At 31.7% G+C, this 60,452-nt stretch overlaps 3 protein-coding genes and 1 pseudogene across 6 annotated transcripts; 3 read left to right on the top strand and 1 right to left on the bottom strand.

Moving 5' to 3' along the window:
• Window positions 1-20,025: 20,025 nt before the first annotated feature.
• Window positions 20,026-29,744, top strand: LOC111381217 (protein MEI2-like 4). 3 transcript variants are annotated; one of them, XM_023004970.1, is made up of 16 exons: window positions 20,026-20,737; window positions 21,330-21,495; window positions 21,734-21,779; window positions 23,529-23,873; window positions 24,123-24,538; window positions 24,642-24,800; window positions 25,096-25,209; window positions 25,285-25,433; window positions 25,658-25,740; window positions 25,826-26,242; window positions 26,642-27,290; window positions 27,977-28,061; window positions 28,191-28,259; window positions 28,369-28,548; window positions 29,128-29,254; window positions 29,363-29,744. In XM_023004970.1, exons 2-16 carry the CDS (start codon window positions 21,433-21,435, stop codon window positions 29,368-29,370), a joined length of 2,910 nt encoding a protein of 969 aa, XP_022860738.1. In that variant the 5' UTR covers window positions 20,026-20,737; window positions 21,330-21,432; the 3' UTR covers window positions 29,371-29,744. The 3 variants fall into 3 exon arrangements, with proteins under 3 accessions (XP_022860738.1, XP_022860737.1, XP_022860739.1); XM_023004969.1 differs by having other exon boundaries at window positions 29,128-29,744; XM_023004971.1 differs by lacking the exon at window positions 21,330-21,495 and having other exon boundaries at window positions 29,128-29,744.
• Window positions 29,745-35,374: 5,630 nt separating this feature from the next.
• LOC111381215 (ethylene-responsive transcription factor ERF113-like) lies at window positions 35,375-38,579 on the top strand. Of its 2 annotated transcripts, none has more exons than XM_023004966.1 (2): window positions 35,375-35,874; window positions 37,717-38,579. In XM_023004966.1, exons 1-2 carry the CDS (start codon window positions 35,790-35,792, stop codon window positions 38,337-38,339), a joined length of 708 nt encoding a protein of 235 aa, XP_022860734.1. In that variant the 5' UTR covers window positions 35,375-35,789; the 3' UTR covers window positions 38,340-38,579. The 2 variants fall into 2 exon arrangements, with proteins under 2 accessions (XP_022860734.1, XP_022860732.1); XM_023004964.1 differs by having other exon boundaries at window positions 35,386-35,877.
• A 7,270-nt stretch (window positions 38,580-45,849) lies between these two features.
• On the top strand, window positions 45,850-47,870 carry LOC111381243. The gene is made up of 4 exons (XM_023004998.1): window positions 45,850-46,504; window positions 46,877-46,947; window positions 47,348-47,446; window positions 47,552-47,870. The coding sequence occupies exons 1-4, from the start codon at window positions 45,925-45,927 to the stop codon at window positions 47,642-47,644; spliced, it is 843 nt and encodes a 280-aa protein (XP_022860766.1). The 5' UTR covers window positions 45,850-45,924; the 3' UTR covers window positions 47,645-47,870.
• A 447-nt stretch (window positions 47,871-48,317) lies between these two features.
• Window positions 48,318-54,236, bottom strand: LOC111381244 (annotated as a pseudogene).
• Between the last annotated feature and the right edge of the window lie 6,216 nt (window positions 54,237-60,452).

The raw sequence follows: 60,452 nt of genomic DNA, 5'->3' as shown, positions 1-60,452 counted from the left end.
GGTGCCAAATTTATGCTTCGGCGAAAATAGTCCATGACATTGCATTGTCTTGAATATTTGGAGCCGATACAATAAATGCATAACGTCTATACATGTTTGAACACATAAAATGAAGTATTAGTTTATTATAATCTAACAGAGGTTAATTGTTTTTTCGGTTTGGACTTTTGATGATATTGGCATGGTCAATGTAGTTATCATTAGAAATTATTTCAGTAAGACTTTTGATAATTGTTAATGATACATCTCTAATGGTTTCCATTTGGCCACTGGAATATGATACGTACCAAGAATTCTTTTTATTAATTATTTAGGAATTGATTCATGATCAGTGAATCATGATTATTGATTTTTGTGCAATATTGATCGGATGTATTTGAAAAAAGGGTTAAAATACTCAAATTAAGTCTTTGTTTAGTTTAGCTAGAAATAATGTTTTTTTATAGATTTATATAAAAAGTTGATAAAATTTTAGTTAAAAATTTGATAAAAATTGTTAGTCTCATGAAATATATTGTTAAAAATAAATTTTAGAAAATCGAAGTCAGACAGGGGCTAAATTTTGACATGTTATATATACTTTTTAATGCTTATTATGACTAGCTTGGTTTTCTTTAGTTAGAAGATATAATCAAACATGCTTTAGATGTCTAAATTAAAGTCGCACTTTCTATAGAATGTGTTTATGGATAATTATAAAAATTAATGTTAGTAAAATATGAGATTCTTCAAATCCTATTCAAGGTTCAAGAACAATATTGTATGATGTGGAGAGACAAATTTTACTATTGCTAGTAATTTGTTCTTCATTAATTAAAAAGGGACGTAATAAGTTTTTAAAATGTGTATCGTGACTGATTGATACTATACTGAAATTACTACAATTTAACATTGTACAATGTTGAACTACATATTGAACTACAAGTTCAGTAACTTGATAGTTCTATTTATTCGGCATGATTAGTGAGATTATCATTGAATCAATAATAATACTGAAGAATTTTTATGAACATTCAATTAAAAACAAGATTATTCATCAATTCAATGAATTTCCTTATAATGCTTATTCTCAGTATTTTAAATTGGCGATTGATCATCACCTATTTGAGACTAAATTCCTATAATCTTAAAAATTAACCAAGGTGATATATAGGGCTCCATCATTCTCCATGTTGACCATGTAGATATAATTTATTTTAATTGATATATTTATTATATGATTGAATGATGATTGCAAACTAGGTTTATGAGATTATTTGCTCAAATTTAAAATTATAAGCATAATTTATGCATTAATCATCAAGATAGTGTACTATGTCACGTTAGTGTGATTACATTCCAAACTTTTGATAAATGTTAATGTGGATGATGATAAACGATTTAACACATTTGATTTTTAAGTGCATCCAATTAATTAACAAATCATTATCGTTGAGAATAAATTACTTCTCATTTTTGTTTAGGAAATAATTTTATATGCAACAAGACTTATATGAATCATATCAACATCCCCCCATAATTGGCTTATGATCAGAGTTCAATAATTTTCATCTAACGATTTTTGATAGTTTAATATATGTATAATTGCTCCGTCACGGCGCATTGAGATGAAAAATAAAGATACTAAAAATATATGTTCACTTTGAACTATTATAAAAATATTTTGAACCTTAACGAGTGATATTTTATAACGTAGTTTATAGATTCTCAATTTGATTGAACTATTTTCCTAGCATTAGGGAAAAAATTAGTAGCTAAAAAATACATGACACGTCATATTGTATTACTGTATACTCGTATTTACAATAAAAAAATATAACGCAATCGTAAGATGTACCTACTGGCCTATAAAATATTAATAAAATCTCATATATCAACTATAGATGCTTCATCTTGTATTAATGTTATAGATAGACAATCTATTAACATTATAGATTTTGCTACTTGTATATAAAAATAGTACATAAGCGATTATTGAAAATAATATGGAGAGAAAATATTGGATGAAAAACTTGATTGTGTTTTAAATTAGCAAACTGTAGAGTGTCATGTGGGCATTATGTAATTCTTTATGAAAACCTTGTATTAGGCATCTTTACTTTGTTCGTTGGATATCTATGAATTCCTCTCAATCAAGAATTAGATATATTAGCCACAGGGTTAACTCCGTCTATAAACCTTTTACATCAAAAGTTGAATGATTCGATTGATTAGTATAAGTAGTAGAGTCATTATATAAATGACATGTGTGATTCGTTTATGATATTCGATTTTAAAGATAAAAATACTTAAAAATGGGAGTAAATAAGGAAGATGATCTAATTTAAGATAAAGAAATTATAAACATAACTTATTATAAAATTTCAAAAGATGTTCAAATACCAAAAATATTGAAAGTGAATTTCAATAAGTTACGTCGTTACGAGAAAGAAACATAATCGAATAGAAAAAGTTGTGGATAACGCTCATGTGTACCACTTTGTATTATGAATAGTGAGGATATCAAAATAAATCCATCGAAACATGTCAATCAAAGGAATTATTTGTCAAATAAAAGGATGCAAACCTAGCAAAATTGAACCATCTTGTGCGAAATGAAATGAGAAAAATAAAGTCGTAATATGTAATACACAACTCTTAAAATAATGAATTTCGTAAAGACTCATATAAATAAACAAATTATCTTACGATGGATGCAATCATAGTTCTACATCTTGTTATCCTGATAATACATTGAAATTTGATATGCGTATAAGAAAAGTGATTATATCTAGCCAACCCATTTCGCTTACCTATGAATACTATTCCTTGAAAATTTAAAATTTTTAAAGCATACAATTTAACTAATATTATCGTAAGAGGAGTAAATACTCATTATACCATTTTTCTTTAACCAAAATTTTGTTCCATTGAATTTTCCTATTAAGTATTTTAATAAGGCAACTTTTGTAGCATACTCAAATGAATAATGTACTATTTTTCCTTCATTAAAATTTTCTCACAAGATTTTTAGTACGATTTTAACGAAACATTTTTTTTGTGTAATAAATGTCTATAATCTATAAGATATTTTACTTTGTATACAAGACTCTTGAAGAGAGTAACAACAAAAACTATTTTTGAATGGACCATCATGCAAACTAAAAGTTATATATTTTGTATGAAGACGGTATTGCTTGAAAACTATAATAAAACAGTATGTACTTCACTAGAATTGTGATATTGAAATCATTAGCATACAAGACATGGATGACCCAACCCAATAATTTTCATTAATTAAAATCAGGGAGAGTAACTATAATTTTTTTCATTCGCTCAGATTTTATCATATTGTATTTTTTTGACAAAGTTTTAACAAGATGGCATTTTATTACTCTTAACTATTTGTACTATTTTTTTCTTTATTTGATATTGTCCCATCTAATTTTTACAAACAAAGTGTTTAATGAGGCAAATACCATGTAAATTAGTTATTCGAGATGGAGCTTTGTAAATTAAGCACGAATTAGAGAATGACAATTGCATCTCACAACCCTAATTTATTGTACCTGCAGCCTTAATTATTTCATATAAACGTATATGGAACTTAGGCTTGCAATAAAATATATATAAATTTATTGACTCATAACTAAATAGTAAATTTAATTATTGTTAATATATAGGATTCATCACATCTTTGAGCTTTGACTGGACTTGAACTCTCTAGTATAATGCTTAAAATTAAACTAAATTATGTCACATTCTAAAAGTTTTAGAGATATTACCATAAATATTAAACATTTATTGAAAATTCTATCAGGAACAAAATAAAGACTAAAAATATAATTACAAGTTTGTAATATTATAAGGTGGTAATAAGACAACATTTAAATTATTAAACCCTTATTTGGTCCAATTATTTTCAAAATACATTTTTCACTCTCTTATTTTCAATCACAAAATTTTTAATAAAATAATATTACACGTAAATCTAATTTTCTAAACACACATTATTCATTAAAATACTATTCCAAAATGCATTTTAAGCAAAAAAGTGGATCTCAAAAAGGTTTCTTAAGAAATATAGAAAAAATAAAATTTCCCAAGTGCATAATTGACAATATTGTTGTCAATTTTTGCTGACGAACGTGTATTGGTGATCACAAACGATATCATTATCGATAGTTCCTTCTGAATCATCATAATGTATTGATTTCTATCAGAAATACCAATTGCCACACCATTTAGGATCATTGGCGATTTCTTTATTTTTTATAACACTGGCAATATTATTGTTGGTAATCGCTCACAAACGTATGTCAGTAACAGTATTGTTGTTTGTAATCCCATCAACAATCAATGGATATCGACCTCAATCAGAGTTGCAATAGTAACATCGTCAATAATTATTGACAAAAATTTAATTAGTAATCATTTATTTTGTCAATTTTTTTATCATTGTTCTCAAGAACACCCCCTGGCAATTTTACCTAAGGTTCGTGATAAGTGTGTTTTTACACATTTATTAGATATTTTAACAGGCTAATTATTGGTTAAATTGAGTAAATTTCTATGCACAATTGTGTAATTATGGCTTTTGTAGGTAAAAATACCTAAGGAAATAAAACTAGGCAAAATGAAGTGAAAATGGACCAAAAGCTTACAAAATTGTAAAGTTGAGGACCAAAGTGCATGAGTCAAAAAGTTCAATGACACGGGGTTGCTATTTTTGGAGAGCATAATTGATATGAAATTTTTAATTCGAGGATCGAATTGTACAAGATCAAAGTTGAGGGACATGACGTGCAATTATCTAGGGACTTGTATGCAAAATGAAACCAAATTCTTTTTTTTTTTTTTTTTTTTTTGGCAAAGAATGTGGCGCCTAGGAGGGGAAATACAAGGAAATGACATATACAAAGAGGCCATTTTCCCCTAAATAACTTTTGACCAATTTATCTAATTGAAATGCCTCTCCTTTTGAATATTGCATAACAAATCACTATAATATAGGAATCTTCCATTTTAATCCCTAAAATTAAATATTAATTGAATTTTGATAGAATTTTTTTGTTTACAGAATTTTTTGATTTATTTGATTTTTGTTTGCCCCAAGTAGCACCCCCTAATTGGTGTCAGAGCCATAGAGATCATGAAAATTAGATTAAAAAAATAAATAATTATTGGCATTTAGAATAAAAAAGAGGAAGTTAAATATTTTTAAAACCTATTCATAATAAATTAAAAATAATGACATTAACAATAATTAAAGAACTACCCAAAGAAATAAAAGAACAAATATTAAAAAAAATATATGAAGATGAAGAAATCAATTTATATTATAAAGAGAAGTATCAGTGCAAGTAATAATACAGATTTGAAATAAAATAGATTACTTATAAAAATGGGAAAAATACAAGAAGAAATACGAGATATAATGTTAATACCAAAAGAAATAAGAGTATCAAATAAAAGACAATTAATAAAATTAAATGTGAAAGATTAAGATTTGAGAATAAATATTTTAATATAATAAAAGAAGAATCAGTGAATACAGATAACTATACTAATAGAAGATTTGTAATAATAATAGATAAAAAAGATGATAAAAGATGCAAATTAACTTATATGTTAGAAAGATGATTTTAATATGTCAATAAGTGAATATATGGAAGAATTAAAGTCATTAATAAAAAAGTTAATAAAAATATATAAGATTTAAGAAATGAAGTAAGAGAAACAAGAAATTATATAAATATATTAAAAATTGAAATTAGAGAAATAAAAGAAAATAATAAAAATAAAGAAAAGAAAATAGATAAAAAATTTAATAGAGAGAACTGACTCGAATAGGAAAGAAATATATTGAGAAAGATAGTGTAGTAATAGAAATATGGAGTATGGATGATGAATTTAGAAAAAATATTAGAAGAAGAAGAATCTAGAAAAAAATATTAAGAAAATGAAAAGTAGAAGAAAAAGAAGATAAAGATGAACGAGGAGTTAGATTTACTAATAGAAAATTTTGATCAATTAAGTTTAACTGATATAAGTAAATACTAAGTTTTAATGAATACTGGAGGAGGACCTAATCCAATAGGAAACTTTAAACAAGAATTACAAGATTCAGATGAAAGTTATGCACCTATATATAATAAATCATATAAACAATTTTATGATAAAGTAAGAGATAGACAACCACCTAAAGAAAATAAATATAGAGACATGTTTGAATTAAATGATAATTATGATAAACCTATTAACTATGGAGGAACAAAATTAGATTTAAATTGCAAAATAGATACTAAAAAGCCTTATTAACTTGAGCAGAATCAATGATATTATTATTTTTATATAATAAAGATGACACATGGAAAAATATTGAAAGAAAAATAGGTTTTTTAATAACATCCTTTGAAGGAGATGTTAGAAATTGGTGGGAAGGAATGAGTAATGATACAAAAATATTAATAAAAAGAAATGTACAAACAGAGATAATAAAATCAGATAGACAAGGTATAGAAAAGTTAGCAGAATATATTTCAGATGAATTTTTAGGAGAAAATTGGATAAGAAATACTGAAAGAGAAAAAATAAGAGAAAAAGACAATACTAGAATTAAACTAATAAATTTAACAATATGTGATGTGTAAAATTAAAGAATATACTTGTGAATTTAGAAATTATTATTATGTTCAATTTTACAGTAATGAGAACCAAGAAGTATACCAAGATATGTACTATAATAAATTACCAGGTTCGTGGGGAATATATTTTAAAATAAAATTTGAAAAATATGTTAGAGAAAATGTTAGAATACCTAGAACTTTGGATTTAAGAATAAAATTTTTATTTGAAAAACCTGCATATATATGTCAACAAAGACAATTAATGAAAAAATAGGAAAACTAACTAGAATATGTTGTAAAGATATGAATAATCTTATACATTGGGAATGTAATCCTAAAAGAAGGGTTAATAAAAGAATATACAAAAATAAAAAATTTAAAAACTTTTATAAAAAATATATATATAACCTAGAAGAAGATATCATAAAAGAAAAGATATCCCATATGATCAACAGAAAAATAAAAATCAATGCAATTATTGGAATTGTAAAGAAATATGTCATATAAGCCATGATTGTGATAAAAAGAAAGTTAAAATATTACAAAAAGAATATTTGGAAATAAAAGATGAATTTAGTGAAATATCAAATATTAAAGAATATTATAATCAAGAAGTTTATATAAATGAAACAGAGGATGATGAATCAGTTTCTGAATTAAAAAATAGAGGAAATAGAAAGTAATAATATAAATATACAAGAATATAAAGGAATAGAAGGATATGGATTAAAAGTTACATTTGATAACAATAAATTACAAAAATTATCTTTAGATTTAAAAATAGGGAAATAGGAAGTTTTAGATAGAATTTGGAAAAGAAAAAGAATAGTAACAAATGAATATCACAAAATAGAAAAAAATCATAGATGTAAGAACAACATATGGACGACATAAATTAAATCTATTAACAAAAAATACAGTTGAAAAACTATTAACATAGGTTAGTAAAAAATAAAGTGAAAAAATTCAATATATTTATTTAGCAGGAATACAAATAATATTTAATTCATTATTTAGAGAATGAATAGATTCACCCTTAACCATAACCTTACATGATAGAAGAATAATAAATTTAAAAGTTAGTCATTTAGGAATAATAAAAGGAAATCTGGCATATCAAAAAATAATGTTTACATGTTACCCAAAATATTGTGTTTCATTAAAAGATAGAAATTTTAATAAAGTGTTAGGACTATATTTTAAGCTGCATATATATGATATCATGCAACCAGGTGATCAAATTATAACTATAAAATACAGAGCTTTATATACATTTACCAATTCTAATTATGGAAATATTTATTCTAATAAACCATATATTGAAGTATATAACGAATGTAAGGATATTAGCAAAATAATAGAACCAAATAAACAAATAAATTTAATTCCAGAAAAATATGAATTTAGCATAACAAAAAATAAACTTGAAACAACAGAATTAAATGAAGGAGAATGTTCTAATAATATGACATTTAAGGATGGAAAATTAATTAAAAGATCAAAAAGTCTTAAAACACCTAATAAAAACCAGTTAGAAGAACTTAATAATATAAAAGAAGTAAAACTATATAGAAATGCTAGAAATATGAAAATAGAAGGAGAATATTATAATGGAAGAGAATATATAAATAGACCAAATATATTAATAGATACAAGAGCCAGTGAATGTCATATAACTTCAATCAGAATTAAAAAGATTAATAACTCATAAAACTGATCCATATAGATATGTAAATTTTGATGGACGGGTACATATTACAGATTTGGAAGTTAAGATGCCAATAAAAATATGAGAAATAAATCTTTTAGTATCATATTATATAAACCCTTATATACTTTTACGAATGAGTTTTCTAAATGGATTAGAAGGTTATAGTATAAAAAGAGAAAGATTATATATAGTACATAATGGACAAACTATATTATGTAAAAAGAACTAAATGAACAATCAAATAAATTTTCCACTAACTGTATATATACAAGTTACTATTGTAGAAACAAATATAACAACTTGTGCTTTAATAGACACGGGAAGTGATATAACAATATTTAAATGTTTTCTGATAAAATTATGGAATAATAATAGTAACATAAAAATAACTGGAGTCACAGGAGAAATTACTCAGATAGTAAATAGTGCTGATAAAGTTAGTATAATTCTTGGAAGTAAATAAGTTATAATAAATAAAATTTATAAATATGATAAATTAGAGTGTGATATATTATTAGGAAATGACTTTATACAACAATTACAATATTATAAACAAAATAATTATATAATGATGTTATAAACACCTTGTGGACACTTATTAAAAATTTCAATAGAATTTAAACCTTATAGAGTTCAGCAAGCCCGACTTGGTGATAAATGGGAGAAAAACCAATCATATTTAATGAAATAAAAAATAAAAAAATATTGTATAAAAAAATTTAAAAAATAGGAATAGAAATAAGTATAGAACAAATTATTGAACAATTAGAAAAAATTTATAGAGAAAATTCATTATTATTTTGGAAACCACATCACCCTAAAGCCAAGATAGAATTGACAGAAAATGTTATAATAAGAGTCAGACCAATGATGTATACTATAGAAGATATACAAGAATTCAAAAATTGGATAAAAGAATTGTTAGAACAAAAATTTATTAGACCAAGTAATGGACCTCATAGTGGTCCAATCTTTATGGTTATGAAACATTCTGAACAGGTTAGAGTAAAAGTTAAAATGGTTATAAATTATAAATAATTAAATAAATATACTCAATTTAATGGATATTTTTTACCAAATAAAGAAGTTTTAATGAATCTTGCAAAAGGAAAACAATATTATTCTAAATCCGACTGTAAATTATGATTTTGGCAAATAAGAATGGAAGAAGATAGTATATAATATACTGCATTTAGAAAAATATGAATGGTTAGTAATGTCATTTGGATTAAAAAATGCACCACAAATATATCAAAGAAAAATGGATGATATATTTAAAAAGTTTAATGAATCTATAATTGTTTATATAGATGATATACTGATATGTTCTAACAGTAAAGAAGAACATAGGAATCATTTAATCCAATTCATAAATGAATGTAAAAAAGAAGGAATTGTACATTATAAAAAGAAATCTATAATAGAAAAATAAGATATAGATTTTCATGGATTACCAATAGATAAAAGAGGAATAAAATTGCAGGCTTATATATCTAAAAAAAATAGAAAGTTTTTCCAGATAAATTAGAATCCAAATAACAAATACAAAATTTTTTAGGATATTTAAATTATGCAGAAGTTTTATTGAAAATCTTTCTAAGAAAAGACATAAAATACAAATTTACTTAGAAAAACAAATATTAAGGGATGGAATGAAAAATATATAGAAATATTTTAATCATTAAAAAAAGCATGTAAAAATTTACCAAAATTAAGATTACCAGATGAAAAAGATAATTTGATTATTAATACTGATATCTCAGATAAATAGTGGGCAGCAATATTAAAAACATATTTAAATGAAATTTGTAAATATTCAAGTGAAACTTTTAATCAGCCAGAAATAAATTATACCACTCATGAGAAAGAATTATTAGCAATTATTAGAGGAATAAAAAAGTTCTCATTATTTTTATTATCTAAAAAATTTATTGTTGAAACTGATAATTCTCAAGTTGTAGGATTAGTTAGGAATAAACTACCATCAGAACCTCAGTACAGAAGGTTCCATAGATGGCAAGCTTATTTAGCATTTTATAATTTTGATATAGTTCATATTAAAGGAGTTAATAATTTTCTTCTAGATTTTCTCAGCAGAAACATAAAATTTGCTGATGGATAAAATCAGGGTTATGAAATTATATCAATCTATCCTACATATATAAAAAATGACAAATTTTCTTAAAGAAGAATCTGAATATATAAATACTGGAGCAACACATATCTCATAGATGTCCAACTCAAATATAAAAATATTGTTGAATATTACAACTACGCATCATAAAGAGGTCATAGAACTCAAAAATCAAGTTGATGCTATTGTAGTACAACTAAAAGATATATTGCCTGAGACAGATATACCAAATAGCTCATAAATGAGTTTTCCAAATTAATACCAAACAGGAACAGCTGGAAGCAACAGTGGACACGGACGTGACACCATACCAATTTATAAAAAAGAAGATTCAACACCAACTAAAAAAGTAGTAATACATGTAGATAAAAAAGATTCCAAAACTATCAGCATCATAGACAAGGATGATACAATCCCTTTGGATCCAAAAGAAGAAGAATATACTAAAATAGTCAGAATTGCTTATGAAATAAAAATAAGTTATTCATATTTAATCTCTCTGAAAAATAATATTTATCCCAAAATAACAGCTATGGAAGAAGGAGGCCCTTCATTTATAACGATTATAGCAGACCATGGATTTATGGATTTGATATATCTAGGAAAAGATTTGATTGAAATTTTTAAATTTGATAACATATTCATAAAAAAAAAGTATCAAGATTTGCCAAGAGACGAAAAATATATTTGAAATTTCACTCAATAAGTCCTAAATATGGTGTAATTATTTATTATCCAGTTGAACACATAATCTCAATTGGATATGATGCAACCAACTTCCAAATAGATGTGGTGGAGAACGATAGAAAAGTTTCAACAGTGACAAAGTCATGGATTAAATATAGAAGAGCACTTGAAATTAAAGCTATATACAATATTGCTAAAAATTTGTTTGATAAAAAATTCTCATGCTTGTGTCAACATGAAAACTGGTATCAAATGGAGGATATGCAAAATCAGAAATCTTGAAGGACTACATTACAAGATTCGAAATACATCAATTTCCAGAATATTCTACCACTATCAAAGAATCCTGACAGTTAAGAGAGTGTCCCAACTGCATGTGAAGACATAAAAGATAAATAACAATAATAGAAAAAAATACTCTTTGGATAAAAAGTTGGAAAAGTATGTGGAGATATAGAAAAAGAGGACAATAATATAAGCTCATTTAATAAAAATCAGATGCTGCATGTGAAGATGTAGGTCCAATGAGGACAATAATAGAAATGCAAGTGTGCCTTTTGCTGATGTGCTGAATGATGTAATATATCAATAATGGAGCCTCATATATTTGTATAAATAGAGGCATTGTGATAGATAGAAATCATCTTGAAATTTCGAATTGTAATCAATAGCCACTCTTAAGTCATCCTCAGTCTGAAAAACTAATTTTTCTGGAAATCCTTATATACCAAAAGCAATCTTGTAGAAGTTCTGATAGAAATAAAATTTCAACATTTTTGATATTAATATGAGTTTCTAAATCTTTATTCTCATAGATTCTTGAAGGATTTAATAGAAAGTTTCCTTCTTATTTTAGCAAAAAAGAGAGTTTTTCTTTAACAGAATTCTAGAATTTTATTCTTTAGAATTGATATAGTGAGAGTAAGAAGCTGAAATAGTAAAAATTTCGTGAAGGCAGGAGGCCGTAGAAGAAAGCAGTTTACATATTCAGAGCTAAAAAGGTCACTCGGTTCTAAGAATAAAGATCCAGATCAAAATTAAGGTAAAACTATTAAATTTTTGTTAAAATTAGAATGAATCTTTTTAGATCTTAGAGAATCAAAGGGATTCATTGCATGATTTAATGATTATTTGTATTAATGTCAGGATATACAATTGAATTATTAAATAATTTGTTAAAAAAATGTTAGAATAAATAAAAAATATTATTTCTCAATTAAAAAATATGAATGAATCTTCTGAAAAATATAATATACTTAATGAAAAATATGAACAGTATGTTATAGATTATTCAAATCTACTTGATCAAAGAATGGATTTAAATGCTAAAATTCAAAATAGAATAAATATAAGATAAAATAGTTTAAAGATTAAGATATATGTTGCAGTATAGAAAGAATCATTTTATTAAGGACAATATAGACTTTTCTATGAAAATGAATAGTAAGAGGCCAAATAGAAAAATCCCCAAACAAACAAGGGTTAAGTCAAAGTCAAAGTCAAATAATAAACATTAATCACATTTTTCATGGGTCTCACAATTTTTCAACGGCGCATCTTGCCTATACTTTTTAAAATTAGGGGCTTTTGCTGTAATTTATAGGATAGGGTTTTAAAATAAAAAGGTAGTAGCCGGGTTTTTATTCATTCAGCTTTTTTTTTTTTTTAATCATTTTTCTTTCTTCTCTTCTTCCTTTGAATTTTTTTTTCTTTTCTCTTACTTTTTCATGAAAATTTTTGGAGAAAAACCAGGAGAAAAAGGAGAATATATTTAAGGATTTGGAGAAATTTTTGGAAAATCAAGAGCTAGCCATTATCTTCACAAATCTAACCAAAAGTGTTTTTCTTATAATTTTGTATACTCTCCATTATTTTGCCAAACTCATAATATATTGTTATAAATATTTTCATTTTTATCATACATTTAACATGGAATTTATGGCTTAAACTTAACCTAGCTTTAATTAATTTTAATATTTGCTCCTTAAGGTTAAGTTACTTATTTTAATATATTTTTACTATTGTTATTATTGCATTTTCATTTATGAGCTCAATAAATGAATATATTTAGTGATTTGTACATCTTTTAAGAGAATATTGTGTATTTTAGGCCAAATAATAGAAATCCTAGGTTCTTGTTGGGGATAGATTTATATCCCTAACTCTAAGTGATCTATTGAGCTATTTTCACAAAAATTTAATGTGATTACTTGATTTTAATCGACATGGAGATATAATAAATTAAATCAATTAAGTATGATTAATTTCGCTTAAGAGAGGTAATTAACTAAAATTGAAAAATCGGGTCTAACATCGTAAATGATTAATTTGTTAATTGGCTTGTGGAGAAATTAATTAATTGACGGTTAAACAAAACAATGAATCCCAATCACGTTTTCCTCCGAAATTTTCAAGAGTTTTATGTTTTGTTATTTTTGTATAGTTTTTATTTATTTTCTCATTTTCAAAATCATAAATTTAATTGCGTGTGTTTATTTTTATTGTTAGAATTAAAGTGATTAAAGTTGTGTAATTTAAAGTAAACTTTCGTCTATGGATCGACAACTCGAACCCAAAAACGATAGCAGTAGTTGGATAATAAGCCTTGCTTAGTAGCCTTTTTTACTCGAATTATTAAGTCCGTATGAATATCTCGAAACCCACACCCATTGGTCCAAATAATCGAAGAGTTATCGATCTAAAGTTCGCTACAAATATAAAAAAAAGAAAGCTTTAAGGAAACGAGGTAAAACATGAGATTTAATTAAAAAAAAATATATTGTTATTGTGTAATTGTATTTGATATTTGGTTTTATATAACTAGTGGGTATGAATTACTTAGTATATGCTTGAATGTGGAAGCACTCATTAGTGGAGAATAATTATATGACTAGAGGTTGATATTGCTTGTCAGCCCTAATCAAACTAGTTAAAAAAGAAATGAGTGAATTGAGAGCAACCTTTAAATTTACATTTGGGGAAAGAAGGTAAATATATATTTAACGAATGTGAATCTCACGAGTGAAAAATGACATATTTGACCACTAAAGGTCGGGTTGAAGTCAATTTGAATTTTTTTCCATTTTGGTAACTTTTTTCTAATCTAGATTATGATTGAAAGTGATCATGCACACATGTATTTAAGGAATGTGAATCTCACGAGTGGAAAATGAAATATTTAACCACTAAGGCTCAAGTGGAAACCAATTAAATTTTTTTTTTCATCTTGATAACTTTTTCCTAATTTAGATGATGATCGAAAGTGACTATGCACACGTGCACACCGATCAAACATTGGATAAATTCAAATTATTTTTGCTAGCATTATTTGAAGCATATTTGTGAATTGATTATACAATTTTACATTATTGAATATTTTTTGCAAACTATCTAATGTGTTGATCATTGTCACGTGTTGGTTGATTTTGTTATAGATGATCTTGCTTAGGACGGCAAGAGGTTAAGTTTGGGGATTTGATAAGTATGTTTTTGCACACTTATTAGTTACTTTAACAAGTTAATTATTGATTGAACTAAATGAATTTTTATTTACACTAATTACCCGACTCATTGATAGATGTCAATTTGCGACGACGAATGTGAATTTGTAATAAATTAAAAAAGGGTGTTTTAATAATTCACGTCGTTAGGCATCATGATTGAAAATTTAATAGATCACACACAAAAGAAGATCTAGAAAAATGTGATTTACCAATTAATTAACAAATATTGGATAATTAATTGATTTATGGACCAAATTTAATTAAATAGATTAATTAAATATTGGATCGGGTTAAAAGACGGGCCAAGCCCGTTTGTGCTTATATAAATAAGATGCTAGGGTTTGAAAACTGTAAAAAATTATTATTCTTGCAAGTACAGGAAAAGTAAAAATCTTGGTTTTCTTAATCTTGTTTCTTGTGTGGATTTCTTTTAGAAGTTGGACAATTGAATAGCTTGTGTTGCATATCGAGATTGTTTGAACAAAAGAAAAGCAAATAAGTTTGCAGAATTCAACAAAAGTATAATTTCTATCACAATATCTATCTAAATACAAAGCAGATCTTTGGTGAAAATTGAAATATTGTTTAAATTACGTTGTGCATGATTAAGTAAATTTTCAATAGTGTGTTGATTCCATGCATGTTGAAAAAAAATTGTGTGGAGTGTCTTTTGCCAATAACTATAAGCTCGGTAATAATCCAATAGTTAAGTTGACTGTTTTGTATCCCAATTTTGGGAGTTTGTTTAAACATGATAAAAATTATTTTTAATTATTGTTTTAAGCCTTTTAGAAGGTCAAGAAAAAATTAAAAGAGAGTTAAAAAAAATTGAAGAAATTAATTTGCTGAACGATAAAGTAATATAAGACCATTACAAACATATTGATCTTTAGTTATAATATTTCATGTCATTAGACAATTATACAATATTTATTTTGCTTTGTTGTTTAGTAAAGAGTTTTAAAGAATTTATTAATATTTGTTTAGAAAATCGAGAAACTGGTACAATAATTGTTATAGAAAGCCATTGGGTTGGAGCAAATTTGAAAATTTTTCTGTCTTGACAACTTTTTTTAATTTAGATGACGACTGAAAGTGACGTTGCTGACACACTAACACCAATCGAATATTAGCCCTTGTTTGAGCCTCATTTTGGGGAAATAATGAATTTCTGAATAGTGTATTGAAGAAAAATGTGTGGTTAAAAAATAAGAATTTTTTTGAATTTACGTGTAATATTATTTTATTGAAAAATGTATGTTGAAATGATGTCAAAAATATTGTTGAAAAATGTATTTTTTTCAAATAATGGGGCTCAAACATGGGCTAGATAAACTTTAATTACTTTTGTTAACATTATTTGTAGAATAGTTGTGAATTGATCATACAATTTTACACTTGCTAATATTTTGCAAGCTATCTAATATGTTGGTCATTATCACCTGTTGTTTGATTGTGTTATAGATAATCTTGCTCGGGGTGAGCAAGAGCTTAAGTTTGAGAGTATTTAATAGGTATTTTTGCACACTTATTAGATACTTTAACAAACTAATTATTGATTAAATTGAGCGTATTTCTATTCACAATTATATAATTATGGCTTTTGTAGATAAAAATCACCCGAGGAAATAAAACAAGGTAAAAGGAAGTGAAAAGTAACCAAAATCGTACAAAAATTGTGAAGTTGAGGACCAAAGTGCACATGTCAAAAAGTTCAAGGACATAGGGTTGCCATTTTTGGAGGGCATAATTGATATGAAAATCAAAATCTAAGGATCAAATTGTACAATATCAAGTTGAGGGACCTAACGTGCAATTATCTAGGTCCTTAGTTGCAATATGAAACCAAATTCAATTTTTCGACGCCTTCTTATCTACTAAATCGACCCAAGGGACCCAAAAAGGAAGTCATCCACTGCACCCTAGACACTCCCCAAGGAAGAAGTGAATTTGTTTGTGCTTGAACTGCACTTAAGATGAATGCTAAGGAATAGAGGTTGCTACAATCTTGGAGACCGTCTTGCCTATACTTTTTAAAATCAAGAATTAACCATTATCTTCAAAAATTTAACCAAAAGAGATTCTTTCTATAATCTCTATTATTTTGCTACACTTATAGTGTATTGTTATAAGTATTTTCCTTTTTAATATATATTTAACATGGTCTAAGTTTTATTGTTGGGATTTATGGTTTAAATTTAACTCAGCCTTAATTAATTTTACTATTTGCTCTTTAATGTTAAATTACTTATTTTCACGTGTTTTTACTATTGTAATTATTGCATTTTCATTTATGTGGTGAATGAATAAATATGTTTGTAATTTGTATATCGTTAGAGAGAAGATTGTACATTTTAGACAAACTATTAGAAGCACTAGGGTCTTGTAAAGAATAGAGATGTGCTTCTAATCCTAGGTGATCCATTGAGCTATTTTCACAAAGATTCAATGTGGTCACTTGGTTTTAATCGACATAGAGATATAGTAGGTTAAATCAATTAATTAGTGTTAATTTCACTCGAGAGAGGTAATTAACTAAAATTGAAAAAATCGGGTCCAACATTGTAAATGATTAATTTGTTAATTGGTTTGTGAAAAAATTAATTAAGCGACAGATAAACGAACCACAAATTCTAACCACGCTTTTCTCCGAAATTTTCAAGAGTTCTATATTTTCTCATTTTCATATAGTTTTAGTTATTTTCTCATTTTCAAATTCATAATTTTAATTTCATGTGTTTCTTTTTAGTGTTAGAATCAAAGTGAATAAAGTCGTATAATTTAAAGTAAACATTTCAAGAGATCGATAATTCGGACTAAAAAAGTCCACTTTATTACTTAAGTAGACCTGTACACTTGTGGTTTGCACTTTCATGGCAACAGTTCATTATTTGAGCTTTGCAAGTAGATAAAATTTTTCAGCAATGGGAGCAAAGATAAAAATAATTAATGATAGTGAGGGAGGTGAGTTTATGCTGTAGTTTAAGCAATTTAAAATCACAAAAATTTATTACAATTAAATGACTCCATAGTCCATCATACATTGCCCTTGTTTGAGCCCCATTTTGATGGGAAAAATAAATTTTTGAATAGTGTATTGATGTGAAATGTGTGGTTAAAAAATAAAGAAAAATTTTGGATTTACGTGTAATATTATTTTATTAAAGAATGTATAGTTAAAATTATGTCAAAACACTGTTGAAAAATTCATTTTCTCCAAATAATGGGGATCAAACAAGTGCATTGTTAGATGCCACTACTAAATATTATTTTTTCATCAGTATACAAAAAGAGCTGGCTCTATATTGGATTGAAGTATAACAACTAATGAAGAATTGACATTGCTTGTTATGCATTTCTTATCCTTAATTATTGAAATGCATGTGCCAGGTAGGCCCTGTTTGGCATCCATTTTTATCAAAATGCATTTTTCTCTCTCTTCTTTTCAACCACACATTCTTTATTAAAATAATATTATACGTAAATCAAAAAAATTTTCTTATTTTTCAACCACACATTTCCCATCAATTTACTATTCAAAAATACATTTTCACATAAAAATTCTTACCAAACACCCTCTAGATAAGACATATTTTATTGAATTGGATATTGTGTTTGTACATTAGTATTTTGAATTTGAATGTTATGCCACATCAATAAGAAATGTATATTATATAGTTTGAGTAGGGTTAAATTAATCTTCTGTGACATAGTAAACCGTGACATTAATTTTAAAATATACAACATTTTAGGATTAAAGAATTGAAAAGCTGTCAATTGGTAAAGTAAAACAGGATTATGATTGTTTGACAGATAAGAATCTTCGCATGTCTCCCATTTTTATGAAAAAATGTATTTTAAAATGAAAAATGTATGGTTGAAAAATAATAAAAATTTTTTGATTTACGTGTAATATTATTTTAATAAAAAATGTATGATTGAAAAAAAAGAGAGAAAAATATATTTTGAAAAAAAATAGAAATCAAACCGAGCTTTAGGCTCCGTTTGTTTCTCATTTTCGGAAGAATGAGAATGAAAAATATAATCGTTACGGATCCCACATAAGAGATAAAAATTCAAATTTGGTGGCTTAATGTGATAGATAACGATCATATTTTTCATTTTAATAAGAAAAAAATGGAAAACAAACGGGGCTTAATTATTTTATCTTTTTAGCAAAAGCATAAAAAAAAAAAAAAAACAGTCTTCTCTAATCCCTTTGACTTTTTAATTACACATTTTGGAGAAAATTATTTTTCACAAAATTTATTCTAAAAAAAAATTATATCAAATGAGCCATAAGCTGGACAGTTGGGGGCCCACTCAAGCCCAACTCGTACAAACCTTCCCCTTAACCACATCCTAATCACCTGAAACCCACTTTTATCTTTTTCAAGCATTATTTGTACGAATTCAAATCCTCTTCTTATCCATTTCTTAACCTACAACGTACCAAACTGACTATCACATAATCACAACCAACCCCACTCCGCCCCCCGCCCGAAACAAAATAAAACTCTAATATTTTATTATAATTATCATCAATTAATCTTGATATAGAAAGTTGTGAAGTGTATATTAAAATTATTGAATTTTTATTTTTATCCTTCAAGTAATTACTTAAATTTATAATCAAAATTATGCTCCCATTCGATTCCCATCATTTTTAAAATACATTTTTCTGTTTATTTTTTTCAACTGTACATTCATTAATAAAATAATATTACAGACAAATTCAATTTTTTTTTATTTTTTAAATCACACATTCTTCATCAATTCATTATTCCAAAATGCATTCACAGATCATAATGAAACTCAAACATGTCAATTTATCTTTTTTTATTTTTTATTTTTTTCCCCCTTAAAAGACTGAAAGGTGAATGGTTGAGAAGGCAACATATGGCATAGTAATTTTACTAGAAGAAGCTAAAAATAAGTGAAATGTTCCTCTCTAATATAGATTAAAATTAATTTTTTAGTAAATTTTGATAAACGTTAATTAAATATGTGATTAAATGTATTATTACAATTAATTATTAATTTTGATTTAAATTTTAGCCCCTGTTTGACTCCCATTAAATTTTATTATATTACATTCCATTTTTTTCTTTTCTATTTTCAATTACACAATGTTTTATAAAATAATATTACACATAAATCGAATTTTTTTAACTGTTCATTTTTCAAAAAAATAATATTCCATTCATTTTCATTTTCAGAAAATGGGGGCCAAAATGGGTAATTAATAAGATTTTTTAACGATAGCCAATGGGAAATGGTACGTTGAGCTAATAACGTGAGTGGCTGGTCCAGGTAGGGTGAAAGCAGAAAATAATTGTTTGGTTGATTAGTTGATGATATTTTTGTAATATATTTTATTTTTGTTTTGATCCAGCAGCACCATCGGAAGAGGGTCCTCAGTCCTCCTCTCGTGTTTGTAGGAAACCCACATAACTTCTGTCTCTCTCTCTCTCTGATCGACCTTCCATTCATACAGATCTCTCTTTCACGCTCTGCATTTTTTTACAGTGTCTAAATTCTCTCCCTCTCTCTAGAAAGTGAGCGGTGGAGATCGGGATCTCTGCCTTGGCTCGCCGGAAAATTTCACAGATTCGGCTGGGAGGGAGGACTAGACACCGATTCTTCTGACAATTTACGCAGAGAGAATTATTATAATACAGAATTATACATTAAGAAAGAGAGGGAATAAACGTGGTTAACGTGAAACAAAGGGGTAAAGAAGCGAGAGAAATAGCAAGAAAATGAGGAGAGAGATGAGAAGAGAAGGGTACAGGAAAAGGCATCGAAGCTTTGGAGGTTATTTGCACGGCACACATACCTAGATCTCTTCTTCAATCTCCTTCTCCCTTGCCTTTTGCCGCAATTTATTCCTATTTTATGCCTCTTTATTAATAATTCAGTTTATCTCTCAAAATCCTTATCACAACCTCGCTTCCTGTGTTTAAATTCTGCTTCTCTTGCCTTTTATCTCTTTGTCCCCGCCTTTCTCCGTCTCTGTGCCAGCGTGTTTTTCTCGGAATTTGTTGCTCTTCCGATATTTTGTTTTTGGGGGACGGTTTCGTAATTGTCCAAGGTGCGCGTATTTTTGAATGTTTTCCTTCTATGTTAAACTTATGCAGCACTTTAGGTTTTCAGATTTTCATTGATTGTGATTTTTGTTGAATTTACTGAAATTGTGATGACAGCTGGTTGGTTTTGTTTTGTGAGTTTTGAGTTAAAGCTGACTTTTTTGTTTTCTTCATCTGCTCACATGAGTTTCTCTCTACTTCATATAATTTCCATAATTCAGATTTGGAGGCTTTTGAATTTCGGGAAAGATTCCTCATTTTTACAATCTCAGATCGAGTAAATGGTTCTTTCAATAATTTAATTGCCTTTTTAGCTGTGAGATCTTAAATGCAACTGCTATTGATTGAAACTGAAAACATGTGCTTTAGCACCCTTTTTTGCCACCTTAACAGTGAAGCAGAATTTTTTTTTAATAATTTGCTCTGTTGTACTCCTTTTGCCTTCTCCTTGGCTTAAAAATTGTGGGCGACTTCCCGTGTACTTGTCACTTCCCACCATTGTTGTCAGTCTGTTCGTGGGTTGTCCAGCATTTTCTTTTTCTTCTTGTCGAATACATCAATCATCTGGTCAATTCTTTATGCAAATTTTCTTTGCAGCTGGATCTTCTTGAAATTTCTTATAGAATTGAAGTGTTTTTGCTGAGGTGGAAGCCAAAGACATTTCTTTCTCCGTTAAGTTTAGACCACACTGTCTGAAATAATGAACCCAAGGGGTTCGTCTCCTTCATCCTTTTTCTCTGAGGATGTGCGTTTTCATGATGAGGTATTTTTCGCCTAAAAATTGTTCAAATTTGAGCATTTATCAAAAATCTCAGCAAAAAACATTTTATTTGGAATTCTGCATTCAATATACACTTTGAGAATTAAATTCCCTCAACAGGAAAATAAAATAAGTAAAGAAGAAAACAGGAAAAATGAGAAGGAAAAAAAATATGAAAAAAGGAAACTATGTAGTCTCTGTACATCGTATGTGATTGATCCTGTGTTTTTATGCTTTGCAGAGACAGGTTGGCCTATGGAAGATGGATACGATGCCTGGTTACTACGGTATCAATCATCTACTTGGCTAATTGCATTATCTAGCCTTTTCACGACGTAGCCCTATAATTGCATTAGCATAGACTTCCATTCTTCAACTGTCAAGCAATATTGAGAGAATCTGAGGATTTAATTTCACCTCTTTGAGAGAAAACAAGTGGGAGGGTGGGGTTAAGTGTTAAATTTGTTTGTGGGATTCTGTTGTGGAACATCGTGCAGGAATGAAAACAAAGTTTGGAATATATTATGGATACTTCCTGTGTAGGAACCTGTCAATAGATTATAAATTAAGCTGTGCTTAATTTGTTTGTGTGACTTCTGTGTCTTCCCTCCTCAGATGGTGCACCTTTATTAATTTGAATTTTGGCTGTCGTGCATTTGCGCAATAAGGTGTGGATAGTCTATGGACCCTGTAATGAAACCTTAGAAGTTTTTTTTGGAAGTATTTGAGTTAACGACAACTTAGACAAGGAGCAAAAAGAATAACATAGTTTGTTGCATTTATTACGTGTCAAATCTTCTATATTGTCCGACGCTGGCATGGCCCTTCCACACGTAGTGTTGTTGTGTTCTCTTTGTTTAGCCTTATGAATTTGTAGGTGGGCCCAGCGGTATGAAACTGCCTTTTACTATGAATGCAAGTTAAAGGTTCATATGGATATCATCATATGAACAGAAGTAATCTACATTGGAGCTTGATTAGAAAGGGTTATCTTATATTCCACACATCATACTTGTCAGATATCATATTCATGAAATAGGGTTCACTTTCAAGACGTCTTTGCAGTTTGGACCGAATTGTTTGTTATTTCGTCAAAAGTTATGGAAAGTTCTTCTATTTATTAAACAAAAGTTGGGCACTCTCTTAAACCTTTCGAGGCATTTTATATTTGTCCCTGTTTGTCATCCATTAAATCAAAATTCCCTTTTTCTCGAACTCATTCAACCACACATTCACGCTGTACATTTGCAAATGATGTTGTTTCTTATCTGGCCTTTACTTAGAATAATTGGTCGCCATCGTTAAAATAGATGGCACCCAGTTATTTTCTATATTCGTGACTAGCATTTGCATGGTAACACACTAATATCTCACGGTATGCAACCTGAAATTCTGAGCAGCCTCTTTGTTAACTTGTGGCTGCTTTTGTTGATGTAACTGGAGTACTAGATTGGCAGCTGCACTATTTACATGAGTTTCTCATGACCGGTGAAAAACCAAGTTTCTAAATCCATTTAGAGTTGTGAAATTTATGGCTAGTTTTTAAGGTGGTAGTAATTTGTGGTGTGCAAACTTAATGAATAAAAGACCTGATTAATGTCCTAACTAGAGTATAGTGTATACAGTCTGGAAGTTAGCCAAGGTTCTGATTATCCTCCTGGTTCATTTTGTAGTTGCTTCAGTCGATAAAACTGGAGCACTGGATCGGTAGCTATTCTCTAACATGAGTTATGCATGCATTATCTGAAAATCCGTTTTCTAAATCACGATCATAGTGTTCTGGAGAACTATGAGATTTTCCTTTTCTTTTGGAAAAGATATATTACATTGGCCATATCTGTCATCATACAATTGGTGCATTGGGAAAAGTGGAATAGCAGTCAAACTCCATGAGTCTATCATAAATACAAGAAAATCTAAGAGGAAAGAGTTCTTACGTAGATTTGTACATAATACAACTATTTGATTCATATATGTATTGATAAGCTTTTCAAACTTATTTTGAACATTATAGCATTATTTTGGATGCTTCTCAGGTTTGGAAACGGGTGGAGCACTCAAATCCGGTGGTCCTGATTTGTCATCTCTCGAGAATAGGACCCCACTGGATCCTCAGACGGGAAAGGGTTTTGAACTGCCTGAATATTTTCAAAGTCATGTTCAAAAAGTTAACAATACCTTAGATAAGCACATTGTTGGAGCTGAAAGAGCAGCCAGCCATTCCTTGCCTAGTGGTGTTGACCATGATCTAAGTGCTAGATTTAATTCAAATGCGGAGTCTGCATCTTACATTTTGAATGGAAATAGAATAAATGTCCTGGGTGCTCAGTTTGAAAATGGTCTCTTTTCAAGTTCATTATCTGACTTATTCAGTAGAAAGGGTAAGTTCGCTCTTTTCCCCTTATCCGACAAATGATGAAATATCTTTGCTATATGCAAACTGTTTCCAGCTTGTCTGTTAGATCCATTTCATCCAACTCTTTTATTGTATACCAGTATTTTCTTTCAAACATTCTAGCTTGAGATGCAAAACTGAGCAGTTCTGCAAAATTATCCACTACCATTTAAGTTACCGTGGGAGCTGAAAAGAAGTAATTGCTCCTTTATTTCTTTGCATTTCTCTTTTTCAGTGAGATTATTGTCAAATGATGCTTCATATGGTCATTCATTTGGTGGTGGTGCTGCCTCGCACTATGAGGCACAAGAGGGTTCTGAGTCTCTTGAAGAACTTGAGGCTCAAACTATTGGAAATCTTCTGCCTGATGATGATGACTTGCTTTCTGGTTTGACTGATGGGTTTGGCTACATTGCCCGACCTAATAAAGGGGGTGACATGGAAGATTTAGACCTATTTAGTAGTGTTGGAGGACTGGAGCTAGGAGAAGATGGTCCCTCACAAAGAAATTATGAATTTTCTGATGTCTCTTCTAATAATCATCTGGGATTGTCGTATGGTTCCAATGATCAGAAGCACCCGTCAAGGACACTCTTTTTAAGAAATATAAACAGCAATGTCGAAGATTCTGAATTACGAGTGCTTTTCGAGGTGGGCACTTTCATTTCCCTGTAGTGTTTGAAGTTGCAGTACAAGTATATCCTTGCCGTATTCTGACTGGTGTTAATCCTCTGTGTTCATATTTGAATTGCAGCAATACGGAGAGATCCGCACTCTATATACAGCCTGGAAGCATAGAGGGTTTGTTATGATCTCATATTATGATATTAGAGCAGCCCAAAATGCAATGAAAGATCTCCAGAGTAAGCCATTAAGACGTACGAAATTTGACATACATTTCTCATTTCCGAAGGTAAGCTTCTGCTAGGTGTTACTTCTCAACATAAAGTTCGAACTTCTCTTTTAATTTATTTCTCTTTACTTTTATTATTATTATTATTATTATTATTATTATTATTATTATTATTATTATTATTATTATTATTATTATTATTATTATTTATTTTGCTTTTTGCTGCTCCAATCATGTTTAGCATAGTATTATGATCACAATGAGCATGCTGTTCTACATTTTTTTTTTTTTTTGCATCAGATTTATTATTGCTGTGACTAACTATATTCCCTGAACCTTGTTGTCCACCTCTTAGGACAATCCATCAGAAAAAGATAATCAGGGAGTTCTTCTTGTTTATAACCTCGATTCATCTATTTCAATTGATGAACTCCGACAAATTTTTGGTGTTTATGGTGAGATCAAGGAGGTAAGCTTGGGTCCCAACCTTGTCTGTTCAGATGGCATGTTAATACGGTTACTAACTACTCTTTCTGGGATGTAGATTCAAGGGACCCCCAATAGAGGTCATCAGATATTGATAGAGTTTTATGACGTTAGAGCTGCAGAAGCTGCTCTTCGTGCATTGAACAGGAGTGAAATTGCTGGAAAGCAGATTAAAGTTGAAGCGAACGTAACTGGTGGTTTTGAAAGGTGGATATTTAGCACTTGTTCTTTTCTTTCACTTTTTACTTGAGCAGTTTCTATCTTCATCGTCTTCTCTAATTCTTCTTTGTTTGCTTTCTTGGTGTTCTTCATTTATAAAATCTTGTGATCCAGGAATCGCACTTTGGTGATTTTTAGTTATTGAATGATGGATGTTACAGCTAATATTTGTTTCTTATTCACTTTACCAAGTTAACCTTTGCTATTTACAGATTAATGCAGCTGGACCAAGAAGAATCTGGTCTTCAAGTGCAGCAGAATAGCCCTCCTAATAACTTGACTTCTGTATTTTCTGGTAATTGACTTCTCATAATCTACACTGCTGATTAGCTTTCTATCAACGGGAAACGTGGTCACGTGTTGTCCTAAATTTTTTCCAGGACCATATCCACTTGGGGGAATCACATCAAGTACGAACAACAGAACTATTCTTGGTTCACACTTGATGAATGGACACCCAATTAGTCCACTCTTGGATAACATGTTTCACCATGGGGCATCATCTAGTGTACCTAACAGTTTACCCTCTCTGGTGAGGATGGGATCAGTAGGAAATCAGTCCAGTTTTGGTGAATCTGGTCACTCACAGGGAAACCTAAAGTTTGAAATTCAGGGGTTGTCAAATTCCCATCCCCATTCACTTCCAGAATATCATGATGGTTTAACTAATGGGCCTCCCACTGGTTCTACCAGTAACATGGTTACAAATATCAGTGTTCGACCACCAGTAATCTTAGAGAACCAGCAGTTTCATAGAGTTAGCTCTAATGGGCAGTCAATTGAGTTGGATGAAGGTGGTAAGTGCCAGTGGCTAATTGTCTTACCATTTTCATATTTGTTTTAATTTTCTTTGTTGCGGTTAATGGATATCAAAGTGGCTCCCTAATTCAGCAATCTTAAGGAAAATGAAAAGGGTGAAAAGACGCCGTGAAGTCTGATGGTTGTATTCATGTAGCAAAATTTTCTTTAGAACAGATGAAGAAAGAATAAGAAAAGGACACTGGAAATTGATAATTCAGCTTCCATTCTGGAATCTTCAATTTCCCTGCTTACCAACAATGGCGATCACAGCCCACCCTTTTACTAAATGGACCCTCAACATACAAGGCTTTCTTATTACAGAACGTAATGAACCCAGCTTTTAACTTGCTAGTTTCTTTGATGTTCTGACTATCTGGTTTTCTTCTGTTTCTCAGTTTTTGGTTCCTCTGGAAATGGAAGCTGTCCTCCTCCTGGGCGTCACTACTTGTGGAGTAATTCACACCATCCTCAGTCGCAAGGCATTGTGTGGTCAAATTCGCCATCGTTTGTCAATGGGATTGGTGCTGCTCGTCCTCAACAATTGCATTCAGTTCCTAGAGCACCATCTCATATGCTGAATGCATTTATGCCTATAAATAACCACCATGTGGGGTCAGCACCGTCTGCCAATCCTGCTCTCTGGGATAGACGACATGCTTATGCTGGGGAATCTCCTGATGGCACTGCTTTTCACCCAGGTTCACTTGCAAATTTGATGAGATCGGGTAGTTCACCACATCCTTTGGAATTTATCCCTCATGACATCTTTCCTCGCACTGGTGGAAATTATATGGACCTGCCAATCCCTTCTAAAAATATTGGATTGCATACTCATCATCAGAGGTGCATGATGTTTCCTACTGGAGGCCAAATGATTTCTATGATGAGTTCATTTGATTCTCCTACTGAACGGAATAGAGGACGCAGAAACGAAGGCAGCTCAAGTCAATCTGACAACAAGAAACAATTTGAGCTTGACATAGACCGAATTGTATGTGGAGAAGACAAGCGCACGACACTAATGATAAAGAACATTCCCAACAAGTACAAATTATTCTCTTTAATTTCTGAAATCATGCTATTATATTTCCAAGCTGACAGTTTCATTTCTGATATCATTTTGCAACTATCTAGCTACTAGATTAAGTACAAATAAGCAGTAATTTGTAAACTATAACAAAAGTGATTAAAATAACTAAATGTTCACGTTTTGACTTGATATACTCATTTGATATATTAGGAGAGGTGATGACTGGCTGGACAGGAAAATTTGATTGAAGCTTAATTTTGCTGTGTTCATGCACTCGACCACCCTGCTATTCTTTCAAGCCTCATTTCATGCAATTGCCTTTCTTCAATACCAGCACAATCCTCACCTTATTTTTGTTTTACGATGCTTTGATCTGGAAAATTTTGTGTAAACATTTATGCTGTGACCAGCTTGGAACTTGATCTAACCTTCAACAACCTATTGCCATGTGTTAGTATGCATTTGCATATAATAAATGCTTACGCACCATTCGATTTACTGAAGTTCTATCTTATTATTGAACTGCCACGTTTGTACCTTCCAAACCAGGCTAAATAGATCGTTAAAATATCAAGGACTGGGTCCAGTAGATTCTTTTTGATCTTGCTTTGCTGTATCAATATTTGAAGTTAATTGGATTATTTAATTTTTCTTTCCCTTTCTTGGGCATGATTCTATTTCATTATGGTGTCAAATCTAGGTACACCTCAAAGATGCTTTTGGCTGCCATTGATGAACGCCATCGAGGGACTTATGATTTCATTTACTTACCTATTGATTTCAAGGCAAGTGTTTGTTACTTCTCTAAACGTTGTTTCATGTTTGCAAACGGGGTCTCCCTTGATGACATATTGATCATGGGAATAGGTTTATTATTTTGATGTCTAATATTTTGTTACTCCATTTTGTTCCAGAACAAATGCAATGTGGGTTATGCGTTTATAAACATGACTGATCCTACCCTCATAATTCCTTTTTATCAGGTATGCTTCATCTATGCCACTTCTTGTGAAAAAAAAAAAAAAGAGTAAGATTCTTATTGCAGTTGTTATTATTTGTTTAAATTGAAGTAGCAAATATTGTTATTGGCAGACTTTCAATGGAAAGAAATGGGAGAAGTTCAATAGTGAAAAAGTGGCATCCTTGGCATATGCTCGTATACAGGGAAAGGCTGCCCTCATTGCACACTTCCAGAATTCAAGCTTGATGAACGAAGACAAGAGATGCCGCCCTATTCTCTTCCATACTGAGGGTCCTAATGCAGGTGATCAGGTAAGTGCCCAGCTGAACCAACAGTTATGGTCTATTCCCTAAAGCTTATTTTGTCCTTAATGTGGAAATCCAAGTTATTGGGATAAGGCTCAGCTTTTTCTTCTTGTTGATGTAGGCATGGAAATCTCACTTTTCAGAATTAAGCTCATCATATCATTTATTGTTTTGTGAAAGGCAGATTTTGAATTTGTCTGGTACCTAACCACTAACCAAAACTCACAAGGCCCAAGTCACCTTGAGAGCTTTGGTTGGTTATGGTTTTAAACAAATTACCCATGCTCTGGTTGGATGTGTATTCGAACTCACAATAGACACAAGCTTCGCAGATCTTAAAATTTTTCAGAGAGCATATATATGTTGTTTTTCTTCTGCAAGAAATAGACGCAACTAACTTTGGTTCATGGTTTTGTGCTGCTATGTGTGTCATATTTTCAAGAACTAGTATTTACATGCATGCAAAATTTGTCAGTTACCTGATTTTCACCAACAGAGGACCAGTATTATCATACTTGTATTAAAAAAAATCCGGCAACTATCTAGAAATATGGAACATCTGATATTTGTGTATTTCTTTTGTAGGTTCCCTTCCCAATGGGCACTAGTATTCGACCAAGGCCTGGAAAAATTAGAGCCAGCACTAGTGAGGACTTCAATCAAGAAGTCCCATTGAATGGGGATGAATTTTCCAATGGAGACTCATCTTCAGGTTCTGGCAAGGATTCAGTTTGAGCTGTTGGTTCCGTTTTGTGAGCACTAACACTGTAGAATCGAGTATGTATTAGTCATTCACTGAATTTTACTAATGTAAATTAAGGATCATAAACGGAGCAGCTGAAGGGAGAAAATATCTTTGTGAATTTGGAGAGTGCAGAAATTTGACAGATTGGTTGACCCAGGAGTTGCATTGCAATTTGTGGTTGACAGAGCAAACGATTTTGAGGAACTAAATTCTATATGTATAGGGAGTTTCTGAGCGACGGCAAATTATGCTGCTGCATGGAGGCAAGTCCTGCCATATCTTTTTTCTCTTGGCAATTTTCATTTTCCTCCTTTTGTTATTAATTTTGGGCAGTATGCTAAGAGATCTCTGAGAGATTGTTAACAATTTTTTGTTGTATCATTTGTTTTGAATTGGAGGACGTCTGCATTTTGTGCATCCTTTGTTTCTACCACTCATATTGTCTGAGTTGCTGGCATATGCAATTTTTTTTCTAGAGTAGTTTGTGAGCTTGTTTGGTAGAGCTTAAAGTCAATTAAAATCAAATTTCTGATCGTTATTTCACTATTTCAGTTGTTATTTTTGAATTCTTCTTTCACAAGTAGGACGTACTCTATCTCTAACGGTAAAAAAATCAATTATCAAAATTACTACTAAACAAGCACTGTATTTGAACTTTACCATTCTAGATGTGCACGTGGCTGTGGATGGCTCACCGAAACCTCATCCCTTTTTAATGGCCACCCTTACTTTCATTCATCTCAATGATTTGGCTGTTTAAGAGGATGACTCTCTCTCTCTCTCTCTCTCTCTCGTAATTAAGACAAAAACAGTAATTGGTTTTATTAAAAATATATATAGTAGTTATACATATTTTGGTCCCTACATGGGTCAATTATAAATAAGAATAAACTCCACCTTATAATAAGTCATAAATTTTTTAGCTTCCTTAAGAAAACTTGTCTTCACATGGTAATGTAACAAAAAATATACGTCACATTACTTTAAAGGTTAAAAATAAAGTAAAATATTTATATAAAATTGGATGATTTATTCTTTAGATTTGTTATCACATCTTTAAAGTTGTGGGTACGTAGTAACTCGTCAGCATGAACATCTTTTTATCAACATCTTGTTAAAGTCGATATATTTCTAGCTTTTCAAACATGTATAGAGCGAAACTTTTTGTATTTTCATGCAATCATCCTTAGGATTATCTACTTTCTCTTTTTGTCTAATTGCAGCTATGGTTTCTTTTTCAGTTGAAGATTACATGACTTGTTGCTCATTTGGATGATTAAGAAAGACTTTAATATCCATTCTATTAGTATAGTAAGGTTGTTGAATATTGTTTACTCGATTCTGCAATGACTCTTTGATTTTCCTCGTCCACTTCATTTGTAACTTGCAATTCATTGACATTGAGGGTTTGAGGTCTTAATTTTACATTGATAAAAACAGTTAGCAATTGCATCTACAATTTCATCGAGGACACCGATCTTCGCTAGTTCCAAGACACGATCTTCTATTCTTTTCAAAATGGCGATTAAAGCGTTGATGATTATAATATTTAAAATTTTAATGATGCCTGCATCAGATAGCTGGATTTTGGAAGTACTATTTGATGATGAGAATAGACAAATGCGTGATGAAGTGGAGGAGCATCTCCTTTTTGCCACGTGTGGCATAAATATTCATGATAAGCAAGACATTTTTAGCCAAACGACTATCAAATCACTTAAACCATTCCATAAAAATGAAGGCGTCATTCATGCATTTGAATTTGTTCGATACTTACAATTGTGAGTATTGCGTTTGATATTCTTAAAGCATTTGGATTAAGAAACTTACTGATTATTCGAAGTGTAAGTTTGTCAGAGTCATCAATATTGCAACAAATAACAATTAGGGAAAATCGTAGTCGAGGTGTCAAACCTTCATTTATTAGTAGATTTAATCCAAACCTTTCATTTGTGCCAACAGATGTACCAAACCTTTAAAAAATTCGCACTGGGAGTTCAAATTGACAGAAACCGTTAGTTTGACTGTTATTGACCAAAAATCAAAGGTCTGATCAATTATTTTTATAATTTTTTTATTTAAGTTTTTTATATGAAAATGTAAAGTTACACATTTGCCCCTTTAAAAATCAATCAACAATTGGTTAGACCTTTGATTTTTGGTCAATAACAGTCAATCTAACGGTTTTTGTCAATTTGGATTTTGGGTGCGAATTTTTTAAAGGTTTGGTATCTTCGATAGCACAGATGAGAGATTTGAGTCAAGTCTGCCAATAAACGAAATGTTTGGTACCTCGGCCGCAATTTTCCCTAACAATTATTCATCTTTTTATTTCACTTTCGGCCCTTCAACAACTTTGTTGTAAGAACTCACATGAGATAAAAAAAAAAGTTAGTTTAATCCATATTGTAAATGTTCTTTCAAGTCCATTTGTCTAATTCCATTTTTATTGGTGGCAAAACAGCTTCAATTTACTCCATATCAATTGAACCACTCTTCCAAAAATGATGAAAGAAATGAATTGCTTATCGTTGCTTGAACTTTTCCAACGATCCATTTGGAAATTGCCTTAGGAAAATATTTTCCTTCCCTTCTAGCAATTCAAAACTCATATTGACATGTTCTTGATGGCATATAAATCATTCATAGAGGATATAAATCATTCATAGATGATAGATCCCATTTCTGGGTACTTTACTATCTACAAAAGTTTTGCATTTAGGTTCGCCAATATTTCTTCTTGAAGTAGGTCGATTGATCGTTTGAGTGTTTTAGATATTCTGTAGGTGATACTTTAAGACCATGAGTAGCTTTTAACCACTTCATAAGATCTTTTACTTGCTCATTAGGGTTTGATTCTTTCGTTTTGCACAACTCAACATGAATACTCTCACTCGGTTGAGTTCATATGTTGACTTTTGAGTTGCGTCGTTGTTTTGCTAGAGGAAGAAGGAAATGTATCACTTGAATTTATTGAGGATCGCCTGGATTTTGTTATTCACAATGTATTTATAGAATTAAAAAATTAAAGAGAACATAAAATTTCAGACTTTCAAGACAACTGTACATATTTTCAACACTACAAATAGACATGTACTAATTTATAAAAATGATGTCTATATCTTCTCTCATTATATATGTCTCTATTAAATTATATCAATAAAATAAGTACTTTACGTCTCTATACTGGTTACAATAAATATAATTAAGTCAAAATAAGAATTTTCATGACTACCCCTCTATTAAGTTATAACCTTCTCATAGTAATAAAATTAGTTTAATCTTAATCGTATGACTATAAAAAAGTTTTTATTGTACATAAATAGCATATTCATAATCCTCTAGTTAAGGATATATGACCTTGCTGGTCCTACAGAAGGGTGCTTACGTCCTTCTTGACAGATTAGACACTCCAAGGCTTTTTATATTTTTTATTCATGTGGGGTCGGCGCAGAACCCACACACATGTAAATATCTGTTATGTAGGGCATAAACCATTTTTTGGTAGAGTAGCTTTATTCTTAATATCAACGTATCCTAATTTGAAGAAAGGTAATGAATGTTCTGGACTTGGCATGTGCCCAAGATAAGGAAGATATTGACAAAATGGTTTTTGATTAATTGTCAATATAGGGGTGGTAGTGGTGGAGTAGGAGTGATGTTGAAGATTGACAGAATCACATGAAAGAGTGATGGTAGGCACAGTCTGACTTCAATTGGTGTCTTGGAATTTTGGTCCTTTAGAGTTAAAACATTGGTAAAGATCCCATATTATCACACATTACAAGTCTCCCGTTATGTCACATCCTTTCATGTGAACACTTTGACTTACTATATCAAATTGTAACTCATCTTAGATAAGGATATTGTTATTATACAATATAATGTTTTAAATATTTTATACATTCATTGAACCAATCTTTGACCTCCTTAAATTGAGGATTTATTATTATTATTTTTTTTTGGAAAAATAAATTTTGAAATTACGATTTTTGAGAGAATGTATGATTAACAAGTAAATAAAACTTTTTTAACTTATGTGCAAAAATATTTTATTATGTGAATATATGATTGAAAATGAGTTTGAGAATAAATAATTTTGATTTAATGGGATCTTACTTGTGCTTCTTAACACTTTATATATTTGGACAGCTAGAAAACTATTTAACAATTTAATAGTAAACTATTTAACAGTTTAAGTTTTTAAAAAAATATGCTTTGAAATGAAAAATATAAATAAAAGAAATTTTTGTTTTCAAAATTGAATAAGAAAATAATAAGATTGACCTTTGTATTCAAGGTTTAATAAAATGGAAGTTGGCACGAACATTGCAAAAAATATGCTTAGAACAATAAAATGTGAAACTCTTTTTCTTCAGTATTCTGACATAGAACCTGTCAAGCTAATTTAAAAGTAAATAAATAAAATACATTGTCTAAAGCTCCTTCAATAAAATTTATATTTTATATATTTTTACTTTTATTTTAATGAAAAATTATGTCCATAACGATAAACCTTTAAAAATAAATAAAAATTATGAATGATAGTGATATTAAAAACATAAATAGTTTAAAAGTTTATTTTACCAAAAGATTCATAACAAATAAATTAATAAAAATATAAAATTAAATAGTAAACGAAAATTCTATCTTAAACAAAATAAAAGTTAAAAATATAATTCATTAGTCAATAATATTATAAGAAGACAAAAATATTTTTTTTTTATTTATCAATATCTTATAAAAACGTAAAATATGGAAATAGTAAAATTTTGTTAGTACCGCAATTACCCTCCTTCGATGACTGAAGTATCGAAGGTGATTCTCAATAGCAACTCTGACACTAATTATTGATGAAGGTGTGTCAATGATCATCAAATGTACTATTTACTATAGTTTCGCCTGAATTACCAATATATATTGACCTTAATCCGAATTACCAATAGTCATACCATTGACAATTATTGACAATGTCATCAATGATCAAAGCGTTTTGGTACTTTTCTCCACGGTAATTATCAAAATAAACTTAGATTATAGAGAATGTCATTAATAATATATGTATATAAAAAATTGTCGATATTTTAAGTTGATAGATTAATTTATTAACTTACACCAAATAGTGTGATTTCTTGGAGGTAATTGCTCGTTAGCCTTAAGCTAGTACATGTGCAAATGAATATATAAATGCATGTTCTTGTTCAGGATTTAACTACAATTTATTCAACCAACTATATATATATATATATATATAAAAATGCATGTTCTTGTTCAGGATTTAACTACAATTTATTCAACCAACTATATATATATTAATTGAATAGTATTTAAAGACAAAATGATAGTAAGAACCACAAGCAACATCAGCTCATATTAATTAACTTGTCAAATTCAATTTTGTCTATATCTGAACGTGATATACTCCCCACAATTCTAGGTAATTAATAATCCATTATATTGTCATTTTCCATGATGACAAATTTCTAAATTTTTGTTAATTCGTATTGCAGTCCTTAAAATTAGATAAATTAATTTCATGATTCTAGGATTAATTACAAAACCTCAAGAACAATTGCCAGATTAATTAGCTTTAAAGAAGTTCATATCTTTATTTTTCATGTTTTGTTATCGTAGTTAAAATTAATGAATGAAAATAAACAACTGCAGTATGTAATATTAGGTTTTCCATTGATCCTAGCTAGTTTGCAATAAAATCTCAAAGAATTCAATTTCAATCTTTGTCACAATTTCATGAACCAAAAAAAAAAAAAAAGTGGTAAAAAAATAAAAATAAAAATAAAAATCAACTAGCTACATGATGGAGAAAAAAAAATCATACAAACAACTCCAAATCTATTAAGGAAAAAATTTAATTAATCACGTGATTATTGAAAAGATCTGTATATCACACGCGCACGTGAACACACGTACGATTCGGTGGAGGATTGAAATCTTGATCTCATAATCTCACTACTACTTTTGGCAGAGAGTAGTGATGAGAAGAGATAAACTCTAATAAGATCTCTTCTTATCAATTCATTGTCTTGTTCTAAGAATATATATCACACTTTTTGTCTTAGTCCACCATTTCATTCTTGTCATCTTAAAGCCAGTCTCCGTGATCCTACCCAGGATATGCATACTTTCACGCTTCTTTCTTTTCTTTTCTTTTCTTTTTCCCTTTCTATTTTATATCATTAAAAAGTTGAACCCTATATATATCCCAACATAAATAGAAACAATAGCAGTAAACTACTGCTTTCAATACATAGAAAACCCTGGTTCTCAACCCTATTTCCTCTCATTTAATTTTTCCTTCAAAACAAAATAAAAATTAAAAAAATCTCACCAACCCAATTCTAGATTTCAGTTTTCAAGTTCAATCTTGGTAAAAAGTTGAGGATTGAAGGTGGATCGAAGGCATGGAAGACCACTTCCAGTGGAAGCATCGGAAAAGGAAGAAGAAGAATATAACTTCCCTTCTGAAAGAGATACTTCAACTATGGTTTCAGGGCTCACAAGAATTATGAGTGCCCCTCATCAAGAAGATCAGCATCACCCTTCTACTCAAACACAGCAAGATCAAGGTGGTATGTTTATTACTTTTTCTGCTTAATTAATCATTTTTTTTTTTCTTTTTTTAATTATAATCAAGTTGCATCAAACAAACCCTTTTTTAAATTATTCCAGAAGATGAATATAATTTAGAAAAGGAAAAGAGAGAGAAAAAGGCAAGATTTTGTTCTTTATAAGCCAAGTTCATTGTATGTATTTAAGTTACTTTCCGTAAAGTAGTGTCTCTCTGTCTTTTAGATTGCTGTAGATCTCTCTTTCGGAGTTGTCCAAGTTGTAGTAATTAGATTCACACATGTTGATACTTGTATGCTTGTTACTTTTTCCTTAATATCAATCAAACACGTGTGTTACCAATTCTTGACAATTATATTAATGTTCGCCTACCAACTTCTACCTATGATTCTTGCCATGTTTTTAATATGGATTAATGTAACTTTTTTTTTTCTCTCTGTCTTTTAGATTGCTGTAGATCTCTCTTTCGGAGTTGTCCAAGTTGTAGTAATTAGATTCACACATGTTGATACTTGTATGCTTGTTACTTTTTCCTTAATATCAATCAAACACGTGTGTTACCAATTCTTGACAATTATATTAATGTTCGCCTACCAACTTCTACCTATGATTCTTGCCATGTTTTTAATATGGATTAATGTAACTTTTTTTTCTTTCATCCATCTCTCTTTTGTACATTATTTTCCCTTCTTTAGATAAAGAAGCTACATTTACACTCAAGAAAAATGTGCTCAAAGTAATCCATTAATTTTTGTATTTATAGATAATCTTGCTAATGACGCGAAGTCACAAACAAGTCGATTTACATTTTTTACATTTTTGCAAGTGAAACTTTTGAAATCGAAAAGTAGATAGAGAAAGGAAAATGTACATTGTAGATGTAGAGCAAATGTGATATGAAGTTTTTAGAAATTTTTTACAAAAATGTTTTAGTGCTTGAAAATATTTACTTATTACTATTTTTTCAAAATTTATGAAATGGGGATTTCATATTCCTCTTGTGTTGGAACTATTAGTATTATGATGGTTTGTCAAATATGTACACGAAGTGTGTCTTGAAAATATTTGTCACATAGCCGACATGTTAAAATATATGTAAAGATAGGACGCAATCACACCCCATCATGTCAAACTCGGGAGCATATAGAGAGTATTGGTCTTCCCAATCAAGGAATGGAGATAGGGATCAGCCCTTGACCTTAGACCTCCCAGGGTTGTTTGAGTCCATTTATTTATTTCCTTCTATGTATTAGTCCAATGCGATATTTATTATTTATTTATTTTTGTATCTCCTGACTCCGTATCTGTTTCCGACATATGGAATACATACATGCTATTCAAGTAAGAGTGTCTATACTTCGCTCTATTCAATGATCACACTAATCCTGATCAACTAAACTCCTATCCTGTTAAGTACATAATTCAAAATGTGTGCATTTTTAGAGTGAACTTGCCATTATGCTTTAAGATATACAGCTGAAAAACTTTTAATTCATAGAAAATAAATTCTGTACCTATATGATTAACTTGCTCATAATTTGTATCATTATAATTTCTTGCAAAATTTGGCGCCAAGGATACATGTAGTTCTAGTTTCTCGTTAGTATATCATTCCTTCTTGTGATTAAGGCAAATTAGCTTTAGGATAATGCTGCTTGTATATAATAGAGTTACATAATGATTTACATACAGATGTGGACGAGGTGTCAAAGAGAGCGTTGAAGCTTTGTTTTTTTTTTTAGTTGAAGAAATTCTGATCCAATCATATCTCACCACATCATATATATGTAAATTATTATATACATATTGTACAACCGTTAACTTTATATTGTTTGACGAAGGATCTGTGAGGAAACATTATAGAGGAGTGCGACAAAGGCCATGGGGGAAATGGGCAGCAGAAATACGCGATCCCAAAAAGGCAGCTCGAGTTTGGCTTGGTACCTTCGAGACAGCTGAGGATGCTGCCCGTGCATATGACGATGCTGCTCTTAGGTTCAAAGGCACCAAAGCTAAGCTCAATTTCCCAGAACGTGTTCATGGGAACACGGAATTGCGATATATAAGCAGTGATGGAGGTAGCGGTTCGAGCAGTTTTCTAGTTGATCATCAGCAGCAGCAGCAGCAAGTTGATCAAGTTGCTTATAATAATTATGATCCCATAATGTCACAGAACACTTTTCCCGGGCTTCAACAATATGCACAATTGCTTCGTAGCAGTGATGCAGATTTCCCTTATTTCACTTCAGCTCTCTATAATCAAGGAGGAAGCCATTCCACCTCTCAGATACCAGACTATTCCACCGTTAGTAGCTCTGGCTTAGTGCCTCACCACCACCAGCACCACGAGCAACGGCAACAAGATTTTCAGAATATTCCGTCCGAGTTTCAAGGGTTTTCTGGTTTGGATTTTACTTCAAAATATGGAAATGATTTTGACTCTAACAGTCCAAATCACGAGTAATTAAAATCATGCAGTGGCTGAGTTAGTTTATTTGATCAGAATTCAGAAGCTTTCATTAATTAGTATATCATGATCACTTTGCAAGTTTGCTTGAAATATCCGAGATGTACTTCGCTTGCCACCAATATTATTTTTTGTATCAACATGTATACTATTCCTATTAATCTATTTGTACAATTATTGTTTACACCTTTGTTGACTGATGATGAGGTGATATGCAATTTGGTTGCCATTTGTCAATTTTTTTGTCTAAAAGGTGTATATGTAGCATTATTGACATGATTTTGTTATGAGCTCAATCGCTATAATCAATTTTACTTATCAAATTCAATATATGTGTAGTTAAGCTTCTATTAATTGAGGGAATTTTCAATTCATTTATGCAACTCAATATAGCTGGAACAATAATGCGAGCATGTTTGGGAGTGATTTTGAAATTTTTTTTTTTGACCATTAGGAGAAACGTAAGATCCACCTGTGAGAGAAGAAGTCAAATATGACAGTTGAAATAGTAAAACAACGGTCAAAAAATCAATTTTTTGGGCCAAAAAATCACTCCCAAACAGGCTGTTAACTTTGTTGATAAAATTGAAAGTTCCTTGCCCATAGTTGTTCATTTAGTAGCTAGCTAGCAAGCAAGTAGCATGCATGAAATTGAAAGAATCCAATTGCAAGTGATACAAAATAATTAATTATATTATCATTATTTGAAAACACTTTTTTTTACGTACTCATTTTTCACCACACATTCACATAATAAAATATTATACATGTAAATTGAAATTTTTTTGCCTATTTTTTAACTATATATTTATAATATATTAAATATAACATCAAGTGAAAATAATTTTTTGAACGATTTTAACAATATTATAATTTAATTATTTCAATAATACCTTGCTCTTAACGTTCACATTAATCTAGACTCAATGAATCTTGATTTACACAAATCTAGAGTTATTATAGATGAAATTTATTTCTATCATGTATATAAAAATTTTAATGGGTGTTTAAATTCATGTATTATTAATTATGTCCTATGTACCATATATAGCATAAATATATTACTCATTTGTAGTATTTCATCATCATAAAAAAATTTGGATCATAAAAGATGAATTTTGAGTACAAATTTCTTCTCCTAAATATCTATCATAAATTTTATTTTCTTTAATTCGTTTGAGATTCATTAAATCCCCTCAACAAATCGGTATCAAATATTACTTTTACAGCACTTATAAAGTATTTCAGAATAACCTCCTATACACATTCAACTCCAACTAATTCTTCTAAAATCATTATTCAAAACATTGTTTTCCCCCAAATAATAACCATAAAACAGGGGCTTAGATTGTAGACAAGTTGTACATTTCTCAAATTAATACTAGATTGATTTATTCCATCGATTCCATATATATAAAAATAGAATATACTACTTGTATATAATGTGGTGTTTATAACGGTGTTTACTCTCCTCCCATGAAGGGGACCTACTTTCAGTAAATTATATTTTATTTGAAGTGAGTACCACTTTACGTGAGACGGTGGACACCGTTATAGACACTCTAATGTATGTGTAGCACAGCCCCGAAAAAATTAGCTGACAACTAATATGTAAACTCAAAACATGCGTAGGCATCAATTTATGTCAAATCTTCGGTGAAGTTTGCTTCGAGCATGCAAGCAGAATTCTTTCATCCTTGTGGTGGGCCTTAAAAGGGAAAATCCATCCTGGGGAAAGCCCAAAAAGGAGAGATTAAATTAAAGGGCAAAACGAAATTAGAAACTTCTTTATTTTGAGTGGGATCCATTCGCACGCGGGGGTGGGACGTGTATCCCAATGCCGGCGTGGGTTTAAAATGGACCTACCACCATCAGATTTCATATCAACACTTGATCTGCTTTCGGTTGTCGGCATCTAACTTTCAATTTTTGCGGCTCGCACGGACCACTCGCATGTTCTTTTTCTTTTCCAGACTTTGAAACTCATTTTTTTAAACTTTTTTTTTCCAATTTTATTTTATAAGACAAAAAATTTAAGCTTTTTTTTTTTTATTTTTTTTTTAAAAAAAAAAAAATTTAATTTTTTTTTTTTTTTTTTTTTTTTTTTGACAAAGGAACCGCAGCCGCTATCCGAAAGTGCGCACTAGGTAAACCCCGCCTTATGATCCTAGCCGGCAAAGGACCACAAGGAGGTAAACCAGCCTAGGTTACTCATAGCTGATCGGCTCAAACAAAGAAGGTCAATATGCAGTTCCAACAGGAATCGAACTAGCAAACTCACAATTGCTAGTCCAACTGCCCGACCAATTTGGCTGGGGTTCCCCCCCCCCCCCCCCCCCCCGCTGGCTGCAGCCCATTCACCATGGTTATGGTGGGGTTCCAATTTGTACTCATCGTGATACCATAAGTTAAATTGTTAATATATAATAATCAGATTAGATTCGTAAGATCCTAAGTCCGTATCAGTTAGGCTTAAATCGTCTTTGAGAATGTGCTAGCTACTCACAACACGGTTATTCCTAATGATGCCCTAGATCAACGTAAGTCTATTAATATCATTGTTTTTCTCGGATATACAAATTCCTTATTACTAATAATATATTTTTAATCAAAGATGATGGAATTAATACCTGTGCAGAAGTTAAGTCAAACGTCGACTTAAAAAGTTGACAGAAATTCATGGAATCAGATATGAATTTCATGTTTGAAAACCAAAGTTTGGACTTTGGTTGGCCTATCCAATAATAGATGGAAGGTAAATAAGTTTACAAGTAAAAGGGTCAACTGGATAGTAATGTTCATACTTAAAAGGTTAGACTGGTTGATTTATTACTACAATTAAAGACTAAGAGCTGACTTTTTTTATTGTAGCTATGTTAGAATTATGCTTGTAGCAGTACATGAATGTGGTGTGTAATCTATAGAAGTTCATTTATGGATTGAACTCCAGGAGCTTGAAAATATGTTCTGATTAAGTAATTGAATTGTTTAATTTTATTAAAATAATGTTGAACCACTTGTGTATACAAGGTTAGTGAGAGCACATTTGTATTTCTGGTACAATATATGGGTGACATATCGTTGACCAGTAATCATATTCCCATATCACAATCAATGAAAGTGAAGCTATTTAAAGTTTTTCCTTGATGGATATGGAAATGACGATTTGCATTCTGGGAACCAAGATCTATAGAGATAGATTTAGGAGGTTGTTCTAATTGTCCCAATCCACGTGCATAGATGAGATGCTAATAATGATTAGTATGGAAGAGATCAAGGTAGGATTCAAATGTGCATTGATAAGTGTCATATTCTTCGATAATGAAATCTTACTTCATTGTATTACCAACTGGGAACTGTCAGGGAAATTCTCTAAGTGTTAGGTAGTGGATTTTAGTCCATCGACTTGAATTCTCATAGAATCTTACATGGGGATCAACACACTTTGGTAGAACATTACCTTTTCTATGATCAATAATATGTCTTCATATGAGTGTATTGAGAATCATATGAAAATTAATGTAGGACATATACATGATTCATCACTTAGATGGTGAGAAATTATAACATGTTTTTCGTCCACGTTGATAGAGAAATTATTTGACCATGGTGAAATTATTAGGTGAAATATTTCAAGCATAACTCCGATCAAGTTAAGGAGAAGCGAGCTTCAGCAAGCAGCAAGTGGACCTGTTCAACGGTGCTCCCGCCATTTCCTATTGCTTGCTCCATTATTCCTTCACTGGCACAAAAAGCAAGGGAGATATGAAGCATTGCTGGGTAGACCATGGCTCCAACAACTCCAAAAACATTTTCCTCTTCTTTATTTGTGTTTGATAGAAATACCTAACAAACATCTGGACCCCTGAAAAACATTGGCGCACATGTAAACGAGGTGCTCTACCAACCTGGAAGGAGGGAACGATAGAGGCGCTACTTTGACAACGTTGTCTTCTTGTAGTGTTGCTGTTGTGGCCTTGACACAGCGTTAAAGGGAAAGACATGGGGTATCAAAATAAAAGGACCATCCTTTTCTTTACAGTCTTATCTTATTTTGTTATACAAGCACTTTTAGTTCAATTCGATAGAACATAGGTCTCCAAAACATGAGAAATAATATGCTATATTAAATCCAGATTGGCATTTATCTGTATCTTGTAATCAATTAGATTATACTTGTGAAAGGATTATATTTTCACGACAACCTGGCAAAAATGTTTGTCACGGCACATGACATTCCACATCATATGGATTGTGTCGACACATTTCTAGATGTCAATCTTGAAATGCAACATGAATTAATTTATCTAGGTATATTAAATTAAAAGAAAAGTTTCATTTATTGTATTTTGATCAAATAGGATAATACTATCGTGGATGAATACCTAATGAGTTACAAACAAAAGACGAGAATCGAAATTATGAAATTGACATTGAACCCAATCCAAGTGAGAGATTGTTGATAACATGCTAGACCCAATTAATGGGTTGGTTTAACCATTTTGGGTCGAAGTGAATTAATCGGTTATTGACTTTAGGTGTCCAGGTATAAAATTTTATGGAACTTTTCATTGCATCCTTGCTAGAGCAAGAGATACTCAAAAACCCTAAATTTAATCTCCAAAAGCCTATGACTTAAGCTGAATATCTAGACATTGTGATATGTTGCGATCATGGCATATCGGATTCAAAATACTCGCAACGTATGAAAATCTCTAAACGTATACTTTTCTATCATAAATTCTACACACAAAGACGATTCAGCTTTTGGGCATTGAAATTAATTTTTTCTTTGCAAGTTTAAAGAAATACCCAACGTTTCATCATGAATTCTTCAATCCTCTCGATATTTCCAAAAGTATTTATACATCCTTTAAACCAAGGTAATTTTTCATTAATTGAATTGACATTAAAAATTAGCAAAACAAGTTCAAGCCACACTTAAAAGATGACAATAGTTGTGTCAACCCCAAGATTTTGACCATGACTAACTTGAACAAAGAACACCAAAACTGCATAGTAACTCCAAATTAATTTTCAGGAAAGTGCCAACCTTATGAGGTTAGCCAACCGCTGCTACAGTTTTACCTAAGCCACGTTAAAGGCTCTTGAGCACGAGTCAAATTGTGCGACAACATATTTATAACCAACAAAAGAGATTAGTCCAATTCTGCATAAACTACCACACAAAAATTTTATAAATCCAAATCTTAGTTGAATAAAAAATCTTGAGCCTTGATTTGCAAGAGTATATCTCAACCTAGATTATGAATTTTAATCTCGAATGAGAAAGGATTATGCTCATATTTGATTCAGATTCTTTAAGCATTTTTTTTCCCCAAACTCATTTCCGGTAACGCATTTTTACTCAATAAAATAATTTTACACGTTTTAGCCACACATTCGTCAAAGAATCATTTTTCACAAAATCCATTCTCATAAAATCTACATCGAATATGCCCTAAAAGTGTTAATGTATTGGCTGAATATTAGAGGCTTGGAAGTAAATAATTGTGCTCATTGGTGCCTCTAACAACACCACTATGCTCGGTGCCAATGACACCTTGTCCAGCACCACCGCGCGCGGTACAGTGCCACTACAAGGCACGCTAATATGATGGTCAACAAGTGGCAATGGATCTAATTTGGAGGGCAGAGAAATGAGAATAGAAGTGCAGCATATGGATTAAATGATTGTGATGGTGTGGTGGTGTTGGTGTTGGTGCTTATAACCATTTATATGTTAAATTTGATCCTCTGTGACTGAGTCTCTGTTAATTATAATTGATTTTCATCAAGTCTGTTTTAATCGTGATCGATTATGACTGCATGTGACCAAATTAACGGTGAATTGGTTACATACCATCATAGTTATGACTGACATGAGAAAGTCACAATGAATACATATTTGGTCACAATTGGTCACAAATACTTTTTATCCTATCGTACCCCCACTGCCATGCCTCATCCCAACCTGGATCCAAAACAGCTAGCACCCCCACCTATACTACTTTCGTCGCCACCACCACCCATAAGACCAAAATTTATAACCACCACCACCACCATCTCACTACAATCGACAGCACCTCATCACAAGACCACCTCACCATCACCACCATTTGCAAAAAAAAAACCAACCAACACTAACAAAAATCAAAGTGACTGCATAAAAATTGGATTAGATTTGAAACAGTGGGGAGTGCCACTCCGCGCACCTCACTCATAGCACCTTCGAGCATCGCTGCGCGGGGTTAAACCCGCTACGACTACGATAGGCGAGGGTGAAGAGAAGCTCCGATGGGTGAGGTAGGGGATGGCAAAAATACCCGTCCAATCCAATACTAGCGGGGAACCTTTTTCGAACGGGGTGAGGATTACCCGCTTAATCGGGTAATTGGGTCAAGTACGGGGCGAAAAATTTCGCCTCGAAGCTGGTACGGGTAACGAGGGTCTCGTCCCATTTAGTCCTTTTTTTTTAAAGAATTCAATACTTCATGCTCTTGTTTGATTTCCATTATTTTTAAAATACATTTTCCATCTCTTTTTTTTAATCACACATTCTTTAAAAAAATAATATGACACATAAATTCAATATTTTTTTATTTTTTAATCACTCATTCTCTATCAATCTACTATTCTAAAATGTATTATTAGGAAATAATGAGGCTCAAACAAGCACTAAATAAAATAACTCCACAAAATTTCATTAATTGTAATAGAAAATGGTAACTAAGATTATCTAATGAATATAATAATAATAATAAAAAACCTTAGTTTACCAACTATATTCGAATAATTTAACTTTTAAAAATAAATAAAATAATATAAAAAATTAATAACTATATTATTATCTCACTTGAATAAATGGGGCATTAAAATGAATTATCAAAAATAAAAAAAAAATTAAAAAAAATATAAACGAGTACGTAAACGGGGCAACCGCCCCAACCCGCCCTCCCCGACTTAAATGGGTAATGGGGCGGAATTCCCTGGCCCTTGCCATCCCTAGGCCAGTGTAGTGAACAGAAAAGGGGAGAGAGAGGAAAGAGATGAGTGATGAAGATTAGTTATTATTGTTATTTTAATTTAACACCTGATTTGTGATTTTTTCTTTTTCTTTTTTGATCAAATTTGTTAAATTTGATTTTGTATTCTTATATGATATTTATGTACTTTTCCCAAACAAATATAGTCCTAATTCGGCGTAGATTTTCAATATAAGTTAAAGTTAACAATTAATTTTAATTATAACCCACAATTTTTCAATCAAATATTTTTAATTTTTTTTAAAATTTACTAAAAATATGATTTTAATCTCCTACAAAGATATAATTGAATTTGTTTGGTTGGATTATGTTATGAAGTTGAGCCCAATTTAGACTGTAAAGTTGGTCCATTTATTTCACTTGTATGGAAGATATAACATTCTTGGGCCTTGGCGGCAAGAAGCTCTGTATCATTATCGTTATCATTATCACTATCACTATAATTAATTATTTTGTTGATTCTCCGCCACGAGTTTGAGTTTCTCATAAACAGAGAAAAAAAAAAAAATCAAAAACTGAGGAAGAAGCGGTGATTAATGGCTCATTTAGCAGCTGCAGCGATAATTCATCTTCCAAAGCCTCATATTCTATTCCGAAATCCCAGTAGAGTTTTAATCCATCGTGGGTCTTCTTCTTCTTCTTCTTCTCCTTCTCCTTCTCGGCTGGCCCATAAAAATATAAAATGCCAAACTGTAAGTAAGAAACGAATTGAATATCAAGGGGTCTATGGTCCCTGGACTGTCGAATCCTCAGATATTCAAGAGGTTATTTTATACAGATCAGGATTGGTGATTTCTGCTGCTTCTTTTGTTGTTGCATCTTCAACTGCTTTCTTTCCCAATAACGAATTGATTCAAAGAAATCTTGATTTGTTCTTTGGTGTTGGAGCTTGTGGGCTAGGCTTATCTCTGTACTTAATTCACATATATGTAACAGAAATTAAGCGGGCTCTTCAAGCTTTATGGGTGTTAGGTGTGGTTGGATCTTTGGCAACATATATAACTCTTGCTCAACCACAGGGGAAGAGTCTAGTAGAGTATGTTGTTGAGAATCCAACGGCTGTCTGGTTTGTAGGTCCTCTCTTTGCTGCATTGACTGGACTCGTATTCAAGGAAGGTATTCTTCAATATTTAATTACAAATACAATTTATCCTATATCATGAATGCATATTTTTAATGAATTAAAACGAGCTTGAGATCATGGTCTTATTCGAAAGAATAATACTATTCATAATGAGCGACGCACTACCGTAGACATCATATGTGGCAACTTATATTTTGAGGCATTAATTTTCTGTAATTCTATTGTCTCAAATAACAAATTAATGATTCAAATAACAAATTGTCACATGTGATAACTACTGCCGTCGCTGACTACCTTTATCCCCAAAACCCACAACGATTAGAGCTTCGACTAATAAATAAAAAGGTAATTCAAAACGTGCTTAACTCATGCCGATTCAAATAGCATTACTCTCTTTGTAACAGGCCTTTGCTATGGGAAATTGGAAGCGGGCATCCTGACATTCATCATTCCATCAATTCTGCTTGGTCATCTGGTAAGTACTGGCTACTGCCTATATCTGTTTCAATGCTTGAGATTGAACCTCAGGCCATTAGTGCACAATTGGAAGCCTAGCACATTCACTTTAGAAGTTTGCATTATTACAGCAACAATACTTGCGAAACTGTTGGGAACTTGACAGACTTAAGAGAATTCCCAATGGCAATACATAGTAGCTTCTGTTTCGTTTATGAACATTTAAATGATTAATAAAAAGTGACTACCCAAAGGTTTTGGTGTCTGTGAAGTTGTAACAGCACTGCAACTTGAAATTCTCCGACTTTTAATGTCAATCATGCGCGAAGACTGTATAAAGAAATAAGCTTTGTCTTGTCTTCTCACGTGAGACTTGAATTTTTTTCCCCGACACATAATGAACGTTTCTGTGGATATAGACTGGTCTGGTGGATGATGGATCAAAAGTTGCTTTGTTGGGGGTGTGGATGGCTCTCTTTCTAGTGTTTGCGGGAAGAAAATTCACTCAGCCAATTAAGGTACGAAGCCTTCCTTTGCTTGAATTGAATTTAGCTTTATCCATCAACAGTCTACTTTGATATATTCAGAAAACACGAGTTTGATATGTTTTTGTTGTGCTACAGGATGACATAGGAGACAAATCAGTCTTCATTTTTAACGCTTTGCCTGAAGAGGAGAAGAGGACACTTACTGAGAAACTTGAACGCCAAAACTAAACGAGCTGTATACAAATTTCTGCTTGAAAGCAGGAACTGCATCGCGTTTGGGCACCATTCGAGTAAAAAATTCTGAGTCCCTTGTTGCTTTGAATTTGTTATTCATGTGGATGAACAGAATGGTATGTAAAGAAGCCATATCTTTTTTGCTATCAGCAGCTATTTTCTGTAAACTAAAGATGGAACTCCTTTAATATTAAACACAGTATTGCTGCTTTTGCTTAGAGATTCATGGTTTACAATAGTTAAAAAGCTTGACACCGCATAGATTGCTTAACTACAACACAGGAGTAATCATGGTAAATCTTGGAGAAATGCACAAATCCGTAGTGCCCACCATGTTAAACTCAATACAAAAAACGAGGCACATAACCCATAAAATCATGCTAAAGTGCCAAATAAGTTGACGTTCCATCCAATAATTTGCTGCCACCTGCACTTCCATCACTGCATCTGTCAAAATCCTTCTGACAAGTGGCATAATCCTCTAACATGTAACAGGTTGTATATCTGTAAGTAAATAAAACAGGACCAAAAAGGCAAGCAGTCTCGTAAGAAGTATCAGGTGTGCTAGAATGATTTCAAAGAGCTGTCGTAACAGCCTGAGGGAAGTTAAGAAAACAAGCATCCTACTTGTGTGCTATTTGCTAAACAACAAGACTTGCACATAAACTGGCAATCCAAAAGCAGATAATTTTGTTTACTGCATCCTTAAAATCCTATAAACATAATAATTCAAAAGGCAAGAAAAATGGGCAATACATCCCAATGATACACAATTATATAGTTCTAAAAAGTCAGATTAAACCTTACTCCTGCCAAAAAGAATGTGTATACCCAAAATCCTCCTCCCACGCCCAATGGAACTTGGCTCCAGGCCAACAAGTCATCAAAAAAATGCGAGAGGTTGTAATAAAGAAAAAGACAGGAGAGAATGAGATAGCAGAACAAGTGAGCAACTTATGTTAAGTCTTGTTGCCTCTTCTTTTCTTGCCCCCGTTGGGAGCCAATGAGCAAGCCTCTTCACCAGCACCGCGTCGCTTGTTTCTTCTTTTGGGCATTTCACCTCTGGCAACGCCAGCTTCCTTGTCATCACTCACAGCATCACACCTGCCTAGGGCTTTCTTTTCAATAGGTGGCTGGGGGTTGGTGTTGGACAAAGGTTTACTGCCTTCTTTCTCATCCTTCTCTTCCTTCAGAATTTCAGCACTAGCATCACAGTTCTCATTTTCAGCACCAATGTTGGATTTTCCATTAGTGCCATCAATTTCTTCCCCCATGTCCACTTCTATACATGCATCATCTGTTTCATCACATAACTCAGCATCTTCGTCATTTGCACCATCAAGTTCTTCAGATTCCATGTTTTCCTCCTTCATCTGGCTCTGTAGTGATTCAATCAAATTCATCAACTCCCTGTTAACCTGTTGCAGAATCATATTTTGGATGAGCGCACACTTCTGATTCATACATCTTGAAATAAATCTTCCTTGCACAGCACAAAATGCATATATGACCCCCAATTCTATGGTCAGTCACTGTAATTGTGCTAGTAACTTCAAAATTTAAATGAGAAAAAAATTCTGCTCTTTGTACCTGGGGATTCTGAAGGAAGTCAGACACATCATTTGAGCACGAAGGGCATTTCATGACATTTTTTTGTGCTCGAAGTGTCCTTGTACCTCCACATGTCCTCTGCTTTATGAAAGACTGGCCAGCAAAGGAATTTTCTAAGCATGCCTTGCAGAAGTTATGAGCACAGGGAGTTGTAAGAGGAAGCACCATTACTTTCCAGCAGATGAGGCAGCTAAAATCTGTATCATGAGTTGCAGACTTGAGAAACATGTGGCTCGTACGTATACATAAAGATTATGCACCCATAATCACACATTGTACTATTCAGAAACCTCTCCATGGAACAGCTTCTGTAAGTCCAAAGAAATGCACATGTAACAAGAATAATACCTTTTAAAAGCCTTTCTTTCACTGACTCATTTCGTTTTTGGCGTCTTGCTCTCTTAGTGATCTTACCTTCCTCATCATAAGCATCAGGAGCTTTTCGACTTTCGGGTGGAGGCTTTTTCCAAATCCAACGACATTGTCCCTCCTGTGCATTGCAAAATTAAACGGCTGAGGTCACTAGAAAACTTAATATCTTATGAAGAACAATATTAATATAAAAACAGGAATTAAAGGAAGCTGAACGGCTAGTGTTAAAGTTTCATGCAGATATATAAATGAAATTGGTGAAGAAAAACCATAAGTTCAGTATATAGCTTCTGACATCGAAATCCCAAGCAGGACTCTTTTTTCTTTCGGTTATGTCAGTAGCATGCTTTAATTCCTCTACAGTGGGCAACTCTCTTGAGCGATCACCGTTATTTTCACTGTAGAAAATGATGACAATTAAGAACTAAGCATGCAAACATAAGTGCATATAGGGACAGATGATGGCATAATGAAAGAAACAATAAACCTTGTCCATGGCGCAGGATCATTATCACAACGAACGAACAAATAACGGCACACCTTAAATCCCTATATCAAGTGAAGGAAAGCGGTAAGAGAACGTATTGAGCACAAAGGTGACTTAAATTCTTATGGAAGCAAATCCCTACTTGAATTCCAGCCTTGCGCCAACATTTTTCAATCCTATAAATCCCATCATAACGTACACCTTCCTGTGGCGCATAAGAAGAACGTTTCTCCTTGTGAGACCTGCCCGACAAAAGAAAAAGTCAGTACAAAAATAAGGAAGTGCATTAGGGAACGGAAAAGGCAAAGACTAATATTTTATCTTTCTAACCACTAACTGATATCATTGTTGCAATAGATTGCTAAACATAAAAACTTGGATGATTGTTAACCTAGTAATGGCAGCACTAATTGAGTATTTCACTGTAGGATATATAGTCTTGGTTGACTGCAAATAACTGGGAGAATTTAAAAGTTTTAACGAAAACCTTAGATCACCAAAAGGGGTGTGATTCCCAACCAAACAAAATAATGTTGGCCTAATTCCAGAAGAGGAAATATTAGTTTCATTTTCAATTATCAGATCCATGTGAATATTAAAAGCTGCATTGGAAAATAAATTGAAGAATAGTCAGACATTCTCTTTCCCTTTTATATATCTAGCATTTTCCAAGCCAATAAATGCAATCCTGAGAAAATAAGCATCATTTATGGCAAAGCTACACAGCTACAGACTCTTACTTGAATGGACAGTGGCCATGAGATGGAACCTAGTCAATGTCATATCAACAACATTTGTTTGCTCCCGCAATTAAGATATCATGTAGCAAAATCTATACAGAGGGGTAAACCCACACATTCTAGCAAACTGTCAAAAGTGTAGTTTTCATTGATCGAAAACATAGCGTGACAATACATGGCATTTGCTTAAATTCTTAACTGTTTCTTAAATAGAAATATCAGAATACCTTACAACTCGGACAGGATAACCATTTTTGCAACTCACTCGCAATGCTTCAAAGAACTCGCAAGCTCAAGATTCGTTAACTCTATCATGTATATTTCACGGTTCAAAATCTAATCTCAAAGTTGTAAAAATGGACACAAATAGAACCTTTAAGCATTCTAATCAGCCAAAATCATCGGTCGCCTAAATAGAAAGTATCCAGAACATAAGGACACATATACAGTTAGATACATGAATTGTATGAAATCTAAGAACATTCATGGATCCCAAAGTAAAAACAGAAAGATGAAACAATAGACACAAAAAGGTCACATGGTTCAGCCATGTTGGTAAGACAAATAAAACAAGGTGAAGCACCGAAAATATTTGGACAGTAGATTACTCAAAACAAACAAAGCATAGCACAAAGCGACCACATTTGAGTATACCTTCCAGTATAAAGAAACCATTCACCATGGTCTTCATCATCTTCATAACCCCCTGACAGTGCAACAGACTGTGCTCCATACTCTGACTGCCCAGCAATCCCAGCAACGTGGGTAAAGTGAGCCCCCCACTGCCTGCATTCCATCCTATCTTCCCAGGTCTCCCCAACCAACACGCCCACGTTTCTTTCTGGATCATGCTCTGCTGTAATTGGACCAAAATGATCAAGAGGAACTGTAACAAAGATCTTCCCACTGCAGGCATTAGCCTTTCCAGATCTTTTCGCTCGCTCAGTGGTGTATGCTTTGTCGGGCCGATCTTTGTTGTGTACAAAATGGTTGACCCTTGGGACACCTCCTGAAACATTAGACTGTGACATTTTGGCATTTCGAATGGCAATAACAATAGCAGAGTTGATGCGGGGCTCCCTTGCCATCTTGGATGGAATAACCTCACGACAAATCGCACAAGTGCGCTTCCCCTGACCTACCCATTTCTGGAAGCACTTCAAACAAAAGTTGTGGCCACATGGCGTCTGAATCAAGAAATGACAAATCTATTTTAAGTCCAATCTCCAAAAACAAGTTTAAATATTTTAAACTTTTTTGTCTATGAGAATATTACACAATTGTTCACAAAACAGTCAAATTCATCCATTCGACTATCAAAGACTAGGTTAACATTTAATGCCCTCTAACTAATATATTGGTAGACAAGAAAGGCATAAATGGGTGCTTTTTCAATTTAGGAAGAGGCTTTGTTGAGTTCACTATAAACATTTTCATTTTAGAAAATGTTGGGAAATTAAAACCATAACGCGCATTTTCTCAGCTATAGGATGAGCTGAAGCAATATTAAACCCACTATGTAACTGGCTGATTGCATCAGAATTTCCTGAAACAGAGACATGCACATCAGAAGCCTGATTACTTGTCCAGGTGTCCAAGTAAAACAATGATATTTACTTCCCTGGAGACAAGCCATCCGGAATACCTATTTAATATAAATAAAATCAATGTTGATACACTTGACATTGTCCTCATTAGACAACTGTCACAACAAATATCTTTTGTTTACAGGAAACAAAAGAATTGCAGTAGATTGCCTAGGAATGAATGAATCAATAATCAAATCATGTAAGTATTCCTGTACATAAAATACGAAGACGGACTTTTTCTGAATCCATTTTTTCATGTGACCCTTTATATTCATTCAAGAACCTTCAATACAAGAACATAGGAGACACAATCAATTCAGTCACTCCTTAAAAGTGCAGGGTAGTTAGAAAAGTTGCTACACATGGCCATATAATAATAACTAGAAATCAGGTGTAAAGCTAAAGATGAATGCTACAACTATATTCAGCAATGGTCATTAATATAAAATGACTAGTCAATAAAAAATGTTATGGTCCCAAAATAGAAACAAAGAAGTAAATGATACCCATAAAATACGGGAAATTTCCATAAATGTAATTCTTTTAGGTATCCAAAGTTATCCAGTATGAAGCCCGCAACATCACCAATATAAATTAAATTCATCAATAGACTTAGTTTCATTTAGTTGTTCACATTTATGATGAGAGTAACCAATTACAAGTTACCCCTATTAGATACAAAAATAATCACCTAAAGATAAAAAAATCACTTTATCATTGTGAAACAAGGACTCCTTCACTGTTCTCACTTTGAATTACACTCCACAAATTCCACAATTCTAAGCTTGTAACTGATTAAGTTTTACAAGAACTCAACTCATTTGCTGTTTTTTCCAATTTGATGATCATTCCCGAATGCCTAATTCCAAAAAGAAAATCTTTGGTACAAAAATAGCCAAAGGAAATAATTTTCAACAAGGAATACCATCTAGGGATCCCAAATAAAAATTACAAAGAGCCCCATTTCCTTGAAATAGTGAAATGGTATAAAAAAAAAAAAAAAAACCTCTCCAGTTGATTAACATTCTTTGAGGATATCGCGATCAACTCCGAGTACAATTTAAAAAATACACCCTGCCCATAAATTCATTATATTTTCCACATTAAAGTCAAGCAATACGCAAACAGTTTAAAATTTTCTCATCAAACATAGCTATCCGAACGCTAAGACGAACACGTTTGTATGAAAATATGAATTCATAGAGAGAGAGAGATCATACAGAGACGGGTCTATCGAGAAGCTGCATGCAGATGGAGCAGTTGAGCTTGTCACCGAGAATGGCCAAACCATCGTTAGTCTCGCCATTGGACTTCTTCTGCTCATGATTCGGGCCCTCGGGAGAGGCTGATTTAGCGTCTCCACTCAGTAGCTCCTGGCGCCGCTTGGCCTTCTCCCGATCAGTCAGCGATTGGTCAGACTCGATCGCCCGGATCTTCTCCACCAGGTCTCCCCCGGAGATCGATGGCTTGACGGTGGCACCACCCGGTTGATCGGCCGTCAATGAGCAGTCCGGGCACTCCCAGTGGGCAGCATCAGCTAGGGTTTTCAGTGGCACTGAGAGACAAGTGCTGTGCCATGGAGTGACACACGTCTTGCAGGTGAGGGTCTCGCCATCCGGTGCCTTCTTCTTGCACACCATGCAGGTTCCATCGGCGTCGCATGGGAGGTCGCTGGTGTTAGCCATTGGTGATTGCTGCTACCCTACGAAAGAATGGAGATTGTATAGAAAGTAAAGTGATTCAATGGCTCGGTCGGCGAGGAGACGGGTTTAAATATGACGTAGGGTGGGTCAGTTGGGGTGGCGTAATATAGGGAGGTGTTTGGCGGGGACTTGAAAAGAGTGTAAATTTAGGGAAAGGTGGGAACTCTATTTTGAGTTTTTGCCAATTTCCCTCTAAATATTAAATCATATGCTTTAAATATTTCCAATCATGAGAGATTTTACTTGGCTAAAGCTCTTTCTACAGAGTTTTTTTTTTACAGAGGTCTTACCGACTTCTTATATGGGATCGGTCCCATGTGAGCCTTGATATAATAAAAAATTAAGAAAAAAATCTCGATCCCACCCCTTTGTGAGAACCCTATAAGGGTTCTGTAATGTGCTGGGTTGTACGCCCAGCACTGCCCATTTTACTTGTCTTGCTTAATATTTGTGAAATATAATAAATCCTTTTGAAACATAATTCATTTGTTGATCTCAAAAATTGGGAATATTTCTAAACACCACATGTATAAATTTTTCTTTCAATTTCTTCAAAGTTTTTCTTTTTAGATTTCTTGTATTTAAATCCCTTTTCATTATACAGTGACATATTTATAGGAGATTAACATGGATATTTTAATCATTTTCATGATTGGACATTCATAATTAATTTCACATCAATCATTATGCTCGTACAATGTTTTTGACAATATGATATGTTGTCGTTGAAAAGTTTAAAAAATAAATTATCTTTTCAACTAATACTTTTTTTCATATACAACGTTGTTAAGAATGTTGTTAAAATACATTATACAAGTAGCATTATCCATTTCACATTTCCAAAATTGATTGATAGTTGTATTTTTATGAGATTGGTCCCAAAAAAAAATATATTTTTAGACATGTATGATGCATTAATATCAAAGTTGATTTGTCAGATTGAGTCGCATCCGTATTCGAGGCTATTTAAGGCCTCTAATCATATTTTCTGATCGAGTATTCAAATTTTCAGGCAGCCTCGTTGATGGAGCATGATGTTCATTTCCTTTGTTCCAGCGAGTTTCAGGGACCAAGGAGTTTCTTTGTTCATTTCGTGACACATGAGCACCCGATTGGACCCCCTCCCTATGGTAGAATAGATGTGGCATCCATGTTAGGTATAATAATTTCTGGATGTGAAACCAACCCCAACCTTTAATTTTTTTACTTTATTTTTGACATTAAATGATGAATTTGATATTCTCTTATCTAATAAACAAAAAAAAAGCAATAAAATAACAAAAAAAGCACAAATAAATCACACTTAAAATAGTTAAACCTGTATGTTTCCCATTATTTGAATACAAGTATGCATTTTTTGACCATTTTTTTCCAGTGCATGGATCCCATTATGAGTTAGAAAGTCAAAAAAATCGAGATATGCATTTGTAATGGTCCACAAAGCTATTAAAATGAGGCAAAAAAATGGATAACATACATATTAACATGTAAAAAAAGAAAAAAAAGTTCATATTCCCCATAAAGCATACCCCCACCCCACTCCATGCTAATTCATGCCTCCAAATATCACTTTGTAAATACAACCATCGCTGATGATCATTTTCCAATCTAGAAGTAATTTTTGGGAAACTTGTAATTGTGATCCCAAAATTTTTTAATTTGTTGCAGCTTTTAACCTAACTTTTCATTTGTAGTAGTGTCAATCTCAAATCTTCATGCTTGAGTGATGGATGGACATTTGGATAGTTTCTATCCAGAGGTCCGTTAGTTGACCCAAAAAAAAAGTTTGATCACATCTTGACCATTGTTAAAAAGGCGAAATAATAATTTTATGTTTTTCATAAAAAAATATTTTTAAAAAACAATAAAAAACTTCATATTCTTCCCCAATCACTAACATTATCAAACGCACTGCCACATACCAGCACCATAATCTTCTTTCCCACCCCATTCTTCCTTTTTTATCATCACCGAAAATGTGGTCAAACTCCTTGTTTTTTTTTTTTTTTGCTATCAACTAGTGGACCTTTAGATGGAAAGGATGTCATTTTGTCGTAAAAGAATGAAAAGTTTGAGATCGATATTGTAACAAATAAAAATTAGAGAAAGATTACAAAAATTTAAAAGATTTGGGATCGCAAATACAATTATCTTTTTTTTTTAAAGTAATGCTATTTAACACCATCGATGTCAATCATCAATTTAAGTGGCAACCACATGACATTAGATGATATATTCATTTAAATGTAATGTCACGTAATTCATTTAATTGAATCTATCAAATCTAGCCACTTAAACTAGTGCTAGATAGCAATATTCAATTTTTTATGTTGGCCATTTATATGAACATTGTTATACACGAGGACGTTATTGTAAATAAAAACAATATCAAGAAAGTTTACAAATTCTCGTCTGACCTACTTTTCAAAGCTCAATGTTCAAAATTCAAATCCGTGTGCTTATAAATATATTTTCTATATTCATGAATTCGTTTGTTACCTTCATCTATTTTAAATAACTTGAATTACTATAATATTTGAAGAATGATAACAAATTTAAAAAAATCATATTTATAATCTAAATTAAAAAAAAAAAAAACTGAAAGCACTTCTTATAAAAATAATAGATTATTTTGCACTTTCTTTATGACGGTGTTTGGTAGGAAGTAAAATTAGATTTTTTTAGTAAATTGTGATAGAAGTTTTTAAAATGTGTGGTTGAAAATAAAAACAATATCAAGAAAGTTTACAAATTCTCATCCGACCTACTTTTCAAAGCTCAAGGTTCAAAATTCAAATCCGTGTGCAAATAAATATAGTTTTATTATTCATGAATTCGTTCGTTGCCTTCATCTATTTTGAATAACTTTAATTACTATAAATATTTGAAGTGTAATCACAAATAAAAAAAAACAAGTATTCATATTTAGAATCTAAATTAAAAATAAAATAATATTGAAACACTTCTTATAAAAACTAGTCTTTACCCTTGCAATGCGCGGGTTGTGTTATTTTTTAGGTAATGTTAGTGTGTTCAATGCTAAGGATTAATGAAAGATATGTATACTGATTGAATAAAGGTTAATGCACAGATGTATATGTTATGGTATTCGACGAAAAACCAACTATATCATAACACCACAGGAGCCATTCCGATGGTTAGATTTTGTTTCACTGATCACGAACCTTACTCGACAATGAATTTTTTTTATGTAAAAAAAATAGAATTTTTAAATTGACAAAGATGCACTTATTACTAAGCAAAATTTTAAAATTGTCTTTAACAAGAAATGAAAATGCATCACATTATCATATTATAACACTCTCGTGGGTGATTTCCTAGTTCATAGGAAGATAAAAAAGAGAACCTACAGGTATCACACTTGGCCATCGAATAAAGTATGCAAAGACCTATCATGTGCTACAAATGCCCTGCCTTGCAATTTTTTGTAAGACTTTAATCTCAATCATGATAGCTTCCCAATATTTACGTGTGCTAGCAGACAATTTTAATTGTAGTAATCTCTTATCTAAAGCAAATATGGCAAATAATGCTTCCCTTATGATTTCTCGGAAGCCTTATTCAAGGTAGCCGTTGGAGTGAATTAACCAATGTACAACCCTTGAATTCCTTTGCATCTCCCTTCGGAACTCTGCACCTAACTTTCCCATCGCATACTTGATCAACATCAATGGTTGTATGAAAGAAATTTGAATTTTAGGACCATTCCATATACATCATACTCATAGGAATGATACAGAAAAATAAAAAACAAAAGAGAAAATCTACCTTGAAGCAAAGTGATAGAGCAACTATAAGAAAAAATAATTAATTCATATGAAATGCTTTCAACTACTCAAATTAGCAAAAGTCATTAATCTCAGCTCAACTGCTAAATTTAGTAAAATAAATGTTGTTATAAATTAATCAAGTTCAAGACCAAAGCTTAGCTCACGTGGTAAAAGTGAAGCCTTACCAAATCATTGACACAAGTTTGAGTAATCTTTTCAAGGCGGCATGGATGAAAATTCTTCAAAAAAATCAAATTGGTTAATTCAATGTTTAAAAAACATAAATGGCCACTGAGTCGTTTTTCTTAGAGAGGCCCGTAAGGCTCAAGGTGTTCTGAGGATAAGCCTCATTATAAACCAAAAAATGTCAAAATGAAAAATAAACGCTTAATAACTCATAAACGATCTTCAACTTTAAATTTATAATAAAGTGTTCAAACAATTGAAAGAAAAATGTATAAAGTAACAAAAAGAGATTGTTACTTATAGTTTGTTGGTGGTCTGTGAAAAATTATGTTGTTAATGTTGAGGGTGATATGGGAATTCAAAATGATAACATGATATTACTAATTGAAAAGTCAATTGAGAAAACCTGCATGTGCCACACGTCGGTCGGTAAGGCCACCATATGTACAAAATGGAAGCAAATGTCGTGCACTGTTGCTTTTCTCCCCACAAAAAATTGCTACAGTACACAATTATGTCTTTACTAGCTCAGAAAAAGCAACTAGCTACAGAAAGAAATTATTTTAGCTACAGTACACTATCAATTTTTTATTCCCACAAAAATAAAATAAGTACAGTAATTAACTAGTTTCCGCTGCAGTGCATCATTTTCCTTTCCACAATCAATAGATCTACACATATCAAAAGGAAAACCACATTGGAACTAGTTTGGTGTGAAAATGAGTATTACAAGAATGAATACTTAAAGTGGTGTTCTCTCTTTTAATGTAGTAGCGATAATAGATTGTTTTCACTTTCATCATGAGGATGTTTGGTAGAGAGTAAAATTAAATTTTTCAGTAGATTGTGAAAAAAAATTTCTAAATATGTGGTTGAAAATAAAAGCAATATCAAGAAACTTTACAAATTCTTATCTCACCTACTTTTTGAAGCTCAACATTCAAAATTCAAATCTGTGTGCATATAAATATATTTTCTATATTCATGAATTCACCTCCATCTATTTCAAGTAACTTGAATTACCATAATATTTGAAGTATGATCACAATAAAAAATAAATAAAAACAGGAATTCATATTTATAATATTAAAAAAAAAACTAAAAGCACTTCTTTTAAAAATAATAAATTGTTTTCACTTTCATTATATGTCTAGGTATTCAAAAATTCAACAACGATATATGTATGAACATATTTGTAAGATGGATTTATAAAAGAGTAATACTTAATGCTATGTAGCAGTCTCAAAAGTGTTATATAACGCTACTCTTTATGGAATGGCAAATGACAACCTTGCATTGGAGTTTGGAAAAAAATTAAGTTAAAACATTCAATAAGATGCTGAGATTGCCCTCAACAATTCATCTGTATAAAAAAACTTTATTCTTAGAAATTTTCCTATTTATTCAAGTGATCAAAGTCGAATCGTGTTATTTGTACAATCTTGGTTGACAACTTCACTCTTGACAGCATCACGTTAATGACCCAAATTTCGACAGCACCAAGATTGTCAACAATGGCCGTGGTTGTAAAATTGGTTATTAGAACAAATCTCTATGTTTGAAGTTAATTGTGCAAAACGTCTTTGCCTTACATTTTTTTTACCCCTATTTACACCTTCCATTGTGGAAAATCATTCTTCTATCAATGTGCTATCAATTCCCCTGTTAGTTGCATACCTGAAAGTTTTCTTTTAAAAGATGAAGTATAAAGTAGTCTCATTCATTTTTTGCCTTCTCCTTTTGCACCTTTCTTTTTCTCCACCACCTATGATGGGAGGAAATACATGGAAATGACTCTTGGATTGTAGCAAATTTTCACATTGGCCTTTGACCCATTAAATGAATAAAAAAAAATTAAGTTAAAATATAACTTTACACTAAAAGGGCGATTTTACCCCTTCCCCATCCAAACTGTTTGAAAGTGAAATCTAACTGATCGACCTTTGAAAAAAATCGACGCCACAGTTGCCTGAAGAACTAACCGATCAACCATTGGGCGAAACCACCAACGTTCAATCGACGACATGCAGTAGCACCGGGCGCTATTCCAGTTAGTTTTGTTGCGCTTGAAGTTTATTATTTTGTTCCAGTTTTTGCGTTCATTATTTTTACGTTTATTCAGTTTAATTAGATCTTCATGCTTGAGTAGTTAGATTGTGGGTCATGATGGGGTGAAAAATGTAAATTTTTTGTAATTTTTGGACCTCTTCATCATCGACAATGGCAATTTCGGCTTAGGAAAGACGACAACTGTGTGACAGTCGGGTCGATCCGACTGTTAACAATCGGTTTAGACAATTAACAGTTTGGACCGACTGTTAAC

This window comes from Olea europaea, unplaced genomic scaffold (assembly GCF_002742605.1).
Source record: "Olea europaea var. sylvestris unplaced genomic scaffold, O_europaea_v1 scaffold227, whole genome shotgun sequence".
NCBI classification, from domain to species: Eukaryota; Viridiplantae; Streptophyta; class Magnoliopsida; order Lamiales; family Oleaceae; genus Olea; species Olea europaea.
The sequence above is the reverse complement of the archived record's forward strand: the minus strand, read 5'-3'. Positions and strand labels throughout refer to the sequence as shown.

What these genes read in the sequence shown, in the direction of transcription:
- LOC111381217 (XM_023004969.1), top strand. Translation starts at nt 21,433, where the DNA reads ATGAACCCAAGGGGTTCGTCTCCTTCATCCTTTTTCTCTGAGGATGTG. An exon ending in ATGTGCGTTTTCATGATGAG is followed by an intron (nt 21,496 to 21,733) that starts GTATTTTTCGCC and finishes TATGCTTTGCAG; the next exon opens with AGACAGGTTGGCCTATGGAA. An exon ending in ATAAAGAACATTCCCAACAA is followed by an intron (nt 27,291 to 27,976) that starts GTACAAATTATT and finishes TGTCAAATCTAG; the next exon opens with GTACACCTCAAAGATGCTTT.
- LOC111381215 (XM_023004964.1), top strand. Translation starts at nt 35,790, where the DNA reads ATGGTTTCAGGGCTCACAAGAATTATGAGTGCCCCTCATCAAGAAGAT. An exon ending in AACACAGCAAGATCAAGGTG is followed by an intron (nt 35,878 to 37,716) that starts GTATGTTTATTA and finishes TGTTTGACGAAG; the next exon opens with GATCTGTGAGGAAACATTAT.
- LOC111381243 (XM_023004998.1), top strand. Translation starts at nt 45,925, where the DNA reads ATGGCTCATTTAGCAGCTGCAGCGATAATTCATCTTCCAAAGCCTCAT. An exon ending in CAATTCTGCTTGGTCATCTG is followed by an intron (nt 46,948 to 47,347) that starts GTAAGTACTGGC and finishes CTGTGGATATAG; the next exon opens with ACTGGTCTGGTGGATGATGG. An exon ending in AATTCACTCAGCCAATTAAG is followed by an intron (nt 47,447 to 47,551) that starts GTACGAAGCCTT and finishes GTTGTGCTACAG; the next exon opens with GATGACATAGGAGACAAATC.